Source organism: Rhinoderma darwinii, chromosome 2, assembly GCF_050947455.1.
Source record: "Rhinoderma darwinii isolate aRhiDar2 chromosome 2, aRhiDar2.hap1, whole genome shotgun sequence".
Classification (NCBI taxonomy): Eukaryota; Metazoa; Chordata; class Amphibia; order Anura; family Rhinodermatidae; genus Rhinoderma; species Rhinoderma darwinii.
The window spans coordinates 113,660,659-113,732,747 of NC_134688.1; the positions used below are offsets into that span (position 1 = coordinate 113,660,659).

General features: G+C 43.8%; 1 protein-coding gene across 2 annotated transcripts; it reads right to left on the reverse strand.

Annotated features, from left to right (window-relative positions):
• Positions 1-670: 670 nt before the first annotated feature.
• RDH5 (retinol dehydrogenase 5) lies at positions 671-29,946 on the reverse strand. 2 transcript variants are annotated; one of them, XM_075850201.1, is made up of 5 exons: positions 29,860-29,946; positions 12,232-12,560; positions 7,148-7,406; positions 4,584-4,747; positions 671-1,695 (listed from the first exon to the last, which is right to left on the reverse strand). In XM_075850201.1, the coding sequence occupies exons 2-5, from the start codon at positions 12,542-12,544 to the stop codon at positions 1,472-1,474; spliced, it is 960 nt and encodes a 319-aa protein (XP_075706316.1). In that variant the 5' UTR covers positions 12,545-12,560; positions 29,860-29,946; the 3' UTR covers positions 671-1,471. The 2 variants fall into 2 exon arrangements, with proteins under 2 accessions (XP_075706316.1, XP_075706315.1); XM_075850200.1 differs by having other exon boundaries at positions 29,743-29,931.
• Between the last annotated feature and the right edge of the window lie 42,143 nt (positions 29,947-72,089).

Sequence of the window (72,089 nt, forward strand, 5' to 3'; positions counted from 1 at the left end):
AATGAGGCTTGCAAAAGTCCAAGTGGGCGTGTTTAAAGTAAAAGTCCAAGTGGGTGTGTATTATGTGTGTACATCGGGGCGTTTTTACTACTTTTACTAGCTGGGCGTTCTGACGAGAAGTATCATCCACTTCTCTTCAGAACGCCCAGCTTCTGGCAGTGCAGACACAGCGTGTTCTCGAGAGATCACGCTGTGTCGTCACTCACAGGTCCTGCATCGTGTCGGCACCATAGGCTACAGTTGATTCTGCAGCAGCATCAGCGTTTGCAGGTAAGTAGCTACATCGACTTACCTGCAAGCGCCAATGCTGCTGCAGAATCAACTGTAGCCTCTGGTGCCGATGTGTCCTCGCTCGTCCGACATGATGCAGGACCTGTGAGTGACGACACAGCGTGATCTCTCGAGAACACGGCTGTGTCTGCACTGCCAGAAGCTGGGCGTTCTGAAGAGAAGTGGATGATACTTCTCGTCAGAACGGCCAGCTAGTAAAAGTAGTAAAAATGCCCCGATGTACGCACATAATACACGCCCACTTGGACTTTTGCAAGCCTCATTTGCATAAATACAAAAATGGTCATAACTTGGCCAAAAATGCTCGTTTTTTAAAAATAAAAACGTTACTGTAATCTACATTGCAGCGCCTATCTGCTGCAATAGCAGATAGGGTTTGCAAAATCCGGTGACAGAGCCTCTTTAAGTCTGGCGTTTTATACTTTAAAGAGCGCTGGAGTAAGATGCACTATTAGGAGGCACAAGAAATTAAGGGGCATCCCTGGCCACCTGTGCGCCATCCGTGTTCTGGCGTAAATTTGCACTATAATTGACACCAATTTCTGGCATAAATCATAGTAAATTTGTCGGACAGTAGCTAGCCCTGTCCCTCCTGCCAAGTTATTCCCACTTTTGGGTAAGTGGCGCGAGCAGCGTAAATGCAGCAAGCGTCACAATATTTTATGCAAATTGTGACATTTGCGACTTTTCTACCCCAGAAAACTATTATACAATGTTTGATAAATTACCCTCAATATATTTTAATAAACTTTACGTCTATATAAGCCTAAACTTAAGCGGTATCACATTAGTTATGTGTCACGTTAGTATCTACAATGGAGAAGTGAGTTCAGATTACCACTACATAGACGTTGTGTCATGTGAGTCCATATCACCAGCTTATTTCTCACATATCATCCAGAACTGATCATATCACATCAAAAGCTACAAGTCATCTAATGACCACTATTTCACAGTCTCACATTTTAAAATGCATGAAGACAGGATGTGAGCACACAAAACATACAGAAAACAGGCTGCTCTGTCAGCCATGAAAAGAAAACACATATTTCATTCTTATTAAGCGTAGAGCCTCTCAGGGGGTCATACATTTCCAGTACAAAACAAGCTTTGTCCCAGTCCGGCAATTAAAAAGTCACCTTCCTAAGACCCAGATTTGGAGCATTTTCAAGAATGTATCTTAGCGCACTCTCTGTTCTGGTTTAGGTAGAACAAAGGCAAGGACAGCATCCACAATGAAGGCTGGCATGTAAGATGCAGGTAGCCACACCAGCTTGGCATCCCATCCTGGACTGTATCTGGTTCGAGGGTACACAGCTTGTAAGGCATGCTCAATACACTTTGGCACTTTGGAGATATCCGCATCACAGATGAAGTTCATGATCAGCCTTTGCACTTTCATATCTAGTTTAAAAAAAAAAAAAAAACATTGGAAAATATTAGCACTGATTCTTAGATGTTGAAGATACCATTAAAGGAACCATTGACTTGAAGTTTAAAAAAAAATTAATTGTATGCCCGATTCATGTTTACATGGTAAAAACTAACTGGGAAGGGTAGGTATAAAATTTAGTAAAACATCTGTATATATAATTGTACTACTTTTGTAACACAGTGCCGTATGAACACACCTGCTCTCAGTGTGGTGCCATAAAGGTGCCGTGCAGCGTACATGAGCTCTAAGTTTACAAATTCACTAAATGTGAGCGTACAAAGACTCATTTTCTGCACCATAGGCATTAGTTACACAGGAGCTGCAAGGAATTCTTCAACAAGCCGCCATAATGGCAAACATACAGTAATTTACTATTCTCCTTTTAGTAATTTTTTAATGATAATTAAGAATACTGGTAAATTGAGGTTGTTTCTATGGTTTTCCACCCTAGTAAAGTATGGCTAGGATATGCCTTTACTTATTGTACAGTCCCCGATCCCTAGAATGAAGGGCCCGTGACCTAATCAGGAGCGGGCTATAGTGGCACTCTGCAGAGAACGGCAACACAGCACCATTTAAGAGAGTCGAGGTTCCTGCACTGTACGCTTGGGAGAAACACTGCTGAGAGAACATTGAAAGGGAACAGAGGGGAATTGAGGGGAACAGAGTTCAGAGGTTAGTCCTAGTGATGATGCCATAAGTTAAGGTAGAAAACACTGCTATATGTGTTAAACTGTATCACAACATAATTTGTTTGCAGAGGTGTAGATTGAAGCTTCAAGAATCCAGTGTAAAAGTTATACCAGGAGACAACACAACTGATAATGTCACTTACCACCATGTGCGATGACATCTTAATCTATATGATCTATATATTGTACATTATAAATACAAGTTCTCATAAAGTGGTGTAAGCCGTTTGCAACATTTCTACACCAGAAAACTGTCAGAGAAAAGTTAATAAATTCTCCCCCTTTGTTTTTCAATTCCTCCGCAATTTCAAGTTATTTATTTTCTGTCAGTAAATGAGAATAGTCTTGTTTATATTAGGAGGCCGCAAACATACCTAATTCAAGTTTTGGCACACTCCACAGTGTTATAGACTTACGCCGGAGGTATACGTCTGTAGGACTCCCAACGTACACCTCTGACGGAAGGCTGCAACATATCCCACTGTACAGGCATACAGTGGTATACGTCACTCAAACAGCCTTGACCTCCTCCCACCCCCCAGGCAGAGCACTACTTGATGCTCTGTCTGGGGAATCCGGCCATGGGGAAGCTCCTGATGTTACCGTCAATATATAGATAGTGATATCAGGAGCTTCCCCAGGGCCAGAGAGGCGTAGCTAGGGGTTTAGCACAGGGGGGGGGGGGTGTGAAACACATCTGAGTGGGCCCCAACACAGTGGGCCCCTCACACAGTATGATGACTCCTTAGTGAGTATAATGCCCCTATAGCTGCCCCCACGCAGGATAATGCCCCTGTGGTTGCCCACATACAGAATAATGCGTCCATAGCGACCCCCACATAGTATAATGACCGCTTAGTACCCCCACACAGTATAATGACCCTTCAGTTGCCCCCACATAGTAGAACGCCCCATAGCTGCCCCCACACAGGATAATGCCCCTACGGTTGCCCCCACACAGAATAATGCTCCCATAGCTGCCCCCACATAGTATAATGAACACTTAGTGGCACCCACACAGTATAATGCCCCTATAGTAGCTTCCCACACAGAATAATGCCCCCATAGCTGCCCTCCACACAGTATAATGCCCCTCTAGCGATCCCACATATGATGATGACCATATAGTGGCTCTCACACAGTATAACGCCCCTATAGCTGCCCACTTACAGTATTATGCCCGATAGCTGCCCCCTACACAGTATACTGCCCCATAGATGCGCACATCCAGCATAATGCCCCCATAGCTGCCCCATACATTATAATACCCCCATAGCTGCCCTCATACAGTATAATACACCATAGCTGCCTCACATAGTATAATGCCCCCATACCTGCCCTCATACAGTTTAATGCCCCTATAGCATAATACCTCCAAAGCTGCCCAAATAGAGTAAAATTCCCTTTTGCGGCCCCCAATACCCAGTATAATGCCCCCTTAGCTGCCACCACACATTATAGTGCCTAATAAAAAAAAAAAAAAAAAGATTTACCTATCCCTGTTCCCTCGACGAGTGGCGAAGATCCCTCTGTTCCTTCGCTCTGTGCAGTCTGTGGCTCTGCGCAGACAGGCGCGATGACATCACTAAACTGCGCCGTCTGCGTCGAGCCGCTCACAGCTGGAACTGGCATTACAAAGTGAATGCTGCTGGAGCAAGGAGCCGTCGGCTCCGTGCTCCAGCATTGAATTCGACAGTACCTGTGTCCTAAGGACGCAGATACAGTTGAAACTGGGACACACCACCACTGGGGGACCGGCCCTAGGCCCCACCATCTCAGTGAGCCTGGGGCCACCGCCACCGCCCCCCCCCCCCCCCCCCGCTAGCTACGCTACTGGCCAGAGTCCATGGGCTGAGCGCTTCCTGATGTTTCCTCTGCCCAGGACACATTTAATTTATACAGCATTTAAGTTTAATTGCAGTACCTTAAAGTAGTACAAGATAATAATGAGGCACAGAAAGGTTGTGCAGTTCTGGTCTAGAGCAATTTCATCATTGTACATTGTGTAACTGCAATATGTACTAATCTCTGTTGCTAAATTACAACATTGGCAATGACGGCAGGAAAGAGCAAAAGAAGTGATACAGTCTACAGAAATGTATAGTGAGACTTAGAGGCTTTTATAGCTTTGCATAATTTACAACCCTGTACTCCCAGGAACTCACATTTTTGGTAATACACGTCACCATAGCTCTTCCTTGTCTCAGGGGGCATCTGGTCCCAAAGCTGTTTAAGGGAGTGTTCAATAGAATCCAGATCAGTTACTGCAGTCTTAAAGAAGCCAGGCTCTATAATACAAACCTTGACACCAAAGTGCTGCAAATCTCTCCTGTAGTATAAAAAGGAAATCACATTACATATATAGACCATCATACAACTTGGTACCAGTTAACATTTGTAGCATAGAAATATTCAAGTAGTTTGTATGCTTTCTTTTCTATCATATATAATAATATTATTTACCGTATTTTTCGGACTATAAGACGCACCCAGGTTTTAGGCAACAGAAAAAAGGAAAAAATTTCATATTTTACTTCTTTTACAAAGAAAAAACTAACGGTTAAAAAAAATAAATTTGTTCAGTTTCACCACATTCTGAGAGCCATAACTTATATTTTTCCATCGTTTTAGCACTGTGAGGGCTTATTTTTTGCGTGGCGAGCTGTAGTTTTTATTAGCACTATTTTTTTGGTACATACGATTTTTTAATCACTTTTTATTTCATTCTTTTTAGCACTATGGTGACAAAAGACAACGATTCTGGGGTTTTAAATAAAAACTTTTTACGCCGTTCACTGTGTGAGTCAGATAATGCTATATTGTGATAGTTTCAGACTTTTACGGACACAGCGATACCCATTTTTTTAACTTTTGTAAATTTTTTACACTCCTGAAAATGTATCTACTTATTATTTTATTTTATTTTTTACACATTTTATTAGATCCCCTAGGAGACTTGAACCAGCAATCATTAGATCGCTGTACAATACGCTGCAATACATGGATGAGTTACGGAAACAGCGTAACTCGCTGAGCTACGCTGTTTCGGTAACTCCCATAGTAGTGAACGGCAGTTACAGAAGCAGCGTAGCATGCTACGCTGTTTCCGTAACTACTATTCAGTTCAATGGGAGTTACGGAAACTGCGTAGCTCAGCGAGTTACGCTGTTTCCGTAACTCGACCATGTAACCAGGAAGTGGCCGGGAGACAGCGGAGCCGGGTAAGATAGAACAGGGTTTAGGGGGCCCCGTTCTAGAGATAGATGCGGGTCCCAGAGGTGGCACCCGCATCTATCTGACATTTATGACCTATCCTGTGGATAGGTCATAAATATCCTTCATGCAAAAGCCACTATAAATGTTGCGGTCACTATTGACCGTGGCATTTAACTAGTTAAACGGCCACGAACAGTGCGATCGCTGTTCCTGGCCATTAGAGCAGTGTGTCAGCTGCTGACACCTGCAGTGTATGTGTAAAGGATCTGCCAGGCACAGCTTCGGGGTTAACTCCCATAGGTAATCAGTCTGCACCTGAATCTACGTCTCTGAGACTGACTCCATCTTCCACCACTCAGGATGGCAGGCTTAGGAGTGGGAGAGCCTATCGCAGCCTGGCCAGACGGAGCTAGCTCCCGCCCTCTGTCTATTTATACCTGCCTTTCCTGTTCCTCCTTTGCTTGTGATTCTTCTTGTGTGGTTTCCTGGCCCAGCTACAGCTCCTAACTATTTGTTCCTGCTCCATACTGACCCTGGCTTACTGACTACTCTCCTGCTCTGCGTTTGGTACCTCCTGCTCTCCTGGTTTGACTTGGCTCGTTCACCACTCTGGTTGCTCACGGTTTGCCGTGGGCAACTGCCCCTTTCCCTTTGCTTTGTATTCCCTTGAATGTTTGTCTCGTGCACTTACTGAGCGTAGGGACCGCCGCCCAGTTGTACCCCGTCGCCTAGGGCGGGTCGTTGCAAGTAGGCAGGGACAGAGTGGCGGGTAGATTAGGGCTCACTTGTTAGTTTCCCTACCCCCGTCGTTACAGTATGGAGCGGGCTCAGCGTGTGATCATCCCCTCCCAGCTCCATGATGTGCCAACACTTAATGGGTTGGGAGGGGGTTAAGTAAGGAGCGTCAGGGGACCTGGCGCTGCCGGGTCCCTTGACTGCCGACTATCAGACTGCCTCTTATTCTGTCTTCTAATCTGCCTCTGCCATCTAATGACATTGGATTTTATTTTTTTAAATTGAAATTTTTATTGAAAATTTAACATTTCAAAAATACACAATATACAGACGGAAAGGTGAAATGTTACATAAAATATTAGGTTCCAGCAGATAATCACCGCAAGAATGCACAGCATTCCACATCACATCTTGAGATAAAATATCATTAGATACAAACCTTATGCAATATTAATAAAAAATGAAAAAGAAAAGAAAATAGAAAATATGACAAGACAAGGGGAAGAACAAAGGGCTGTGAAGGCAAGGTTAAGACCGAATCGGATTTCTATGCAGACAGTGGTGGCAATGTAACGGGTCAAAGGGTAATGCCACCAGCTTGTAACCATTTTGAGAAAGTAATGAATTGCAGAATTTCCAGGTATATATATATATATATATATATATATATATATATATATAGCCTTCTAGTTCTAACTTTTCAACTTGCAATGTGGCTTTCTGGGACACGTCTAGAGGAGTTTCTAATGAAAGTGTATACACTAATATGGCTTCTTACCTGAGACTATCAGAGAAAGCCTCCACAGCATACTTAGACACGCAGTAACCCCCTCCATTGGCTGATATTCTCCCAAGTACACTGGCCATGTTAACAATCCGTCCTTGTGCCTGTTTTACCAGTGGCAGAAAATGTAGTGTCACTCCAATAGTCCCAAACGTATTCACTTCCATAACCTTCCTGTAGTCCTCCAGTGTCATCCACTCAGTTGGACCAATTGGGTTGGCAACACCAGCATTGTTAACTAGACTATAGAGACCTAAAGAAGGTGGAATAAAGTTGTAGTCAAAGAACCATCTCAGCAATATTCGCAAAACAAATGTACCGATGGAACTTAGTTGGATCATATTGACCCTGTGGATACGATCAAACAATAGAGATATCCCATCATCTTCTGATTCTTCTCACATTCTGTCTACTGCCTCTATATGTTATATTATTATTATTATCAGCAGAAGTTATAAATGGGACGGGGCTAAATCAATTTGAGGTGAGAAAATCTATCTAAAAATGACCCTATTCATGTTACTTTTTATTTATTCTTCAGCTTTTGGGATATAATTAGATATATATATATATATATATATATATATATATATATATATACATACATACATACACACACACACACAATATTTAAATATTTGACTATCAAGTGAGGGAGATTACTGTTTATATTGCCCATAGCAACCAATCACATGGTATCATAAGTCCCAATTTTAAAGAACACATTGAAATAAAAAGACCAAGACAACTATATTTGGATTAAAAATTATCTGCGATGTTTATTAATGGTAACATTGAAATATAAATAATTTAATAATAAACCAATAACATAAAAGAATCAATAAATAACTGACCATGTCCCCCCAGCATTAGCTGGGAGACTATACCCCATCTAAAAAACATTGCGACAAGTTCATAAATTTATTATAACAGGGAGGGCGGGCGGCGTTCTGGTCCTGAAGTTCCAGAAAAAACTGGCACCGGGACAGCTGAGCGCTGGTCTTTTAACCCCTTCCCGCCGGATCACGTACAGTAACGTCATTAAAACTGGTGTCTTACCGCATTTTCACGTTACTGTACGTCATGCAGATGAAGCTGGCTCAGGAGCTGAGCCAGCGACATCACCGCCGGGTGACAGCTGTATGTTACAGCTGGCACCCTGAGGTATCGGGCAGGACCGGAGCTAGCCGCCGATCCGACCGATTAACCCCTCACATACTGCGTTCAATAGAGATCGCAGCATGTGAGGAGTTTATAGCCACCGGCACCCCAGCAACGTGATCGCTGGGTTGCCGGTGGCTGCAAAGGCGATCGGAGGGCTGATGCTTACCTCCCGGTCCGCCAGTAACGGAATCCTCCTATGCCCCGTCGTCGGCGGGGCCCAGGAGGCTTCCGGTACCATCGGCAAGATGGCGCCGTCTCAGCTTCCGGCTCAGAAGCTGAGCCGGCGTCATCAGCAGTGGGTGTCCGCTGTATGTTACAGCGGACACCCCGATCTAACGCCAGGAACCGGAGCTAGCTCCGTTTCCTGGCATTAACCCCTTCGATGCAGCGATCCATTGTGATCGCTGCATCCTAGAGGTTTGTAGAAAATCGGCAGCCTTGCCATGTGATGGCAATGCTGGCGACTGCTACTATGGCAACAGGAGCCCTAACAATGGACTCCTGTCTGCCATTACATAAGCTGATTAGGCCCCACCCAGAGGCGGAGCCTCATCGGCTTGCTGTCAGTGAACAACTGACAGTTCCAATACATTGCACTACATAGGTAGTGCAATGTATTAGAACATCAAACAAACAGTTGGACATTCAAGTCCCCTAGTGGGACTAAAGAAAAGTGTAAAAAAAAAAAAAAAAGTGTAAAAAAAGTAAAAGTTGTAAAACATACAATAAAAGTTTCAAATAATAACACAAAACACAATCGCCCTTTTTCACTTATCAAGTCATTTATTATAGAAATAATAAAGCCATACATATTTGGTATCGCTGCGACCGTAACGACCTGAACTATAAAAATATTATGTTATTTATCCTGCGCAGTGAACGGCGTAAAAAAAAACCTCAAAAACACTGCCATAATTACTGTTTTTTTGGTCACTGTCTTCCAAAAATTGAAATAAAAAGTGATCAAAAAGTCTCATGTATCCAAAAATGGTACCTAAAAAATCTATACCTCGTCTCGCAAAAAACAAGCCCTCATACAGCTCCATCGACGAAAAAATGTAAAAGTTATGGCTCTCACAAAATTCATTCTCTTTCCAAAAGTAATTTTATTTTGCAAAAAGTTCTATAAATTTGGTATCGCCGGAATCGTACTAGCCCGCAGAATAAAGGTAACATGTAATTTATAACGTACGGTGAACGCTGTATATATAAAAAAAGTGGCACAAGCTGGGCACGACATATTTGACACTGAATTGGCATATCTAGGGAAAAATTTTAATTTGTACCTTCCGCAGCGCAATCATTTATGGAAAAGACACGTGGGGTGAAAATGCTCACTACACCTCTTAATAAATGCCTTGAGGGGTGCAGTTTCCAAAATGGGGTCACTTCTCAGGGGTTTCTTTTATTATTTCACAGCCTCTGCAATTGTGAACCAATAATTTATATGTCGCCAAATTAGGCCTCAATTTTACACGTTACTCTTTCACTCCTGAGCCAGGCAAAAGATTAGGGCCACACGGAGGGCGATTCTAAAACAGGGAAACACCGCATAATAATTGAGAGCTGTCTTGTTATGGTGGCACAAGCTGGGCACCACATATTGGCGTATCTAAGGAAAAATTCCCATTTTCATTCTCCCACATCGTGTGCACACGAATTTCTGTAAAAACACCTGTGGGGTTAACATGCTCACTACACCCCTAGGTGAATACCTTGAGGGTGTTGTTTCCAAAATGGGGTCACTTCTGGGGGGGATCCACTGTTTTGGTCCCACAGGGACTTTGCAAATGCAACATAGCGACCAGAAACCAAATGCAGCAAAATGTGTACACCAAAAGCAAATGGCGCTCCTTCCCTTCTGAGCCCTGCCGTGTGCCCAAACAGCATTTTATGACCACGTGTGGGGTATTGCCGTACTTCAGAGAAGTTGCCTTACAAATGTTGGGGTTCTTTTTTTCCTTTATTTGTTGAGAAAATTAAAAATTTGGAGCTAAAGCTACGTCTTATTGAAGAAAAAGGATTTTTTTTATTTTCACTGCCCAATTCTAATAAAATCTATGAAACACCTGTGGGGGCAAAATGCTCACTACACCCCTAGATGGATTCCTCAAGGGGTGTAGTTTTCTCAATGGAGTCACTTTTTTGGCGTTTTCACTGTTTTGGTCCCTCAGGGGCTTTGCAAATGCGACATGGCCTGCGCAAACCATTCCTGCTAAATTTGAGCTCCAAAAGCCAAATAGAGCTCTTTCCCTTCTAAGCTCCGCCGTGTGTCCAAACATCCGTTTATAACCGCATGTGGGGTATTGTTTTACTCGGGAGAAATTGCTTTACAAATGTTGTGGTGCTTTTTCTCCTTTAGTCCTCGTGGAAATTAGAAAAAATTAGCTAAACCTACATTATCTTTGAAAGAATGACGATTTTCATTTTCTCGGCCTACTTCCAATAATTTCTGCAAAAAAACCTGCGTGGTCAAAATTCTCACTATACCCCTAGATAATTTCCTCAAGGGGTGTAGTTTCCCAAATGGGGTCACTTTTGGTTGATTTCCACTGTTTTGGCACCGAAAGAGCCCTTGAAACCTGACATGGTGCCTAAAATATTTTCTAATAAAAAGGAGGCCCAAAATCCACCAGGTGCTCCTTTGCTTCTGAGGCCGGTGCTTCAGTCCATTACCGCACTAGGGCCACATGTGGGATATTTCTAAAAACTTCAGAATCTGGGCAATAAATATTGAGTTGCGTTTCTCTGGTAAAACCTTCTGTGTTACAAAAAAAATAGATTAAAAATGAATTTCTGCAAAAAAATAATGAAATTTGAAAATTCTGTGAAACGTTTAAAGGGTTAAGAAACTTTCTAAATGCTGTTTTGAATACTTTGATGGGTGAAGTTTTTAAAATGGGGTGACTTTTTGGGGGTTTCTAATATATAAGGCCCTAAAAGCCGCTTCACAACTGAACTGGCCCCTGTAAAAATAGCCTTTTGAAATTTTCTTGAAAATGTGAGAAATTGCTGCTAAAGTTCTAAGCCTTGTGACGTCATAGAAAAAGAAAAGGACGTTCAAAAAACTATGCCAATCTAAAGTAAACATGTGGGGGATGTTAATTAGCAACAATTTTGTGTGGTATAACTGCCTGTCTTACAAGCAGATACATTTACAAAAATGCTAATTTTTGCAATTTTTCACAAAATTTTGGTGTTTTCCACTGGTAAATATTGAATTTATCGACCACATTTTTCCACTATCATAAAGTCCAATGTGTCACGAGAAAACAATCTCAGAATCGCTTTGATAGGTAAAAGCATTCCGGAGTTATTACCACATAAAGTGAAATATGTCAGATTTGAAAAAATGGGTCTGGTCCTGAAGGCCAAAATGAGCTTGGTCCTGAAGGGGTTAAAGGAGGAATCTTTCCGCCACAAACACTGACCAACCAATCAGAAGAATTTAAAGACTGCACGAACCAGTCAGGTCATTCTAGAACCTGCTCGAATGTTCCATACAGCTGAAATGAGATTGACCTCATAAAGGTAAGAACCACTGTGAGAATAAAAAAAAGGGGGGGGGCAGGAACAAACCAAATACAGAAATAAAGGCCCAATATAAAAACATAAATTAACTTGACTAAAACAGTAATAATGGGACTGTGATATCATGTGTCCCCAAGCAAATGCTCTGGGGGGGCCCTGTCAGTGCAGCTTTTATTTCTTATAGTGCTCTGGCAAATGAAAGCTGCGCTGTGATTGGTTGCTATGGCCAATAAAGAGAGTTTTTTGTTAGACCGTTTTCATGAGTCTCTTCTGAAGTCCGTCGGAAGTCTATATATCTTGTTTTATGAAGTTCATTCTATAAATACATGCAGTGTTAGTACATTATTAAGTTACATACATCTTTCTTATGATTGATTTCTTACCTCTATCCCCAACCTCTGCCTTCACCCATTCCACCGCCTTCTTGATGCTATCTGGGCTGGTGACATTCAGTAAAGTGGTTTTCAATCCCACAGGACATGCTTTTTGCAGTTCATTTGCTCCTTTTTCTGTGAGACATCCCGCCAGGACTTGAAAACCTTTTCTGTTCAATCTTTTGGCCAGTAGATTGCCGAAGCCTGTATCGCAACCCGTGATAAAGACATGTTTGTCGGACAGTCGTGAGATAGTCTGTCTGTCTCTCAGAAACCATCCAATAGCCCACGCAATGGTGAACAGGATCACGTAGCACCACATGGAGCCCTTTAGAGATCTGCATTTGAAAAATGGCACAGAAATATCTGAGGTGATTTTTACTACAAACATTAGCAAATTTCATGATTACATGTGTAACGTAAAATGGAAAGTTTTAAGGCAATGTCCCAAACCACCCACCTCATGTCCCCAAAGCAAAGATATGCTTGGTAAATTAGTGGCTACATAAGTATGAATAGCGGGGAACGGATAAAGCGTAATTCCACTCATAGATGAAAGTGATTCTGCCTGATCTGACACACAAGGGGCATCCACACCAGATCCCCAAATAGTGACAATGACGCCGGGTGGTATTTTGCGCCATCTTGTTTTCAAGCCTGAGGTCAAGATGTTTGCCGTGCAACAAAGCCTTATGGTTTAGGACTTTGGGAGCATGAAATGGTTTTTGTTTGTTTAATCAACCCTTAACCCCTTAATGACCAGGCCTGAAAAGGTCTTAATGACCAGCTACATTTTTCAGTTTTTACCTCTCTGCATTTCAGCAGCCATAACTTTTTTTATTTTTTCATTGACGTGGCCTTGCTTTATGCAGGAGAAATTGTATTTTTTTTTTCATAGTTTGGAGGTAGAAAAAAAAATATATTTTTACGGCGTGAATATAAGAAAAAAGGGATTCTCGGCATAGTTTTTCTTGTTTATTTTTTATCCCGTTCATGTTTCACGATAAATAACCTGTTAGATTAATTCTTCAGGTTATTAGAGTTGTTTAGATACCCAATATGTGTAGGTTTCTTGTTTTTATTTAGTGTAGGGGCAATAAAATATATTTTATACAAAACAATGCCTTTTTTTTGGGGACTTTTTTTATTTATTTATTTTTTTTGTTACTTTTTTTTTTTTTTTTAATCCCATTAAGGTATAACTTTATTTATAACTTTCTTTTTTACTTATAATGTATTACCATACTCCTGTATGCTAATACATTACACTGTGTCACTATGACACAGGCTGCTGTTAGGGCAGCACACAGTGTGCCCGAACAGCAGGCTTACTGAACAGACAGCCCTGGGGTCCTTTGTAGGTCCCCAGGGCTGACTGCAGAGGGATTCCCCGGTGTTTGATCACGTCACCGGGTTTCCGATGACTAGATCAAAGTGGGGAGTTACCTTTGATTTTGCCACGGACCACGGCGATCAAAGGGTTAAACAGCTGGGTCCGAATGTTTTCCGACCCCAGCTGTATTCAGCAGGCTGCTCTAAGATCAGGAGCTGTTAGTTACAGCTTCTGCTTAAAGGATGAGCTCATCAGCCTCTTCAAAAGTCGTCGCTGTAGACTAAGGACATGCACCGCCTGCCGTCAAAAGACGGTGGGCAGTCATTAAGGAGTTAAATATATTATGATAGATGATAGAATGGTGATGTTTGTTAAAAGGAACACTCCAGGCAAAACCATCTGACGTTGTGGTACATGACACAGGGATTCAAAGAACACCAAACACAGATTCTCTGTGTCATGCACCGCCCCCTCAGGCCCTGCACTAGGAATACCATAGTGCATCAATTTTTACTGAATTATTTCTGTAAGTACACATAGTAAGTGAAAAGTGTTACATAATTCACATAACAGGTGAGGTAGTTTATGGAAAATATTGCATTTTAGATGTCAAGTACAATAAAAGCAATATCTGAACAAAAGCAGAAAACATACAGGGGGATTATTAACTTTTTTACACCAGTTTCCCAGCGTAGAAAATTCTCAAATGGCACAAAAGTTGCGATTTGCAGGAATAATTTAGACTTTTGTGCCCTTTGAGTTGCTCTCGGCACTTTTCAAAAAGCGACTGGAGCCTAGATGAATGGGCAGGGCAATCCGCGGCACAACACATTTACTATAATTTACGCCAGAAACTGGCGTAAATGATAGCAGAAATCTACACCAGCTACTAATTGGTGTCGATTTTACTCTGTGGCACCCGGACAGCCAGTGATGCGCCAAATTTATTCAGAGGCGTTCACCACTTAATATGAAGAGTGCTCGAGTGAAATGCACCAAATTTATTGAGACTGGGATATGAAAATTGTAATAAATTCTCCCCACAGTATTTGTAGAAAAGGGTAGTGGTTAATTGAACAATATGTCAACATTCTATTTTAAGGGTATGTGCACACACACTAATTACGTCCGTAATTGACGGACGTAATTCGGCCGCAAGTACCGGACCGAACACAGTGCAGGGAGCCGGGCTCCTAGCATCATAGTTATGTACGATGCTAGGAGTCCCTGCCTCTCCGTGGAACTACTTGTCCCGTACTGAAAACATGATTACAGTACGGGACAGTTGTCCTGCAGCGAGGCAGGGACTCCTAGCATCGTACATAACTATGATGCTAGGAGCCCGGCTCCCTGCACTGTGTTCGGTCCGGGACTTGCGGCCGAAATACGTCCGTCAATTACGGACGTAATTAGTGTGTGTGCACATACCCTAAGACTTCTATAGTGTATGTGACTTATTATCTTCATAGTATGCGCCACGAACAATGGACGACCTCTCTCCCAGAAGATTATAGCGTGAGGGTATGTAATAACATCACCAGCTCTAGTACTTATGTACTATTTCTGTTCAGATAGAAATGGAACAAAAGTCATTGCTCATAACCACATAAATTCAATTCTCCAAGCAAAAAAACATTTCCATCTTTGCAGCCATTATCGATCCGGCACTAATAGCAATGTACTGACAAACACACATGTTGGGGGGAGGGGTACGTGTGAAAATTATAGAGTTGGGAAGGGAGGAAAAAATTATGCAATAGATGCTAAATATATGGCATTCATCCTCAGTGGTGGATTAAGAAGACCATAGGCCCTGGGCTGTTACCCAAACTTAGGCCCCCCTTCTCCACCGCCGCCCTACCGCGTCGTAACTATTGCTAACACTACCTTTTTGCATAAGCATTAACAAATGGGTGTTACGATTCCCCTTGTTACAGGGCTGTGTCCCTACATACTGACAGTATCACACTGTGCAGGGACACATCCTCCTGACAAGGGGATTTGTAAAACCAATTTTTCTATCAGTCCTGGACTGCACAAATACGTTATGTGGAATACAAAGATTTCCTATAATAAACATGTCAGGAGAGCGGACAGATTCTCTACAAATCCAGTGACTCCCAGGTGAAGACGTCTCAGATGCTAGTAGTTTTTTTTCATCTTTTCTTCTCCATCAGGTCCAGAGCTCATGACGACTTCTCCTGGCCATGACCCATTTCTGCAGCCCTTAAATATAATATCACCATGCACTGCGCCCCTGAATATAATTGTGTCACACACTGTAAAGTAAAGCACCACATACACAGTGCCCCCTGTAGATAGCGCCAACCCCCCCATGTAGACAGCGCCACCCCCCCCCCTGTAGATAGCGCCACACCCCCCCTGTAGAGAGCGCCACACCCCCCTGTAGAGAGCGCCACAAACACAACAGCCTGTAGAGAGCGTCACACAGCCCCCTATAGATAGCATCACACAGCCCCCTAGTGTCACACAGCACTCCCCCTTGTATATAGTGCCACACAGCGCTCCCTTCCTTATATATAGTGCCACACAGCGCTCCCCCCTTGTATATAGTGCTACACAGCATCGCTACAGTGCAGCCCTGGGATGTCATTTTATCCAATATGACTGCTGCAGTCTGAGATTGGCTGCAGCGGTGCCCGGACGAAGAAACTGTATTCTGGGCAAGTATAAGATTTTTATTTTTTCTAAATTGCGTTTTTACATAACATCATTTATTTGTTGCGGGTTTTACCTCCCCATTGAATTAAATGGGGAAAACCCGAAACAAATAAGTAGCATTTACGCAAATACAATTGACATGCTGCGGAATAAAAAACCGCACCGCAGGTAAATTTCGGAGCTTTTTTTCCCCACTTATCATTTACGCAGCGTGTGGATGAGAATTGTTCACATCTATTCTACTCTGCTGCTACTGTATTAGGGCTTGTCCACACTTAACGGAATTGCTGCATATTTTCCGCCCGGAAAATACGCAGAATACAGTAGTGGCAAAGTGAGTGAGATTTACCAAATCTCACCCAGAAGCTGCGTAAAATTTCCGACCAGACATTTTGTCCTGCGGTGCGTATTTCTCTTACTGCAGTATGTAAATTCCTGCTGCGGAAAGTGACTGAAGTGCTACGTTACCATCCCCCAACATTGAGAAAAACGCCGCAAAATACGCAACATTTTCTGCAGCGGAATTTCTGCTAGTTTCTGCGGAATTGCTGCAGAAATATATATATATATATCTATACACACATACACACACTATATACATACACACACATGTACACATCAGAGACACAGGAGTATAAACATTATACACATATAAAGTACATATTGTGAACACATTATACACATATAAAGTACACATTATACACATTGTAAACACACACATGCACTTACCTTTTATGCAGAATATTTGTGAAGGGCGTTCAGCAGGTTGATGTGGTGGGAGCCTTCACTGCAGCTCTTCTCCTGCTCACAGCACGACACAGAGCCCGCCGACAGTCTCCCCTCCCCCATGTCCCGACTGCTAGCAGCAGGAGGAGAGGTGTGTAGAGCAGGGAAGGGGGGCTGGAGGGGGAGTTTCTAAAGCAGCACAGGGAGAGATCGCTGCACAGACCACGGCTGCTAAGTAGGACCGAAGCTCACCTCGCCTCATGACAGGTGCGGTCCGGGCACTGGGGCTCCCTCCGGTGCTAGCGACGCTACCGGGCATGAGGGGGTTCACCCGAACTGCCCTAATGATGATCCGCCACTGTTCATCCTTATGAAATATATATCATTTTAGATTAAGGCCCAGTTTACAGGTTTTTTTATGCTGATTTTGACACAGAAACCGCGTTGCAATCAGCAGCAAAAAACGTTGGAAACGGCCTCCCATTGATTTCAATGTGAGGCGGAGGCGTTTTTTGGCACTGCAGTTTTTAGCTACTTGCGGTAAAAAAAAACGGCATGCTCTTTCTTGCCGTGGTTGTGCCTCTGATCTCCCATTGAAATCAATCGGAGGCAGAGAAAGCGTTTTTCGTGGCGTTTTTTGCTGGCAGCGCTCAATGGCTGCGGGCGAAAGACACTTTAAGAAGCACGGCAAGAGTTTGCAGGCAAGTCAAAATCTGCCTCAAAATTCTTTCCTGAATTTTGAGGCAGGTTTTTCTGCCTGCAAAAAAACTCAGTGTGAACAGGGCCTAACAGATAACCCCTGGTGAAAACCTGGACTTCCCATTTTTATTATTCATTAGGGAGCGCTGCCGATCTCCTAATAAATCATCTCAGCAGGCATTGGCGTTGCTGGGCAACACCTAAGTAAGTTTGGGCAGCTGCTGTCAGAAGGGTGACACCTCTTGATCTCCACATTCCTTAGAGATCCATCTTAGAGTCCTGTGAACAGAAGAGTCGGTGCACTTAGACCTCGCCCACACATCACAGGAAGAAAATGGCCACCAGTCCCCAGTATTTGTTGAAACCTCAATTTAGAGAGGGTGATACCTTTTATACCAAGTAAATAAGAGTACAGGACTTGCTGACAGTTTCCCCAATGAAGCAGTACTACGAAAAATTGTAAGTATTGGACTAAAAAGGAAATGTACGTGTAAAATAAAGCATGTTCCATCAGAAGCCATACTACAGAGGTCTTCTCCTCTACAATCATTGCATCGAGTGGAGAATATAATGCCTCACCTAGCCAGAAGGTGCGTACTGTGGCTCTGTACTGCAGTCCGTATACTGCCATATGGGCCCAGGCGGACAGTATGGCCATATATATCAGTCTTTAAATATTGCTATTAGGGGGGATATACCTTTTTAAATTGAGTCCAAATATTATTGTAAGAACCACAAATATAGATTGCCATGAGTACTGAGCAGAGCATGTTCTCCACTTTATATAACTGAAGATCTCACCCACTGGACAATGTTGTGATTTTTCTTCCGCTGCACTTTGGGCCAGCCATTAGGCTTTGTTTTATCACGTTTGAGGTCTATGTTTGGCGCAGCATGTATTTATAAGGCTTCATTTCCCAGATGGAAGCCAAAAGAGAGCCCTTTTTGCCTTCGTGGGGCTGGTAAACTTTTTTTTTTTGTTGTATAGAAAAGCTTAGTCTACTCTTTTCTATGCAGAGGCATACTGCAAAAAACGTATACCGAGTGGTATTCATTTTTTTTTCAATCATGGTTGCCTATGGATGACATATGCCACTGTATGGCTAAACAGAGTCTTATACATATGCAGTCTTATATACCAAATAATTGTAACAAGAGCAAATCTTCATCTTTTAAGGGATCTGCAAGAAATATTTCTTCCTAAATTCATTAAGACAGATTTATCATGCGGATACTAAATTTGGGGAGCATATCACTAGACATGTTAAACACCTTTCTCTAACCTATGCCACCCTAATGGCTGGCATAATTTTCACCAATATTTTGTGCCAAAAGATCGGCCGCAGCCAATAATAAATCTGGCACATTTTATGACTCTTCTTAGCCACACCCCTTTTTTAGACACTTTGCAAAACTCTCCTATGCGGTGTAAACAGTGTCTAAAACACAACTTGGCCCATGGCATGTAAGCCAGTGTTTTGGTGCAAGTTGAGTTATATTTCTGGTGCATTTTGGTTTCTGAATCTCCCCCATTGTATTTAGTAGGCTGGATATATAAAATTAGATTTAGATCCAATGAAAATTATAGGACTCCACCAACAAAATCTATGGTGACTGGCAGACCATCCCCCAACTTCTGCCATTGAGGGAAATAGACTGTATAGGCTAGAATTAAAGCTGTTGGATCCTATTGTATTTGGCAGGTGATCACCATAGAAATACATTGCCACTCAGCCCAACCAAAATGGGCATGCTTATGATGGATCCAGAGCTCAAATGTCTTAAAGAGAACCTTTCACCTCCCATACATGTGCAGCTGTAATGTCCGTGGCTGCGGGCTGTCAGCTCCAACCTCCCTCTGACAGCCGCAGCCACGAGTCGGCAAGCGCTGGCCCCAGCCTCCTCCTCAGGAGACGCCACCGCTTGCATCCACTCACCTCTGCCGGATCCCATAGGGTGCGCGCGCACGCTCGTCCCCGCTCTTAAAGGTGCAGCGCGCACACCGGCATCATGGACGACCTTTGACCCTTGAGTACCCTGGACTATAAGAGGGGTCCAGCCCCCTAGTTCAATGCCTGAGCGTTGTTGTGTTTCCTTAGTCTGTCTATGCAAATTGGTCCCCTATTATTTCCTGCTCCCAGTGTTTCCCGTTCCTGCTCCTGTTCCTATAGCCCGATCTAGTGCCGTGCTTGCTATAGTCGTGCCGTGCTGGATACCACGCTTGACTGCCTACCCACGCCTGTCGTCCACCTGCTGCCTAGTTCCTGCCAAGCTACTGTCCGTGCTGCCACAGGTACCCTATATACCATAGACTGTGACCTGTGCCCTGTTGGCCAGCTGTCCTACCGCCAAGCCGGTACGGCCCAGTGGGTCCACAGACCCTTCGTGACACTAGCTGAGTGCAGCATGTAATGGGCAGGGCTTAACAAACCATGGGGCACTTTAAAAATAATTCTACCTCCCTCCGTTATTTAGATATCGGTGCTGTTATATTTGGTGCCCGATATTTAAATAACCCCCTGAACAGTCAACGGGGCGTGTTACTATGGCTGTGACACTGTCCAATCAGATATGGACAGTGCCACAGCAAGAGCAAGGAGAGAGAGTGTGCGATTGCAGTCTTTTCACCCGAACTGGCAAGGGGGCGTGTCACTGCTACGGGCAGTGTAAGAGCTGTGGAGCTGTGGAGAGGAGAGCGCGCTCTCATCTCTTCAGCTCTTGTGAGAGATCAGTCTTGTACTTTGTCTGCCGAACTGGCAAGGGGGCGTATCACTGCTACGAACAGTGCATGAGCAGGGGAGCACTTACACTGTCCAAAGCAGTGACACGCCCCCTTGCCAGTTCGGCAGAAGACTAATCTTGAAAGCTGAAGAGTGAGAGTAAGAGCGTGTAACACTGTCCATATCTGATTGGACAGTGTCACAGCCATAGTAACACGCCCCCTTGCCAGTACACGGCCCGTTGACTGTTCAGGGGTTATTTAAATATCGGGCGCCAAATATAACGGCAAATGTAAAGTGCCCCAGGGTTTGTTCAGCCCTCCCCATTACATGCTGCACATGTATGGGGAGGTGAAAGGTTCTCTTTAACTAATGTTACACATCCAATTCTGCACTACAATTTAATAAAAACCTCTATCAGTCTGATTGGTGCAACTTTATAAATTAGTTTTATTAAAAATTATTTTTACTTTTTGAGATGCAGCTGCTCTGTATTCTCTATACATAGCAGCTGTATCATTCGAAAAACCTGTTCCAGTCAGGTCCGCGGGACTAACGGGTTCCGTGAAAAAGGGTTCTGTGTGTTTCTGACACTCTGGATCCACCTGTAATCTAAAACATCTATGTTCATAACTGGTCAGAGACACGCAGGGCCTGCTGACACTGAACTCGTCAGGTCCGCGGGACTGACGGATTCTGGTCATATCACACGATACAGCTGCTCTGTACAGAGAATACAGATCAGCTGTATCTCAAAAAGTAAAAATCATTTTTAATAAAAACTAATTATAAAGTTGCACCAAATCACAATGATTGACCTTTTTATAAAAAAAAAAACCCAAATGCCTTTCAAAGGTTTACATAGCCTTTAAATACTGCAAACCAAGTCTGTGCTCTGTAAAGCTTTCCCCACATTACACACCCCCCCCCCCCCCCCCAAAAAAAAAAAAAAAAGTCAATGCAATAATGCGCAAGATCCTTTCTGGTCACATAATATAATCAAGTATGGAAAAAATGGAAAAAAGCTCACCGGGTCCAGATGGAAGTCACAGGCACGGAAAATTACGTTTCTAGTGGGTGCACGGAATACTTGTTCGTTCCAAGGCATTTATAGTGGAAAATAAAAGGAGCATTGTTCAGCACTCCAATATCAAATGGATTTTCTTTTATTCAAATATTCCTTAAAAAATCATGTTGCAAATAGACATGGTAAGTAGACCGGTCTCATACACGCTTACGCGTGTCAAACCTACCGGTTCTTATTCAGAGCTAGGATTAAGAAACAAGAGTTTTGAGACGCGTAAGCGTGTATGGGACTGGTCTACTTACCATGTCTATTTGCAACATTATCTTTTAAGGAATATTGTAATAAAAGAAAATCCTTTTAATATTGGAGTGCTGGACAATACTTCTTTATTTTGTAATATCATCACATTTCAACCCCCTGCTGTGTTTTAGTTAACACATGTGCAAGCCAAGAAATCTAGACGAGCTGCTCCAATATAAAGTTATGTTGATGCAATCAATAAACATATAATGGATAAGGCCATAAATGTAAATATAAAACCCTAAACTAACCAAGATTATCTAGGGCCCCTCATAGGCGTTACTATATCCGTAGCAGCTGCTATGGGGCACAAAAGTTGAAGGCTCCCCTAAGGTTGAAGAACGATGTTTTTCTGTGGCTAGTGGCTTTCTGCTATCTAGCTCTACTCTGTGGGTTCTCTGATATATGGTGCTTTTCTCCATATCTTTAATTATTACTACAGGTGTTGCGGGCCATCTAATTTAGCTATAGGGCCCTATGACTTCTAGTTGTGTCCCTGGTACCCCATACCCCAACATAGTGGGGCACATTTATCAAACAAAACGCACCAGAAAAGTGACGTGATGAGTGTGAAAAAATAGTTCAAGTGACGCACACAATTGTGTACCTAAACAACTTGCAATGATTGTTCAAAATACTGGTGTATGGGAATGATAGCCATGGGGTAGGGAAACGGTGTCTAGTGTCCTGTATTTGTGTCCAATATATTGTGTAGCATGCGCCTATCCTATGCGTATCCCAACCTGTATAGACATTTGAAGAAATCAACAAGATCTACCGTTTGTAGCCGCAATCCCTGAGATTAACGCCGTATAAATGAGAACGTTGGTGAACGCATGGTGCTCAGTAAGCCATATTGACTACAAACTACAGAGTCTCTTTGACATATTGTCCTGATGTTCTAACTCAGTCATTTACATTTTTTTAGTACTCTATGAATAGTTTTCTACATAAATAAAATGACTTATATATGAGTTACGAAACAACACCACTCCCGAACAGCATACAAGAAACATAAAATAGGAGCAGGGTGTGAATATCATGAATAAAAATGATAGGCCTCGGACAATCAGGGAATAAAACCGATTTACATCTCATAAAACCAATTTTTTATTAAAGCTTGACACACTACAGATCTTTAACAGCAACAACTGTCACTTTCCCGACAGATAATATATTTTATATTAGTAATTCATCTGTAGTGTTCAGAAATCGGAGCACAGAGCTGCAATAACATCATTTGATGCATGAGTTCATGTTAAAATAGAAAAAATTACAGTATGCCGGAGAATACAGAACACGGCAACTTATATATACATAAATTGACCACTAAACTACAATCCTTATATCACTCAGTGATCACATTCCTCTGTACTGGATACTATTAGTGCATTAACTGGCTACACAATGCTGGTATGGGCAAGTGCTTACTACATACACACACATATATACATATATGAAATATATAGGTGTCTATGATTGGTGTTATTGGAATAGCTGCCCATGATTTATTTTAATATCACAGTATATCTGGGCTGAATATGACAACAGCTCTATGACCCGGTTTACACAGCCAATGGCACCAAGATGACATGCAGGAAGATAGTGAGGCAGTTTTTTTTTTTATATACTCATATTTAGAATCATTATATTCTGTTTTATGACATGGCATTGATGAGAGTTGATGAACTGGTACTCTACCAATTCTATAAACAAAGTGGCGGTTTCAATAAGGTACCATTAAAATCAATGCAGATATAGGTTGAAGATATTGGGGCCAATTTACTACTGTGTTTGGGACTAGAAAGTCTCCAAAAGACTGTGGTGAAATTTCGGCATGATGATTGGTGCAATTTTGATATTTACACCATAAAAGACACTTTTTAAAAGCAAAAATGGTTGTGGCTTAGCGGAAAGGGTGTGTCTTAAAATGCGCCAATGTGCACCAAAAACGCATAAAATTCTGGCACAAAAAGAAGCCAAATAAAAAGCTGTTTAACCCCTTCCCGCCGGATCACGTATATAAACGTCATTAAAATCGGTGGCTTACCGCCTTTTCACGTAAATGTACGTCAAGGAGATGAAGCTGGCTCAGGAGCTGAGCCAGCGACATCACCACCGGGTGACAGCTGTATGTTACAGCTGGCACCCTAAGGTATCGGGCAGGACCGGAGCTAGCCTCCGATCCGACCGATTAACCCCTCACATGCTGCGTTCAATAGAGATCGCAGCATGTGAGGAGTTTATAGCCACCGGCACCCCAGCAACGTGATCGCTGGGTTGCCGGTGGCTGCAAAGGCGATCGGAGGGCTAATGCTTACCTCCCGATCAGCCTGTAATGGAATCCTCCTATGCCCCGTCGTCGGCGGGGCCCAGGAGGCTTCCGGTAACATCGGCAAGATGGCGCCGGCTCAGCTTCCGGCTCAGAAGCTGAGCCGGCGTCATCAGCAGTGGGTGTCCGCTGTATGTTACAGCGGACACCCCGATCTATCGCCAGGAACCGGAGCTAGCTCCGATTCCTGGCATTAACCCCTTCGATGCAGCGATCCATTGTGATCGCTGCATCCTAGAGGTTTGTAGAAAATCGGCAGCCTTGCCATGCGATGGCAAGGCTGGCGACTGCTACCATGGCAACAGGAGCCCTAACAATGGACTCCTGTCTGCCATTACGTAAGCTGATTAGGCCCCGCCCAGAGGCGGAGCCTGATCGGCTTGCTGTCAGTGAACAACTGACAGTTCCAATACATTGCACTACATAGGTAGTGCAATGTATTAGAACATCAAACAAACAGTTGGACATTCAAGTCCCCTAGTGGGACTAAAGAAAAGTGTCAAAAAAAGTGTAAAAAAAGTAAAAATAAAAGTTGGAAAACATACAATAAAAGTTTCAAATAATAACACAAAACACAATCGCCCTTTTTCCCTTATCAAGTCATTTATTATTGAAAAAAATAATAAAGCCATACATATTTGGTATCGCAGCGACCGTAACGACCTGAACTATAAAAATATTATGCTATTTATCCAGCGCAGTGAACGCCGTAAAAAAAACAACTCAAAAACACTGGCATAATTACTGTTTTTTTGGTCACCGTCTTCCAAAAATTGAAATAAAAAGTGATCAAAAAGTCGCACGTATCCAAAAATGGTACCGATAAAATCTATACCTCGTCTCGCAAAAAAACAAGCCCTCACACAGCTCCATCGATGAAAAAATGTAAAAGTTATGGCTCTCACAACTTGGCGACAGAAAAAATACATTCTCTTTCCAAAAGTAATTTTATTGTGCAAAAAGTTATAAAAAAGTTCTATAAATTTGGTATCGCCGGAATCGTACTGACCCGCAGAATAAAGGTAACATGTAGTTTATAACGTACGGTGAACGCTGTATATAAAAAAAAAGTGGCACAAGCTGGTCATGACATATTTGACACTGAATTGGCATATCTAGGGAAACATTTTAATTTGTACCTTCCGCAGCGCATTCATTTATGGAAAAGGCCTGTGGGGTGAAAATGCTCACTACACCTCTTAATAAATGCCTTGAGGGGTGCAGTTTCCAAAATGGGGTCACTTCTCAGGGGTTTCTTTTATTATTTCACATCAAAGCCTCTGCAATTGTGAACCAATACTTTATAAGTCGCCAAATTAGGCCTCAATTTTACATGGTACTCTTTCACTCCTGAGCCCTGTCGAATGTCCAGGCAAAAGATTAGGGCCACATGTAGAGTGATTCTAAAACAGGGAAACACCGCATAATAATTGAGAGCTGTCTTGTTATGGTGGCACAAGCCGGGCACCACATATTGGCGTATCTAAGGAAAAATTCCCATTTTCATTCTCCCACATCGTGTGCACACGAATATCTGCAAAACACCTGTGGGGTTAACATGCTCACTACACCCCTAGGTGAATACCTTGAGGGTGTTGTACCCAAAATGGGGTCACTTCTGGGGGGGATCCACTGTTTTGGTCCCACAGGGACTTTGCAAATGCAACATAGCGACCAGAAACCAAATGCAGCAAAATCTGTACACCAAAAGCAAATGGCGCTCCTTCCCTTCTGAGCCCTGCCGTGTGCCCAAACAGCATTTTACGACCACGTGTGGGGTATTGCCGTACTCCAGAGAAGTTGCTTTACAAGCGTTGGGGTTCTTTTTTTCCTTTATTTGTTGAGAAAATTAAAAATTTTGAGCTAAAGCTACGTCTTATTGAAGAAAAAGCATTTTTTTGATTTTCACTGCCCAATTCTAATAAAATCTATGAAACACCTGTGGGGGCAAAATGCTCACTACACTCCTAGATGGATTCCTCAAGGGGTGTAGTTTTCTCAATGGAGTCACTTTTTTGGCGTTTTCACTGTTTTGGTACCTCAGGGGCTTTGCAAATGCGACATGGCCTGCGTAAACCATTCCTGCTAAATTTGAGCTCCAAAAGCCAAATGGCGCTCTTTCCCTTCTAAGCTCCGCCGTGTGTCCAAACATCCGTTTATAACCACATATGGGGTATTGTTTTACTCGGGAGAAATTTCTTTACAAATGTTGTGGTGCTTTTTCTCCTTTAGTCCTCGTGGAAATTAGAAAAAATTAGCTAAACCTACATAATCTTTGAAAGAATGACGATTTTTATTTTCACGGCCTACTTCCAATAATTTCTGCAAAAAACCTGCGGGGTCAAAATGCTCACTATACCCCTAGATAATTTCCTCAAGGGGTGTAGTTTCCAAAATGGGGTCACTTTTGGTGGATTTCCACTGTTTTGGCACCGAAAGAGCCCTTGAAACCTGACATGGTGACTAAAATATTTTCTAATAAAAAGGAGGCCCAAAATCCACTGGGTGCTCCTTTGCTTCTGAGGCCGGTGCTTCAGTCCATTACCACACTAGGGCCACATGTGGGGTATTTCTAAAAACTGCAGAATCTGGGCAATAAATATTGAGTTGCGTTTCTCTGGTAAAAACTTCTGTGTTACAAAAAAAATAGAATAAAAATGAATTTCTGCAAAAAAAAATGAAATTTGAAAATTTCACCTCTACGTTGCTTTAATTCCTGTGAAACGTTTAAAGGGTTAAGAAACTTTCTAAATGCTGTTTTGAATACTTTGAGGGGTGAAGATTTTAAAATGGGGTGACTTTTTGGCGGTTTCTAATATATAAGGCCCTCAAAACAACTTCACAACTGAACTGGCCCCTGTAAAAATAGCCTTTTGAAATTTTCTTGAAAATGTGAGAAATTGCTGCTAAAGTTCTAAGCCTTGTAACGTCCTAGAAAAATAAAAGGATGTTCAAAAAACGATGCCAATCTAAAGTAGACATATGGGGGATGTTAATTAGCAACAATTTTGTGTGGTATAACTGCCTGTCTTACAAGCAGATACATTTACATTTCGAAAAATGCTAATTTTTGCAATTTTTCACCAAATTTTGGTGTTTTTCACTGGTAAATATTGAATTTATCGACCACATTTTTCCACTATCATAAAGTCCAATGTGTCACGAGAAAACAATCTCAGAATCGCTTTGATAGGTAAAAGCGTTCCGGCGTTATTACCACATAAAGTGAAATATGTCAGATTTGAAAAAATAGGTCTGGTCCTGAAGGCCAAAATGAGCTTGGTCCTGAAGGGGTTAAGAAAGAGAAAATTGTCTGACCGGTCATGCAAGGTGAGCCAAAAGTATAATGCAGCATGCGCCACTGTGATAAACTTTGCACACTTTGTGCCTGCCAGGTCGAAGTTTACGCGGTCTAACTTTTAGACAGCTTTAGTAAATGTGGGCCATTGAGATATAGACCTTGGCACAGTGCTGAAGAAACTCGGGACCATTACTGCAGTCCATTTGTTACCTTCTGCCATGCCATGCTTTTTTGACCAGCCTAGTTTAAACCTTAATGACCAAGCTATTTTTTACGTTTTTTTGGCGTACATATAATTTATTGATTGACTTTTATTAACTTTTTTGGGGGGGGGATAGAAAAAAACCCCCAGAAATTCAGCCACTCTTTTTTGCATCCTAAATCTACGCCATTTATAGTGTGGTATAAATAACTTTATTAAGCGGGTTGTTACAGTTGCAACGATGCCAAATTTGTATAGATTTTATATGTTTTATTACTTTTACACAGTAAAAACACCTTTTTTTTAAAAATTATTTGTTTTTGTGTCTCCATATTTGAAGAGCAACAACTTTATTTTTCCGCCGATGCAATTGTATGAGGGCTTTTTTTTGTGGGACGACTTGTAGTTTTTATTCGTACCATTTTGGAGTAGATACGACTTTTTGATCACTTTTTATCAAATTTTTTTGAGGCAGGATTCACAGAAAACAGCAATTTTTCCATTGTTTTTTATATAATTTTTTATGGCGTTCACCATGCGGGTTAAATAATGTAACAGCTTTATAGTTGGGGTCGTTACGGATGCGGCGATACCAAATATGTGTAACTTTTTAACTTTATTTATTTTTTTTTAATAGTAAAGCATTTTGTAAGGGGAAAAAGTGGGGTTTTCATACATATTTTTTTTCATTAACTTTATTAAACTTTTTTTTTAACTTTACTAGTCCCACTAGGGGACTTTAATATGCGATCCTCTGATCGCTTTTATAATACACTGCAATACTTTTGTATTGCAGTGTATTACTGCCTGTCCCTTTAAAACGGACAGGCATCTGCTAGGCCATGCCTCTGGCATGACCTAGCAGGCATTTACTACAGGCAGACCTGGGGGCCTTTATTAGGCCCCCGGCTGCCATCGGAGACACAGACACTCGGCGATCTTATCGCCGGGTGTCAGTGGGATGAGAGGGAGCTCCCTCCCTCTCTCCAAAACCACTCAGATGCGGCGCTCGCTATTGAGCGCCGCATCTGAGGGGTTAAACAGGTGAGATCTATACGGATATCGATCTCACCCGTTAGAGCAGGGATGCCCCGAGCCCTCAGCTACCTCTGACAACTAAGGGCAGGGAGATTTAACAGCTCCCTGCTCTGTTTATTTATTCTGATGCAGCGCCGTGAAAAAGCCTATGCATCAGAATAAAGCCCATTAGTGGCTGCCGTGAAAAGGCGTATTGGCGGTCACTAACGGGTTAAATAATAGCCAGCATATGTTAAACTGTGAGCATTAAAAAACAACAACTAGAAACATGTTTTAAGTGCTTTATAGAGTATAATGCCATTACAATAAGACTTTCAGGTACATGGTTATTGTACGCCTCTAAGGATATATCCTAAATTGTCAACATCAATGCTATTGTACAGTTATTTTCAATAGCATTGATAGAACTTGGTACTAGGTTGAAAAAAAACATTACTTAGGGCTTGTGCACACGGCCATATGAATGGGGCTGCTGTAGATGCACATAACATACCTACTAAAACAAGTGTTATCTTCGTACATCATAGTTTACATTATTCATTCAGTGGTTTATTCGACAAGCAGTTGTATTGGTGGTGGCTTCTTTTCAAAACCTTATGGTCTGCAGGTCTCAAATGTAAATGGCCGATCTGTCATGGATATATTAAATTCCGACAGGCACCTGCTGCATGAATTATACCATCAATCTACAATATCATTTATCAAAGCTTAGCGTAAACTGGAATGTTGATCCAGAGACCCTGGAAGAAGAGCAAAGCTCCATAACAAGTAAAGAAATGGATTTTCCCTTTTTGAAGGTAATTATATCTCAATAAAATAACAATACGCACACATGTAACAATAAAACAACATCAATAAAATGCTGCAAACACCTTCAGTGCCCTCTACATACATCATGAACTATTTAGAATTTAGTCTGTCCCATCCAGCTCATAATGTTATGTCGCATATCAGAAGTAGTCCGCCATGTTTGTGGAACTTCCTATAGCTTCAGTTTTCTTGGGAGAACTATAACATTTGCACTGAAAATATAAATGACCCAATCCAGAATGTCATCACTTAGCAGAGATGGAGTTAAATATTAACAGAATGCATTGTGACAGCCGTGCCCGTCAGTGACATGAAATGCACACAGCAGACACTGTCATTCCAGCTCCTACCTTCACAATCCCTTAGGCTTTTCCTGTTTGATACACAGTATTTGGGTGGAACAGGATCTTGGGTCTCTGAAAACAGCTGTCAGCGGCTTTGGTGATTTGTTGTAACTATCTCTTTACCTCTATGCCGTGTTGTGCTGCGCTCCCCTCTGCCTGGCAAATTGTGAAGACGGACGCTGTTGTAGGCAAAGTCCATCGGCTTTAAAGGAGAGATTTTCCTAGACTTACTTACAGAGGGGGGTGAGGAGGAGATTGTGCTATTAACACTTAGCATAGCTATTGCTGGAGACAGGATATAGAGAAAAGAGGCAAAGAAAAATTGGCAAGAAGTCTAGTAGTATCAGGGGCAGATTGTGAATAAAAATAATTGTCCTGGTTTACAAACCACACGAGTCCACATAAATGTGCTCTTACAGTCCAGGCCAAAAGTTTTGATCCTAAGGGTAAGGCCACATGGTGCGGCCACGTTGCGTTTTTAAACCGCTGATTAAATTTTTGTTATGGACAGACTGCTGCTATTATATTACAATGTGTTTTTTGTGCAGTTGACCGCGTCTTCATAATGTCCGACCGCATGCGGTTAATGACCGCGCTGCCAAAGTTGTTGCTGAACTGCTTGCGTTTTTGCTAACAGTTCTGCAATGCATTGTAATGACCTATATACAGGAAGCACCTAACAAACTTCAACACCAGTGAAAACTATGTCCATAAACTGTGTGCAAAAAAACCACAACAGAACTGCAGCATTACAGAGCCAAAAAAACGCATGCGGTTTTCAAATGCAACTGAAGTACAATTATAAGCATTTCATACGATTTTTAACTTTTATTGACAAATACATGAAGTTAATGCAAAGACTTGATATTTACAGTGTTGTTTTTTTTTAAGACTTCTGCAATTTGCCCTGGCATGCTGAATATCAGCTTCTGGGCCAAATCCTGACTGATGACAACCTATTCTTGCCTAGTCAGTGCTTGGAGTTTATCACAATGTCTGTGTTTTTGTTTGTCCATCTGCTTTTTGAGACTTGACCACAGGTTCTCAATGGGATTGAGATCTGGGGAGTTTCCTGGCCATGGGCCCAAAATTCCAATAGTTTGTTCACCGAGCCACTTCGTTATCACTTTTGCCTTGTGACATGGTGCTCCATCATGCTGAAAAAATAATTGTTCACCACCAAATTGCTCCTGGATCCATGGAGACGTTGTTCTTGGAGGATGTTTAGATACCATTCTTTATTCATGGAAGTGTTCTTAGGCAAAATTGGATGAAAAGCAACCCCACACATGAATGGTCTCAGGATGCTTTATTGTTGGCATGACACAGGACTCATGGTAGCGCTCACCTTTTCTTCTCCGGACAATCATTCTTCCAGATGTCCCAAACAGTCTGAAGGAGGCTTAATCAGAGAAAATAACATTACCCCAGTTCTATGCAGTCCAATCCCTGTACTTCCTGCAGAATGCCAGTCTGTCCTTGATGTTCTTTATGGAGAGAAGTGGCTCCTTTGCTGCCCTTCTTGACACCAGGCCAGCCTCCAAAAGCCTTCTCACTGTGCGTGCAGATGCACTGATACCTTCCTGCTGCCATTCCTGGGCAAGTTCTCTGTCACGTGGACTCACTGGGCTGTACCGCCTTGACGGTATGGCAGCTTGCCAAGAGGACACAGTCTATGTTTGTATGGGTGTACCTGTGGTAGCTCAGGTAGTAGCAAGACAGGCTCGGCTGGGACTAGGCAGCAGGCAGCCGCCAGGCGTGGTGAAGCAGGACAGGTGTGGTACTCAGCACAGCACGGCTCCAACTCAATATGGCACTTGACCAGGATAGCACGGGATACAGGTTACAGGAACGGGAAATACTGGGAACTGGAAAACACTTAGACCATTTGCATAGACAGACTAGGGAAACGATAACAAAGCTCAGGGCAGAGCCCTTCTTATAGTCCAGGGTGCTCTGGGAGCAATCAGCTCAATCTCACACCTGTGTGCGCTCTGCCTCCAAGGCTGGACTGAGCTTGCGAGCGCACCCTAGTGGTCACTGTGGAACAGGACGGCCGCATGTGGAGACATCTCAAGAGAAGGGCGTTGACCGGATGGAAGGAGTTCTTGGTCAGCAACCACGGACATTACACTCTGGACTAGTGTTGAACCGATCCCGTAGCTGAATCCTCTTCAGGAGACGGTCCTGGCACTTGCTGGACTTTCTTGGGTGCCCTTGGGAGTCTTCTTCACATCAACCGAACCTCTCTCCTTGAAGCAGCAATGTCCTTGCCTGTAAAACCCTTTTGATACAAAGCAATGATAACTGCACGTGTTTCCTTGGAGTTAACCATGGTTAACAGTAGAAGATAATTATTTCAAGTACCATCCCCCTCTTAAAGCAACCAGTCTACTCTTATAATTCAATCAGCATGACACAGGAATGACTTTGCAATTCATCTGATCACTCTTCATAACAATCTAGAGTTTATGCACTGACCCAAATTTTGGTTTAGGACTGTACATATAACTGCTAATTCTAAGCTATGCTCTATTCACACCACAAACTTGAAGAGTGACACTAAACATATGCCCAGATGATTTCTATACAATTGCATTTGTCTCCCATTATAAAAAGATGTATACATTTTGTGCGGGATACACTAAGGCTGGGTTCACACAACCTATTTTCAGACATAAACGAGGCGTATTATGCCTCGTTTTACATCTGAAAATAGGGCTCCAATACGTCGGCAAACATCTGCCCATTCATTTGAATGGGTTTGCCGACGTATTGTGCAGACGACCTGTAATTTACGCGTCGTCGTTTGACAGCTGTCAAACGACGACGCGTAAATGGACTGCCTCGGCAAAGAAGTGCAGGGCACTTCTTTGCCACGTAATTTGAGCTGTTCTTCATTGAACTCAATGAAGCACAGCTCAAGATTTACGAGCGTCTCAGACGGCTCGCAAAATGCGAGGAGCATTTACGTGTGAAACGAGGCAGCTGTTTTCTCTTGAAAACAGTCTGTCTTTTCACACGTAAATGACAGCTAGCGTGTGCACATACCCTTATATTGAAAAAGATAATGGACCATTTTCAATAAGGTGGGTACAACCCAACCCTATTACAAACAAATAACACTCAAACCAGAGAATTATGGCAAAATGTGGTGGAATCTCCTTTTATTAAATTAGAACACAAGAAAATACAAATTTTGAGCCCAGATCAATTGCAACACCACATCTACCAGTTGGTAGCACACCTACCTCTCAGCCCCACCATTGCAGTTGGGCCACGACCGCCGCCTCCTGCAGCCAGCTGGCTCCCGGTATAGTTGATGGAGGAACAAGACCTCCCACCATGACTGTCTTGGACCGGCCATTGGGAACCTGATGTACCAGCCGATGTTCTCTCACACACAGGTTATATGGTTACACAGTACGGTTGAAAAAAAGCACATGCCCTTCAAGACTGGATCAACATTTTCTACATTTGCATAAGTGTTGATCTTACCTTGTTCTAAGAAATTATCTAAGACTTTCTTAAAGTCTCTGCTAGAAACAGTTGCTGGGATTTTCCACAGATTTGTCCTCTCGGGAGAGTGAACTTTTTTTCTCTCCAGATGGAGGGAGTGTCCCTTGTCTTTTGAGGGGATTTAATATAGAACAGCTTTTACTATTACTATTCTTATATAGATTTTTCATGTCCACCCTTAGACGCCTTTCCTCCAGACTAAATAAATTACATTTTCATAAAGGTGGTGTGAATAGGGGTTTCATGGGTTCTCTGGGAGACGATAAACAAGTGTAACTAACTGAACACTGACTTAAATTAACAAAATTTTTGGCACTTTGTTCTTAGTTAATTCCCCCCGATAGTGTATCTAAACAGACAATCAATCCCCCTGCTTTGGTTCTTGAGATCTATGTTTGCAGGAATGAATTTTAGCAGACACTGTTGTGTATTTAATGCCAGGGCTCCAAGGCAATATATCACACACTAATGAGATCATGTTAGATGGCATTGCTATATCACATGCAATGAGGTCTCATGAAATCCCATATGTACATACCATCTCACCCGTGCAATCCTGTCTAAAAAGAAATACAGTATATATGTAGCTCTGTAAACACGAGATGCAAATTCACAGCTCTAAATATACAATGTAATAATCCTTACTCAAGGGATGTCGACTTTGCTATAAATTGAACAGGGCTCAGCAGGATCAATAAACAATTCATTCAGATTGACATATCCATGGAAACCAAGACTGCTGGACAAAACACGTATCTAGGACTTTAATAGATTAATTGTAGAAATCATTTGCATTCCTCACATCAGCAATACCAGATTTACACAGTATTTTCATAAATGTTCATTTGCAGCTAGTTTATTTAAAAAATAAAAATCTGACCAATTATTTTGTCATTTGAAATGTTAATTTGCCACAGTGATACATTTATAATAACATAGCACCATGATATATATTTTCCAATTTTATTTTGTCTTTAACATGTCCAGATCTGTTTGTAATAAAAAAATTTTGATTGGAGACTGAAAATAATTATTATTTAGTATTGTTTGTATCGTTTGTGGTTTTAAAAAAATCAAAATACAAACATTCGAATTGTACTACAAAAAAAACGACAACTGAAATACACTCAAACAATTAAATTAAAGAAAAATGAATTCTAATGCCCCCCCCCCCACAATCGCTGGGATGCCGATGGTTGGTACGGCGACCGGAGGCCTAACAACAGCCTCTGTGTCTGCTTTGGAAGCTTATGGGGACCCACCTCAGTGCATGACTGACCGCTCTACTACACTGCACTACGTATGTAGTGCAGTGTATTAGAATAGCGATCAGAGGTGTAGGCCTTCAAGTCCGCTAGTAGGACAAAAACAAAAGTTTAAAAAAAGTTAATAAAAAAATGTAAGTTTCAAGTTAAAAAAAACTTTTTTTCCCCCATAATACTGTAAGGCTGGGTTCACACGACCACATTAACGTCCGTAATGGACGGACGTATTTCGGCCGGAAGTCCCGGACCGAACTCAGTGCAGGGAGCCGGGCTCCTAGCATCATAGTTATGTACGAAGCTAGGAGTCCCTGCCTCTCTGCAGGACAACTGTCCCATACTGTAATCATGTTTTCAGTACGGGACAGTAGTTCCACGGAGAGGCAGGGACTCCTAGCATCGTACATAACTATGATGCTAGGAGCCCGGCTCCCTGCACTGAGTTCGGTCCGGGACTTCTGGCCGAAATACGTCTGTCCATTACGGACGTTAATGTGGTCGTGTGAACCCAGCCTAAGTCTTTTATTATTGGAAAAAACGTAAAAAATAAAAAAACGATACATAATTGGTATCTCCGCATCCATAATGACCCAAACTATAAAACTATTATGTAAATTATCCCGTGTGGTGAATGCCGTAAAAAAAACAAAAAAAAAAACTACATCAGGATCGTTGTTTTTAGGTCACATCTTCTCCAAAAAAATGGAATAAAAAGAATTCAAAAAGTCACATTTACCTCAAATTAGTACCGCATTAGTAAAAAAAACAAAAAAAAAACCCTGACAGCTTTGTCCTCGCAAAAAAAAAAAAAAAGTTATGGGTCTTTGAATATGGCACACAGAAAACAAATGATTTATTAAAAAAATAAAATAAAAAAAATAAGTGATTTTATTGTGCAAAAGCTGCAATACATGAAAAAAAAAACTATATCAATTTGGTATCGCCGTAATTGTATCAACCCGCAGAATAAAGTTAACATGTAGTTTCTGCTGTACGGTGAATGCCGAAAAAATCCCCAATAAAAAAACAATACAGAATTGCTTTTTTTTGGTCATTTCCTCTTCCAAAAAATTAAATAAAAAGTGATTAAAAAGTTGTATGTGTCCCAAAAAAAATAGCACCAATAAAATCTACAGCTTGTCTTGGGAAAAACAAGCCCTCACACACCTCCATCAACCAAAAAAAAAAAAAAAAGTTATGCCACTAGTAATGCAGTGATGAAAAAAAACATCAGGATGTGCAGGCCGGAGGGGGACATTCCTTCAGTTTCAGCGCCCTAGTATTTATGAACCAGAAAGGGAAGCAACATAGCACATCTGCTGCAAACGAGGGTGCCCGTATTATACCAGGGCAATACTTTCCAAACAAAATGTCCCAGACTATAAAGGAGGAAAAGTCCCCAAAAGGTGCGGAGTGTTACAAAAGGGGGATAAGAAAAGTCACCGTTAATCAGTGCGACACCATCCTGTGCATAACGGATTGCTTCACAGCGTACCACACATCTATGAATAGTTTTATTATTCACCCCATTATTATACTCCCTTATTATGCCCTGATGTACCCAGCTTACATATGCCCCCACATCATAAACTGAAATACCAGTAAAACTCAAACAAAACTACTACCAAGCAAAATCCACGCTCCAAATGGCACTCCTTCCCTTCTAAGCCCTACAGTGTGCCCAAACAGCAGTTTACATCCATATGTATGACATTGCCATATCCGGGAGAACCCGGTTAACAATTTATGGGGTAAGATGCTCCAGTGGCACAAGCTGTGCAAAACATTGTGCGGTGAAATGGCATATCAGAAAAATTGCAAATTTCACTTTGCATCATCCACAGCTTATTAATTTCTGGAAAACACCTGTGGGGTCTAAATGCTCACTACACCCCTTGATAAATGCCTTTAGGGGGTGTAGTTTGTAAAATGGTGTCACTTTTTTTTGGCACATCAGGGGTTGTGCAAATGGCGTCTACGCTCCAAAAGTCAAATACCAAAACTTTTCTTCTGAACCCTCCCATATGTCCAAACAGCAGTTTATAACCACACATGGGGTATTGCCATACTCGAGAGACATTGCTTTAGAAATGTTGGGGTGCTTTTTCTTCTCTATTTTTTGTGAATATGAAATATGTTGATCTAAACCTACATCTTATTGGAACAAAAATATTTGGGTCAAAATTCTCACTATACCCCTACATGATTCCTCAAGGGGTGTAGTTTCCCCAAATGCAGTCACTTTTGGGGGGGGTTCAACTGTACTGGTACTACACGGGCTCAGCAAATGTGACATGATGCCCAGAAACCATTCCAAAAGCAAAATGGCGCTCCTTCCCTTCTGAGCCCTACCGCGTGTCCAAACAGCAGTTTATGACTGCATTTGGGGTATTGCCGTACTCGGGAGAAATTGCTTTACAAATGTTAGGGTGTTTTTTCTCCTTTAGCTCTTTGGAAAATGAAAAAAAATTAGCTGAACCTACATTTTATTGGAAAAGCTGTAGATTTTCATTTTCTTGGCCTACTTCCAATAATTTCTGCAAAAAATCAGTGGGTTCACAATACTCAATATACTCCTATATAAATTCCTTGAGAGTGTAGTTTCCCAAATGGGATCAATTGTGGGGGGTGGGGGGTTCCAGTGCTTTGGGCAATCAGGGGCTTTGAAAATGCGAAATGGTTTCCGCAAACCAATCCAGCTAAATTTGAGTTCCAAAAGTCAAATGGTGCTCCTTCACTTCTGAGCCCTGACGTGTGTCTGTGAAAAAAATTCTTCATTTTCACAGCCCAATAAATCTAATAAAATCTATGAAACACCTGTGAGGTCAAAATGCTCACTACACTGTTAGATAAATTCCTTGTGGGGTGTAGTTTCCAAAATTGGGTCTTTTTTTGGGGGTGTTTCCTTTGTTTTGGCACCACAAGACCTCTTCAAACCTGACATGGTGCCTAAAATATAATCTAATAAAAAGAAGGCCCCAAAATCCGCTAGGTGCTCCATTGCTTCTGAGGCCGGTGCTTCAGTCCAGTAGCACACTAGGGTCACATGTGGGATATTTATAAAAACTGCAGAATTTGGGTAATACATTTTTTGTTCTATTTCTCTGGTAAAACCTTCTGTGTTACAGAACAATATAGATTAAAAATTAATTTCTGCAAAAAAAAATAAAAATGAAATTTGTAAATTTCACCTTCACTTTGCTTTAATTCCTGCGAAACGCCTAAAGGGTTAAAGAGGCTCTGTCACCAGATTCTCAAATCCCTATCTCCTATTGCATGTGATCGGCCCTGCAATGTAGAGAACAGTAAAGTTTTTTTTTTTTTAAACGTTCATTTTTGGCCAAGTTATGAGCTATTTTATATATATGCAAATGAGCTTTGAAATGGACAACTGGGCGTGTTTTTTTTCGTATGTCCAACTGGGCGTGTATTGTGTTTTTAACTGGGCGTGTTTACTTGTTTTACTAACTGGGCGTTGTGAATAGAAGTGTATGATGCTGACAAATTAGTGACCAATCAGCATCATGCACTCCTCTCCATTCATTTACACAGCACATAGTGTTCTTACTAGAACGATGTGCAGCCACATACACAAGTGTCCTGATAATGAATACACATGACCTCCAGCCTGGACGTCATGTGTATTCAGAATCCTGATACTTCTGAATCTTTTCTGTGAGATTTCCAGAAAGGGAAACGAAATCTCGTTTACCTCGTAATCTCGCGAGATTACGCGTGGCTTGCTGGAATCTCACAGAAAAGATTCAGGATTGTGAATACACATGACGTCCAGGCTGGAGGTCATGTGTATTCATTATCAGGACACTTGTGTATGTGGCTGCACATCGTTCTAGTAAGAACACTATGTGCTGTGTAAATGAATGGAGAGGAGTGCATGATGCTGATTGGTCACTGATTCGTCAGCATCATACACTTCTATTCACAATGCCCAGTTAGTAAAGCAAGCAAACACGCCCAGTTAAAAACACAATACACGCCCAGTTGGACATACGAAAAAAAAAAAACACGCCCAGTTGTCCATTTCAAAGCTCATTTGCATATATATAAAATAGCTCATAACTTGGCCAAAAATAAACGTTTTTTAAAAAAAAACAAAACATGTTACTGTTCTCTACATTGCAGCGCCGATCACATGCAATAGGAGATAGGGATTTGAGAATCTGGTGACAGAGCCTCTTTAAGAAACTTTCCAAATGCTGTTTTGAATACTTTGAGGGGTACAGTTTTTCAAATGGGGGTGATTTATGGGGGTTTGTAAAGTATGGACCCCTCAAAGCCACTTCAGACCTGAACTGGTCCCTAAAAAATAGCCTTTTGAAAGTTTCTTGAAAATGTGAGAAATTGCTGCTAAAGTTCTAAGCCTTGAAACATCCTAGAAAAATAACAGGATGTTCAAAAAACGATGCCAATCTAAAGTAGACATATGGGAAATGTTAACTAGTAACTATTTTGTATGGTATTACTATTTGTCTTCCAAGCAGATACATTAAAATGCACATTTTTGCAATTTTTCGCTACATTTTAGGGTCTTTCACAATTAAATACTGAATGTAACGACCAAATTTTACCACTTACATAAAGTCCAATGTGTCAAAAGAAAACCCTATCAGAATTGCTTGGATAGGTAAAAGCATTCCCAAGTTATTACCCCATAAAGTGACACATGTCAGATTTGAAAAATGAGGCTCTGTCAGGAAGGTCAAAACTGGCCACAGCGGGAAGGGGTTAATAATATGTGCCTATTTGGGGGACTGACAGATTTGGGACAGATTTCAAGCTGCTAGAAAAGTGATAAATAAATGTGCAAATTTCAATATTGTGCAATTAAAATGACATAACACCACAACAACGTCTTGTTTAGGACGTTCAGTGTTTCTAATGTGCAGCAGGGGAGCTTTTGGGCCACTCCAGGTACCAGGGCACCTTTTACGGCTAACACGTTACTCAATCATGTTAATTCCTACTGTTCTGCCTGTGTGGATATCTTTATTTTTGGATGGTTCTGTTAGGAAAGCAGCATATTTCTAATTCATGAGCAAACTTTTATTTTTTTGCCTGAATTTTCCCCCCGTTTCTCATTGCTTTCATCAATGGTAATGTACAACACTGTGCTGTATGCTCTTCAAGATCTTGCAGTTTGGTTATAATCCATTACACAACGACTGATAAACCCCTTAAAAACATTAGGAATTTTAATCTCTCATAATATTCCTTCATGTGCTACTATTTCCCTCTGCGTATATTTTAGCTAACATAAAGACCTGATTCACACGAGCGCTGCGCATCTCAGACGTGAAAAACTGCCGTTTTTCAAGTTCGAGGTGCATCTGTGCTCAGCTCTGCGGGACGCGATGTCACACATCCACCATAGTTGAGAGTCTATGGAGGGATGCGTCATGCGTGAAAAGATAGTCCTATTTTCCCACGGACCCTTCACACGGTCCGTTGAAACAACGGCTGTGTGAACGGCCACATTGAATTACATAGGTCCGTGGGACGGATGCTGTTCCAATGGCCGACCTACGGACGTTTAACACGTTCGTAGGAATCAGGCCTAAGGACGCTTTCACACACAGCTTTAGGCCTCATTTACACGAGCGTGTGCGTTTTGCGCGCGCAAAAAAACGCTGCGTTTTGCATGCGCAAAAGGCAATTGACAGCTCCGTGTGTCATCCGTGTATGATGCGCGGCTGCGTGATTTTCGCGCAGCCGCCATCATAGAGATGAGGCTAGTCAACGCCCGTCACTGTCCAAGGTGCTGAAAGAGCTAACTGATCGGCAGGAACTCTTTCAGCACCCTCGACAGTGAGTTCCGATCACAATATACACCAACCTGTGAATAAAAAAAGACGTTCAAACTTACCAAGAACTTCCTGCTTCCCCCAGTCCGGGCTCCCGGCCGTTGCCTTGGTGACGCGTCCCTCTCTTGTCATCCGGCCCCACCTCCCAGGATGACGCCGCAGTCCATGAGACCGCTGCAGCCTGTGATTGGCTGCAGCCTGTGCTTGGCCTGTGATTGGCTGCAGCCTGTGCTTGGCCTGTGATTGGCTGCAGCTGTCTCTTTGACTGAACTGTCATCCCGGGAGGTCGGACCGGAGTTATCGGTAAGTCAGAACGTCTTTTTTTTTTTACAGGTTCATGGATTTTCGGAGCGGAAGTCACTGTCCATGGTGCTGAACCAGTTTAACGCTTTCAGCACCGTGGACAGTGACTGTCTCCTGACGTCGCGTACCCGAACATTTTTTACCGGTTTCGGTCAAAACGAGTTTGGCCGAACCCGGTGAAGTTCGGTGCGCTCATCTCGAATTTGACACTCCGTTTGGATGTTTGTAACCAGAAAAGCACGTGGTGCTTTTCTGTTTACATTCATCCTTTTGACAGCTCTTGCGTGATTTTCGCGCATGCAACGCAGGACCGTCAGTGTGGCATGCGTTGTTTTCACGCACCCATTGAAGTCAATGGGTGCGTGTTGCGTGAAAAACGCAAGAATATAGAACATGTCGTGAGTTTTACGCAACGCACTCACGCAGCGCAAAATTCACGCATCGTCTAAACAGCCCCATAGACTATTATAGGTGCGTACGACACGCGTGAAAAGCACGCGCGTCGCACGCGCGTATAATACGCTCGTGTAAATGAGGCCTTAAGCAGCGTTTTTACATGGTTTGGATGGCGTTTCATTTTTGTCTTTAGCTAGATGTTTGCTGGGATTCTATAAAAAAAATAAAATATGAAAATGTCTACATACACATTTTTTAGTTTAAATTGTATTTTTGGGGGTCAGTGGTCTGTACAAAAAGATTGACTGTTTAAAACAAGGCCACTAAATCCCCGCATAAAAACAGATTGCAGATTGCATGCCTTTTTAAAAACAAAATACCCCTGTGTGAACTCAACCTAAGACATACATATCTGCACATATTTTCTTACCTGATCAACTTTGCGATTCACAGATTATCCGCCTCACAATGTTAAAGGTCCTTTGTTGAGCGATATAAATGTTGATTACTTTACATTTAGGCTTTTAGTATACCTTTAATGTACGTTTTTATTTTTAGAACTTTACCAGGATATCCCTTAGATAGCACTTGCAAACAAAATATTGCTTACTGGTTGTAATCACATTGCAAAAAATATTAATCTTAGGCTATGTTCACACGGGGTATTTTGCCGAGTTTTTTGACGCGGAAACTGCGTCGCAAAACTCGGCAGAAACGGCCCGAGAACGCCTCCCATTGATTTCAATGGGAGGCGTCGGCGTCTTTTTCCCGCGAGCAGTAAAACTGCCTCGCGGGAAAAAGAAGCGACATGCCCTATCTTCGGGCGCTTCCGCCTCCGACCTCCCATTGACTTCAATGGGAGGCAGGAGAAAGCGTATTTCTCGCTGTTTTATGCCCGCGGCGCTCAATGGCCGCGGGCGAAAAACGGCGCGATAATTGACGCGAAAATCGGCGCGCAGGGAGAGGAATATCTGCCTCAAAGTTCCAAACGGAATTTTGAGGCAGATATTCCTCCCCCAAAATACTCCGTGTGAACATAGCCTTATAATTTCAATTCCTTCTTTTCCTGTGTCCTACATTTCCATGCTTTGAAACGCTCCTTTATCAGAAAGGCCTCTATATTACTGTTCAACCTGAGCTTTATGGTTTATGAATAACATGCCAGAACTACATAATCGTCAGAAGAACCAAGTTATGTAATATAGTTCAGTCTATGGAAGATGTTCGTGAAAAGCAAGCGGATTTAAACAAACTAAGTGTTTGGGCGTCCACTTGGCAGATGAAGTTTAATATAGATAAATGTAAAGATATGCATCTGAGCAGTGGCGTAGCTATAGGGGTCGCAGCGGTCGCAGTTGCGACCGGGCCCGTAAGCCAGGGGGGCCCGCAGGGTCCCCTCGCCACACTAACGCTGACTGCAGGGCCGTGCTGCCTATCTGGCAAATGCCAGATGCTGGTGTATGTAGTGGGCTGCTGCTGCCCGCCCACCTTTTTATCCCCAGCGGCGGGCCCTGCTCTGTAGTGTGACACATTTCCCCTCCCTGAGCAGCGCACAGCCCACTTGCTGGACGCTATACTACGCAGCCTGCTGCAGTCCAGCCAATTAGTGTGGGTCATACTGATTGGCTGGGCTGCACTAGGCTGTGTACTACAGCAGCCAGCATGTAGACTGTGCACTGCATAGGGGGGAATTGTCGTGGTCCTAGCAGCAGCAGCAGCAGCAGCAGCAGCAGCAGCAGCAGCAGCAGCAGCAGCAGCAGCAGCCTCATGAATTGTGGTGAACTTAAAGGCATGGTGTTGCCCTAAAAACATGTTTTTTTAAAAAAAATTAAACATTTAGTGTGTGGGTGATTAAACATTGTTCAAATTTTTTTTTTTTTTTTTGGCACGAGCCATGTAATATTATAAATTATTTCTAATTTATAATACTACCCATTTTTGGCCACTAGATGGGGCTGTTCCCAAAATTGCAGCATTGCAACATTGGGTTAAAAGCCCTCGCTCTAGTGAGCTCTCAGCATCCCCCCCTCCTTTATCCTGGCTAGTGCCGGGATAAACGAGGGGTTTGAAAGGTTTAACCTGCTACACTGCGTGTCGCCATTTTTTGAGGTAACCCACAGTGTAGTAGGTTTACATATAGTAGTAAACACACACAAACACTAACATACATTGAAATCTCTTACCTGCTCCTGCCGCCGCGGCTCCCTCTGGCCCGTCCGCTCCGTTTGCTGCCGCTGTTCCATGTGCACAAGTCCGGAAGCCGCGACCGGAAGTAGTAATATTACAGTCCGGCCGCGACTTCCGGTCCACAGGAAAATGGCGCCGGACGGCGCCAATTTCGAATAGGACTGTGTGGGAGCGGCGCATGCGCAGTTCCCACACAGACGCCGTACACGGACGTGAATGGGACGGGAGCCGTTCACAGTCCCTATGGGACTGTGGCTGCCGTACTCCATGTCTGTGTGTGTCGTTAATCGACACACACAGAAATGGAACAAAAAATGGCAGCCCCCATAGGGAAGAAAAAGTGTAAAAATAAGAAAAAGTAAAACACAAACACACAAATGAATAAAAACGTTTTTATTAAAGCACTAACATCTTTAACATATAAAAAAAATTATTTGCCATGACACTGTTCCTTTAACTTTTCAACCCCCCCTCCCCCGGTCCCATCATATTGCATCACGGCTCACAGAGCTGAGCAGAGAAATAGTCAAACTCCAAGGTAAGAGCCAGGCAGCACTGCAGCAGCTTATGAGGAAAAAGTCTGTCCCCAGTACTTTGCAAAGAAACTACTGTCTGTTATGCCCTTCCCCTGCATGGGGAACTATAAGTCCAAGCATGCCATGATACCTGTAGGTTTTCAGGACCTGCTGTGAGTTGTAGTTCTCCTCACCAATTGTATTCAACAAGTATTTTATTACTTTCTTAAAGAGGTATTCCTATTTACAGTATATGCCATAAGTACCACCCACTGGCGTAGCTATAGGGGTCACAACGGTCGCAATTGCGACCGGGCCCCGAAGTCTGGGGGCCCACAGCCCCCTTGCACCACATCAATAAAAAGTTACTATAGTAACTCGGGCCGCGGGCCCCTGTTACTATAGTAACAGACTGTACTTACCTTCCTGGTTCTGGATCGCAGCGGAGGTCCTGACGTCAAGCGCTGTGCGCCGCGCACAACATCGAGAGGACAGAAACTCCGCCGCGGCTGAAGAGGAAGGTAAGATTAGTAGCCCTGACTGGCGGGGTCCGACTCCCGGGACCCGCCAATCAGCTGTTTTGAAGGGGCCGCAGCTGTTCCCCTTCATTCCGGTCACACTGTGAATCGGTGTCGGCGATTCACAGTGTGAGCGAGTAGTGAAATGAAGGGGAAGCAGCTCTCGTACGAACACTGCGGCCCCTTCAAAACAGCTGATTGGCGGGTCCCGGGAGACGGATCCCGACACATCAGCTATTGATGGCCTATCCTGAGGATAGGCCATCAATGTTTAGGGACTGCACAACCCCTAAGCCTACGATGTAGCAGGCTTAGAGGGCCCATGAGACAGGATCACAGATTGTGTGATCCTGTCTGCTGGGCCCTGTATCTAAGCCAATCACATGGTAGGCTTAGATACATGGCCCATGTGTGATCCTATCTGATGGGTCCTGTATATAAGCCTACCACACTGTAAGTTTAGATACAGGGCCCCAGCACACAGTAATCTTATACTGTATAAGATTACTGTCTGCTGGACCCTGTATCTAAGCCTACCTTGTGGTAGGCTTAGATACAGGGTCCCACAGACAGTGTCACACATGGGCCCTGTATCTAAGCCTAACACACGTGTTACTAATCGTTTTTCTTGTGTGTTTTCTTACAGGTTCGGTCGTTGGACTACGGCGGATTCCAGGACTACTTCCATGACGGCTTTTCTTTTTATTATCAATAAAATGGTTAATGAGGGATGTGTGTGTTTTTTTTATTTCAATAAAATATTTTTTCTATGTCTTTGTGTTTTTTTTAAAACTATATTACTACCGCCTTAGTAATGGCCACCGGCTGAGTGACAGCATCCATTGCTAAGGCGGGGCTTAGTGTTAAGCGGTGCAGAGGCGAACACTAACCCCCTTTATTAACCCAGTACCCACTGCCACCAGGGGTGCTGGGAAGAGCCGGGTACCATCCAGTACCTGACCATCTGTAGGGATGGCCACCGGGGCGACCGCAGGCTGGTATTATCAGGAGGGGAAAGGCCAAAAACAGTGTCCCTTCCCACCCTGGTAATGCTGCCTGCTGCTGCTTTATTGTATCTGGCTGGTCATGAAAAATGGAGGGGACCCCACGTCATTTAAAAAAAATAAAATAAAAAATAATTGGAAAGAACGATGTGGGGTCCCCCTTAATTTTCATAACCAGCCAGATACAACGCAGCAGCAGCAGGCAGCATTGCCAGGGTGGTAGGTGCCACTGTTTTTGGCCTTCCCCAGCCTAATACTACCAGCCTGCGGCCGCCCTGGTACCTGCCCGTCACTACAGATGGTCGGGTACTGGTTCGTACCCGGCTCTTCCCAGTACCCCTGTTGGCGGTGCGTACCGGGGTAATAATGGGGGTTAGTGTTGGCCTCTGCACCTGCTAACATTATTCCCCGCCTTAGTAATGGAGGTTGTCAATCAGCCAGCGGCCATTACTAAGGCGGTGATCATAAAGTTTAAAAAGATACAAGCACTTAGAAAAAATATTTTATTTAAATAAAAAAACACAACCCTCAATAACCATTTTATTGAGAATAAAAAAACGCCGTCATTGAAGTCCTTGAATCCGAAGTCCAACGACCGAACCTGTAAAATAACACAAACACACAAAAATAATCAGTAACACATAAAGAAGCAAAATTATTATTCTTACCTTTCCTGGGTCCAGCGCTGGAGCCGCAATGTCAGCGAGCTGAGTCCTGTATCTAATCCAATCATGTGTGATACTGTCTGCTGAGCTACTGTATCTAATCCTATCATGTGTGATACTGTCTGCTGAGCCACTGTATCTAATCCTATCATGTGTGATACTGTCTGCTGTGCCCTATATCTAATCCTATCATGTGTAATACTGTCTGCTGAGCTGTGTATCTAATCCAATCATGTGTGATACTGTCTGCTGGGCCCTGTATCTAATCCTATCATGTGTGATACTGTCTGCTGAATCATTGTATCTAATCCTATCATGTGTGATACTGTCTGCTGAGCCACTGTATCTAATCCTATCATGTGTGATACTGTCTGCTGAGCTGTGTATCTAATCCAATCATGTGTGATACTGTCTGCTGGGCCCTGTATCTAATCCTATCATGTGTGATACTGTCTGCTGAGTCATTGTAACTAATCCTATCATGTGTGATACTGTCTGCTGAGCCACTGTATCTAATCCTATCATGTGTAATACTGTCTGCTGAGCTGTGTATCTAATCCAATCATGTGTGATACTGTCTGCTGGGCCCTGTATCTAATCCTATCATGTGTGATACTGTCTGCTGAGTCATTGTATCTAATCCTATCATGTGTGATACTGTCTGCTGAGCCACTGTATCTAATCCTATCATGTGTGATACTGTCTGCTGAGCCCTGTATCTAATCCTATCATGTGCGATACTGTCTGCTGAGCCGCTGTATCTAATCCTATTATGTGGGATACTGCCTTCCGAGCCACTGTATCTAATCCTATCATGGGTGATACTGTCTCCTGAACCACTGTATCTAATCCTATCATGTGTGATACTGTCTGCTGAGCCCTGTATCTAATCCAATCATGTGTGATACTGTCTGCTGGGCCACTGTATCTAATCTATCATGTGTGATACTGTCTGCTGGGCCACTGTATCTAATCCTATCATGTGAGATACGGTCTGCTGAGCCACTGTATCTAATCCTATCATGTGTGATACGGTTTGCTGGGCCCTATATCTAATCCAATCATGTGTGATACTGTCTGCTGGGCCCTATATCTAATCCAATCATGTGTGATACTGCCTTCTGAGCCACTGTATCTAATCTTATCATGTGTGATACTGTCTGCTGGGCCCTATATCTAATCCTATCATGTGTGATACTGTCTGCTGAGCCGCTGTATCTAATCCTATCATGTGTGATACTATCTTCTGAGCTGCTGTATCTAATCCTATCATGTGTGATACTGTCTGTAGGGCCCTATATCTAATCCTATCATGTGTGATACTGTCTGCTGAGCCACTGTATCTAATCCTATCATGTGTGATACTGTCTGCTGAGCCACTGTATCTAATCATATCATGTGTGATACTGTCTGCTGGGCCCTATATCTAATCGGATCATGTGTGATACTGTCTGCTCAGCCACTGTATCTAATCCTATCATGTGTGATACTGTCTGCTCAGCCACTGTATCTAATCCTATCACGTGTGATACTGTCTGCTCAGCCACTGTATCTAATCCTATCATGTGTGATACTGTCTGCTGAGCCCTGTATCTAATCCAATCATGTGTGATACTGTCTGCTGGGCCACTGTATCTAATCTATCATGTGTGATACTGTCTGCTGGGCCACTGTATCTAATCCTATCATGTGAGATACGGTCTGCTGAGCCACTGTATCTAATCCTATCATGTGTGATACGGTCTGCTGGGCCCTATATCTAATCCAATCATGTGTGATACTGTCTTCTGAGCCACTGTATCTAATCTTCTCATGTGTGATACTGTCTGCTGAGTCCTGTATCTAATCCGATCATGTGTGATACTGTCTGCTGGGCCCTATATCTAATCCTATCATGTGTGATACTGTCTGCTGGGCCCTATATCTAATCCAATCATGTGTGATACTGCCTTCTGAGCCACTGTATCTAATCTTATCATGTGTGATACTGTCTGCGGAGTCCTGTATCTAATCTTATCATGTGTGATACTGTCTGCGGAGTCCTGTATCTAATCCGATCATGTGTGATACTGTCTGCTGGGCCCTATATCTAATCCTATCATGTGTGATACTGTCTGCTGAGCCGCTGTATCTAATCCTATCATGTGTGATACTATCTTCTGAGCTGCTGTATCTAATCCTATCATGTGTGATACTGTCTGTAGGGCCCTATATCTAATCCTATCATGTGTGATACTGTCTGCTGAGCCACTGTATCTAATCCTATCATGTGTGATACTGTCTGCTGAGCCACTGTATCTAATCATATCATGTGTGATACTGTCTGCTGGGCCCTATATCTAATCGGATCATGTGTGATACTGTCTGCTCAGCCACTGTATCTAATCCTATCATGTGTGATACTGTCTGCTCAGCCACTGTATCTAATCCTATCACGTGTGATACTGTCTGCTCAGCCACTGTATCTAATCCTATCATGTGTGATACTGTCTGCTGAGCCAATGTATCTAATCCTATCCATAGTTTATAGGGTCGTAGTGCTATAGATATGCTATGCTGTCTCCTATACACACATTTTTTTTTGGGCGGACACATATGTATTGGGGCTATTTCCCCTGACATTTTAAGTCCTTAGTGACGCCCCTGGCTGCTAGTGCTGCATTGTTGGGGACCGTCGGCCATTAGAAGCTTGCGGGGGGGGGGTCCCAATAAGAACTTTTGCATCGGGGCCCATGAGCCTTTAGCTACGCCCCTGCATCTGGGTACCAACCATCTGCATGCATCGTATGTCCTAGGGGGAGCTACATTGGGGGAGTCACTTGTTGAGAAGGATCTGGGTGTGCCTCTAAATCATAAACTAAATAACAGCATGCAATGTCAATCAGCTGCTTCAAAGGCCAGCAAGATATTGTCGTGTATTAAAAGAGGTATGGACTCTCGGGACAGGGATGTAATATTACCACTTTACAAAGCATTAGTGAGGCCTCATCTAGAATATGCAGTTCAGTTCTGGGCTCCAGTTCATAGAAAGGATGCCCTGGAGTTGGAAAAAATACAAAGAAGAGCAACGAAGCTAATAAGGGGCATGAAGAATGTAAGTTATGAGGAAAGATTAAAAGAACTAAACCTATTTAGCTTTGAAAAAAGACGACTAAGGGGGGACATGATTAACCCCTTCCCGCTCCTTGACGTACTATTACGTCATGGCAGCTGTATCGTTCGCGCTCCATGCCGTAATAGTACGTCTCGGGAGTAACGGCCGTTTCGGCCGTCCTCCCGACACATACAGGAGCTGTGACGCTGCTGTCTTGTTCAGCAGCTGTCACAGCTCCTACAGCGGGGACCGATCGCTGTGTCCCCGCTGATTAACCCCTTAAAAGCCGCGTTCTATAGAGATCGCGGCTTTTTAGGGGTTAAGCTGCCATCGCCGGCCTGCTACGCGATAGCGGCCGGCGATGGTGACTATGGCAACCGGACACCAAACAATGGCGTCCGGCGATGCCATAGACGGAAGCCTAGTGGGTCCTGACAACGTCAGGACCCACTATGCTTGCTGTCAGTGAGTAGCTGACAGTTCTAATACACTGCACTACGCATGTAGTGCAGTGTATTAGAATAGCGATCAGGGCCTCCTGCCCTCATGTCCCCTAGTGGGACAAAGTAATAAAGTAAAAAAAAAGTTAAAAAAAGTTGTGTAAAAATAAGAAAATAAAAGATTTAAAAGTATTAAAAGTAAAAATCCCCCTTTTTCCCTTATCAGTCCTTTATTATTAATAAAAATATATAAACAAACAAATAAACTATACATAATTGGTATCGCCGCGTCCGTAACGGCCTGAACTACAAAATTATTTCATTATTTATCCCGCACGGTGAACGCCGTAAAAAAAAAAAATAATAAACCGAACCACAATCACAATTCTTTGGTCACTTCACCTCCCAAAAAATGGAATAAAAAGAGATCAAAAAGTCGCATGTACCTAAAAATGGTACTGATCGAAACTACAGTTCGTTACGCAAAAAATAAGTCCTCGCACGGCTTTATTGATTGAAAAATAAAAACTTTATGCCTCTTAGAATAAGGTAACACCAAAAGTGAATGATTGTTTACAAAACTTATTTTATTGTGCAAACGCCATAAGACATAAAAAAAAACTATAAACATCTGGTATCGCCGTAATCGTATCGCCCCGCAGAATAAAGTGAATATGTCATTTATAGCGCACGGTGAACGCTGTAAAAAAAAACGAAAAAAAAAACAATCGTACAATTGCTGTTTTTTAGTCACCACGCCACCTAAAAATAGAATAAAAACTGATCAAAAAGCCGCATGCACCCCAAGAAAACTCCAATGGATTCCTCAAGGGGTCTAGTTTCCAAATTGGGGTCACTTTTGGGGGGTTCCCAATGTTTTGGCACCACAAGACCTCTTCAAAACGGACATGGTGCCTAATAAAAAAGATGCTTCAAAATCCACTAGGTGCTCCTTTGCTTCGGAGGCCGATGCTTCAGTCCATTACCGCACGAGGGCCACATGTGGGATATTTCTCAAAACTGCAGAATCTGGGCAATACGTATTAAGTTGCGTTTCTCTGATAAATCCTTTTGTGTTATAAAAAAAATGGTATAAAGAGGATTTTCTGACAAAAAAAAAAATGTAAATTTCACCTCTACTTTGCTCTAAATTCCCGTGAAACACCTAAAGGGTTCATAAACTTTCTAAATGCTGTTGTGGATACTTTGAGGGGTCTAGTTTCTAAAATGGGGTGTTTGATAGGGGTTTCTAATATATGGGCCCCTCAAAGCAACTTCAGAACTGAACTGGAACCTAAAAAAATAAATAAATGAGGCAATACTTCGCTTCTTACATTATACTGATAATGAGCCGTGCCCACCCCGAGATGACCCCAGTTTTGACCGTTTGTATAAACGGAGACCCCTATTAGACCGTTCCAGTGCCCGGTTTTCCCAAGCATACACCCCTGAGAAGTGTATTTCTATTGATGAGTCCCTGGTACATTTTAAAGGGAGGGTTCAATTCCGCGAGTACCTGCCGGGTAAGAGGGCAAGGTATGGCGTGAAGATGTATAAGCTGTGAGAGTGCATCAGAGTATACCTACAGGTTTAGGATATATGAAGGAAAGGCCACCCCCAAACCAGACTGCATCCTGGACTACAATAGGTACATGGGAGGGATGGACTTGTAAGATCAAGCCCTGAAGCCCTACAGCGCCATGCGGTGTGGTATAAGAAGCTGGCCGGGCACATCATACAGATGGCATTGTACAATGCGTACATGCTACGTCGATGTGCAGGCCAGACGGGAACTTTCCTGGAATTTCAAGAGGTGATTATCAAGAACCTAATCTTTAGGGACCAAGAAGGGGGGGGCACCCAGTACTTCTGGAAGCGAGCCCACACGCATCGTACCAGGGCAACACTTTCCAGGAGAAGTTCCCCAAACTGGCAAGAAGGGAAAAAGGTCAAAAGAGGTGCAAAGTCTGCTATAAGAGGGGGTAAGGGAGGACACAATATATCAATGTGACACGTGTCCCGAATAACCAGAGCTCTGTATGAAAGTGTTTTAAAATTTATCATACATCCCTTGGTTTATAATTTACCCCAATTTTACTTACCCTGATGCACTCCACACAGCTTATCCCCCCTCGTCTTTCCCCTCTGATCCCTGCTGTGTGTCCAGGCAGCTGATAACAGCCACATGTAGGGTATTGCCATACCCGGGAGAACCCACATTACAGTTTATGGGGTGTAGGTCTCCGGTCAAAAAGGCCACTACACCTCTAGATGAATGCCTTAAGGGTGTAGTTTTTAAAACGGGGTCACTTCTTGGGGGTTTCAACTGTTCTGGTACCTCAGGGGCTTCTGCATACATGACTTCGCACTAGAAAATCCCCAGTAGGCCAAATGGTGGTCCTTTCCTTCTGAGCCCTCCCATGGGCCCAAATGGCAGTTTATCACAACAAATGGGGTATTGCGGCCCTCAGAACAAATTGCGCAACAGAATGGGGTATTTTGTTTCTTGTGAAAATAAGAAATTTTCAGCCAAAACTACATATTATTTGAAAAAAATAATTTTGTTTTCATTCCCAGCCCAATTCAAATAAGTTCTGTGAAAAAACTATGGGGTCAAAATGGTCACAACACCCATAAATGAATTCCTTGAGGGGTGTAGTTTCCAAAATGGGGTCATTTGTGGTTGGTTTCTATTGCTTTGATACCTCTGGGGCTCTGCAAATGCGACATGGCACCCGAAAACCAATCCAGCAAAATCTGGACTCCAAAGAACACACAGCGCTCCTTTCCTTCTGAGCCCTCCCATGGGCCCAAACGGCAGTTTATCACCACAAATGGGGTATTGCCGCACTCAGGACAAATTGGGCAACAGAATGGAGTATTTTATTTCTTGTGAAAATAAGAATTTTTGAGCTAAAATGACATATTATTGGAAAAAATATATATTTTTTTAATTCCCAGCCCAATTCAAATTAGTTCTGTGAAGAAACTATGGAGTCTAAATGGTCACATTACCCATAAATGAATTCCTTGAGGGGTGTAGTTTCCAAAATGGGGTCACTTCTGGTGGGTTTCCATTGCTTTGATACCTCTGGGGCTCTGCAAATGCGACATGGCACCCGAAAACCAAACCAGCAAAATCTGTACTCCAAAGAACACACAGCGCTCCTTCCCTTCTGAGGCCTCCCATGGGCCCAAACGGCAGTTTATTGCCACAAATGGGGTATTGATGCACTCAGGAGAAATTGGGCAACAAAATTGAGTATTTTGTTCCCTGTGAAAATAAGAAATTTTGGTAAAAAATTACATCTTATTGGAAAAAATGTCATTTTTTTAATGTCACAGCCCAATTGAAATAGGTGCTGTGAAAAAACTGTGTGGTCAAAATGCTAACAACAACCATAAATGAATTCCTTGAGGGGTGTAGTTTCCAAAATGGGGTCACTTTTGGTGGGTTTCCATTGCTTTGATACCTCTGAGGCTCTGCAAATGCGACATGGCACCCGAAAACCAATCCAACAAAATCTGGACTCCAACAAACATATAGCGCTCCTTTCCTTCTGAGCCCTCCCATGGGCCCAAACGGCAGTTTATCACCACAAATGGGGTATTGCCACACTAAGGACAAATTGGGCAACAAAATGGGGTATTTTGTTCCTTGTGAAAATAAGAAATTTTGATCACAAATGACATTTTATTTGAAAAAATGACATTTTTTTCATTTCAGAGCCCAATTCAAATACGTGCTGTGAAAAAACTGTGCGGTCAAAATGGTAACAACAACCCTAAATGAATTCCTTGAGGGGTGTAGTTTCCAAAATGGGGTCACTATTGGGGGATTCCTACTGTTTTGACACCTCAACACCTCTTCAAACCTGGCATGCTGCCTAAAATATATTCTAATAAAAAAGGGGCCTCAAAATGCACTAGGTGCTTCTTTGCTTCTAGGGCTTGTGTTTTAGTCCACGAGCGCAGTAGGGCCACATGTGGGACATTTCTAAAAACTGCAGAATCTGGAGAATACATATTTAGTAGTGTTTCTCTGGTAAAACCTTCTGTGTTACAGAAAAAAAAATGAATAAAATTGAAATTCAGCAAGAAAAATGAAATTTGCAAATTTCACCTCCACTTTGCTTTAATTCCTGTGAAATGCCTGAAGGGTTAAAAAACTTTCTAACTGCTGTTTTGAATACTTTGAGGGGTCTAGTTTTTTAAATGGGGTGTTTTATCAGGGTTTCTAATACATAGGCCCCACAAAGCCACTTCAGAACTCAAGAGGTACCTTAAAAAAAAGGCTTTTGAAATTTTCTTAAAAATATGAGAAATTGCTGTTTATGTTCTAAGCCTTGTAACGTCCAAGAAAAATAAAAAAATGTTCAAAAAACGATGCCAATCTAAAGTAGACATATGGGAAATGTGAACTAGTAACTATTTTGGGTGGTATAACCGTCTGTTTTACAAGCAGATGCATTTAAATTCAGAAAAATGCAATTTTTTCAAAATTTTCTCTACATTTTGCAATTTTTCACCAATAAACACTGAATATATCGACCAAATTTTACCACGAACATGAAGCCCAATGTGTCACGAGAAAACAATCTCAGAATCGCTTGGGTAGGTTTAAGCATTCCGACGTTATTACCACATAAAGTGAAATATGTCAGATTTGAAAAATGGGCTCTGAGCCTTAAGGCCAAAACTAGGCTGCGTCCTTAAGGGGTTAACTTATATAAATATATGAATGGCACATACAAAAAATATGGTTAAATCCTGTTCCATGTAAAACCCCCTCAAAAAACAAGGGGGCACTCGCTCCGTCTGGAGAAAAAAAGGTTCAACCTGCAGAGGCGACAAGGCTTCTTTACTGTGAAAACTGTGAATCTATGGAATAGTCACCGCAGGAGCTGGTCACAGCAGGAACAGAAGTAGATGGCTTTAAAAAAGGCTTAGATAATTTCCTAGAACAAAAAAATATTAGCTCCTATGTGTAGAAATTTTTACTTCCCTTTTCCCGTCCCTTGGTTGAACTTGATGAACATGTGTCTTTTTTCAACCGTACAAACTACGTAACTATGTATAGTGGAGTATAGTGGTGGAGATTTGAATCACAAAGTTATCATGTGACTGAAATTTGTTTGAGTGTTCCACAAAGTCTTCTGCTGCCAGTCTCAGCTGAGCTACTTTGTTAAACTCTCCCCCTGATGCGGATCAGAAAGAGGATTAACTACATAGAACAATGGTAGAATTAATGTTCTCGGTAAAACAGTCCTAACTCGGCAGAAAGATCCAGATCACAAGTTTAGAAAGATTTCTCTGTCCTATACACATGGAATTAACCACACTTCCTCCTCATCCCCCCCCCCTCTGTTCTGCACAGTAAACAGAAATAAGACAGCCTACAGATAATGTACCTATAGATACATACCCGCAGGTGATATAACTATAGACCCATACCTGCATATGATATAACTATAGACTCATACCTGCATGTGATATAACTATAGACACATACCCGCATGTGATATAACTATAGACTCATACCTACAGGTGATATAACTATAGACACATACCCGCAGGCAGGGGTGGGATCCAGCCGGTTCGCCCCGGTTCTCCCGAACCGGTTGTTAAAATGACAGCCGGTTTGCAGAATCGGGTGTAGCGGGAAGCCGGAACCGGTCTGGTCCCCTGCACTCAATTGTATCCATGTCCTTATTACACATTATTACACTTGCACATACACTATTCATTTATTATTTCTTACTACACATCCCATGCACCACATACCACTCCCCTCAAGACTAGTGGGAGTGGCTATTATTATTTAAAGCACCTGCTCACTCGCCTTCATCAGCGTTTCAGACCTGGCTGTGTCCATTTGTAAGTATGGCCTTTTTCGGTGTTGTTGCATAAATGTCCTTGTTTTTATCTGTTTTGTCTACAATTGAGTTGACTAGCGCTGCCCTGGCGAGGAACATGATGCCTCGCCATTCGGCGCTTTAGGGAGGATGCAGTCGGCGAGATGGTGATGACATCATCGCGCCGCTGCATTGTTCCGATGGAGGACTGACGTCGCTGGAGGATGGTGCGGCAACGGGACAGGTAAGAAAATGTGTTTTTTTCCTTCTACTGTGGGCACTACATAGGGGACTATACAGGGAACGAGAACTACAGAAGACTATATAGGGAACTAACTACAGAAGACTATATAGGGGCCCTATCTACAGGGTAACGCTACATAGGGCCCCATGTGGAATTTCCTGTAGATCGGGCCCCTTGTGGCGGTCCCTGTAGATAGAGACTCCTGTGGCGGTCCCTGTAGATAGAGACCCCTGTGGCGGTCCCTGTAGATAGAGACCCCTGTGGCGGTCCCTGTAGATAGAGACCCCTGTGGCGGTCCCTGTAGATAGAGACCCCTGTGGCGGTCCCTGTAGATAGAGACCCCTGTGGCGGTCCCTGTAGATAGAGACCCCTGTGGCGGTCCCTGTAGATAGAGGCCCCATGTACAAGGAACGCCACAAGGGGCTCTATCTAAAGTAAACGCCACAGAGGGCCCTATCTACAGGGAACGCCACAGGGGGCCCTATCTACAGGGAACACCACAGGGGGCCCTATCTACAGGGAACGCCACAGGGGGCCCTATCTACAGGGAACGCCACAGGGGGCCCTATCTAAAGGGAACTCCACAGGGGGCACTATCTACAGGCAACACCACAGGGGGCCCTATCTACAGGGAACGCCACAGGGGCACATGGGGCTCTATCTACAGGGAACGCCACAGGGGGCCCTATCTACAGGGAACGCCACAGGGGGCTCTAGCTACAGGGAACGCCACAGGGGGCTCTAGCTACAGGGAACGCCACGGGGGGCTCTAGCTACAGGGAACGCCACGGGGGGCTCTAGCTACAGGGAACGCCACAGGGGGCTCTAGCTACAGGGCACGCCACAGGGGGCTCTAGCTACAGGGAACGCCACAGGGGGCTCTAGCTACAGGGAACGCCACAGGGGGCTATAGCTACAGGGAACGCCACAGGGGGCTATAGCTACAGGGAACGCCAAAGGGGGCTCTAGCTACAGGGAACGCCACAGGGGGCTCTAGCTACAGGGAACGCCACAGGGGGCTATAGCTACAGGGAACGCCACAGGGGGGCCTATCTACAGGGACACAATTTTATTCAGGGGCACAGTGTATGATACTATTATATTTGGAGGCATAGAGTGTGGTACCATAAGAATTTGCTCTTCGTTTATAGGTGCAGAAATGTTGAAAAAGTGAGCTTCCAAAGACATCTGAGCAGCAAATTTACCCATTTCCGCAGAAATGGGTCATAGCCAGGAGGTATCATAGAGTTCTGGACCAGATGGAAAAGTAAAGAGAACGACTAGAATCTGAGAAGTCGTCACTGGTGAGTCACTAAATGTAAATGTTTATTCTTCCTGTGACTGCTCAGTACTGTAGTCACTGTATGATCTGCAGCGAGATGTGTGTATCGTTCTTTTTTGTGAAACAGCAACTCCCAGCATATCCTTACCATAGTGCTGGCTATACTGGGAGCTGTAGTTTTATGCCGTACAAACTTATATGTCAGGGTTTAAACTAAATTTGCAAATTATCTCTGTATTGAGCTGTATTTGTACTGGTGCTGTATATATGTACTGAGCTTGGTTCTGGAGTTATATTCATCATAACAACCAAGCTCAATACATATATACAGTACTAAAGAGAAGCTCAAAACATATATACAACTCCAGAACTAAGCTCTGCATATAAATACAGAACCAGGAACAAGCTCAGTACATATATACAGCACCACAACAAAGCTTAGTACATATATACAGCACTAGAACAAAGCTCAGTACATAGATACAGCACCAGAACTAAGCTCAGTACATATATATCAGAACAACCAAGCTAAAAACATACATATATATATACATACATACATGTACTGAGCTTGGTTCTGGTTCTGTATATATGTACTGAGCTTTGTTCTGGTGCTGTATATATATGTACTGAGCTTTGTTCTGGTGCTGTATGTATATATATATATATATATGTACTGAGCTTGGTTCTGGTGCTGTATATATGTACTGAGCTTTGTTCTGGTGCTGTATATATGTACTGAGCTTGGTTCTGGTGCTGTATATATGTACTGAGCTTGGTTCTGGTGTTGTATATATGTACTGAGCTTAGTTCTGGTGTTGTATATATGTACTGAGCTTGGTTCTGGTGCTGTATATATGTACTGAGCTTGGTTCTGGTGCTGTATATATGTACTGAGCTTGGTTCTGGTGCTGTATATATGTACTGAGCTTGGTTCTGGTGCTGTATATATGTACTGAGCTTGGTTCTGGTGTTGTATATATGTACTGAGCTTGGTTCTGGTGCTGTATATATGTACTGAGCTTGGTTCTGGTGCTGTATATATGTACTGAGCTTGGTTCTGGTGCTGTATATATGTACTGAGCTTTGTTCTGGTGCTGTATATATGTACTGAGCTTTGTTCTGGTGCTGTATATATGTACTGAGCTTGGTTCTGGTGTTGTATTGATGTACTGAGCTTGGTTCTGGTGCTATATTGATGTACTGAGCTTTGTTCTGGTGCTGTATTGATGTACTGAGCTTTGTTCTGGTGCTGTATTGATGTACTGAGCTTGGTTCTGGTGCTGTATATTTATACTGAGCTTTGTTCTGATGCTGTATATTTGTACTGAGCATTGTTCTGATGCTGTATATATGTACTGAATTTGCTCCTGGCAGCGTAACTGTGCATTAGCCGGGGGAGTTGTCGCGGCTTACTGCGCACGCCACACTGTCCTCCACCCTTCTCATGTGCACAGCCTAACTAAATGGGCTGAGCACGCTTAGGATATTGAATGTGCGCATATAGGCCTATACGTAATGGGTGAGTTTAATATAATGTGTGGGTAGGTCTTTACGCTTATGTAATTATATAAATAGTGTGGCAATCCACACTAAAACATTCTGGACAGGGAATTTCTTTATTTAGAGTCCACTTTAATGTACGGGGTATTTGGAATATCATAATTGTTTTATTTTATTATTAGAATCATTTTCAATGGCGCGATACACCGCAAAACACTGTGAACCCATCCCCCCCCGCATGTCTTCATCCGAAAAACAGGGAACCTGTTAAAAATTTGAATCCCACCCTTGCCCGCAGGTGATATAACTATAGAGCCATACCTGCATGTGATATAACTATAGACTCATACCTCCATGTGATATAACTCTAGACACATCAGCAGAAAAAAATGGGACATAGATAAACTTCAAAACCACAGAAAAAGCCATACTTACTAAGTGGGTGGGTGAAAACCCGTTGACAGCAGGATGCAGACAGGTAAAAAATGCTTCAGAAGGAGAGTACATTAAATAGTGATAGCCACTCCCACTAGTCTTGAGGGGAGTGGCGAACTAAGTGCTCACAAGTGTGCGATAAATGGGTGTCAGTATATGAATAGGGGTCAGCGACGTTGGGTTGCGAGCTTTGTGTATTTTGACCAAAATTACAACTAATACCCCATGTTTCATGTATATTTTTACTATATATACTTTTTTCAGGACACGGCCAGGTCTTATATGCTGGGAGGGCATGATGTGCTAGTGTTTGGTTTGGCATGCAGAGCAGCCTGCCTTAGCTGACAGTATGGGCGTTACAAATAGGCTGTGATATGGCAAGATATGCTATGCCTGACGACTGGCACATTATCCCTCCACGTATTACACATAGTACTGACACCCCATGTACTATTCACAGCACTGACCCCTATTCATCACATTTATTTATTTTTAATTACATTATTAGACACAGTTCTGACACTTCTATACCACACACATTTATTTTATACCATACATTCACACCCTTGCACTCCACTAATACTGACACCCATTTATCGCACACTTATGAGCACTTAGTTCGCCACTCCCCTCAAGGCTAGTTGGAGTGGCTATCACTATTTAATGCACTCTCCTTCTGAAGCATTTCTGACCTGTCTGCGTTTTGCTGGGAACAGGTTTTCATCCACCCACTTAGTAAGTATGGCCTTTTCTGTGGTTTTGAACTATAGACACATACTTGCATGTGATATAACTACAGACACATACCTGCATGTGATATAACTACAGACACATACCTGCATGTGATATAACTATAGACACATACCTGCATGTGATATAACTACAGACACATGCCTGCATGTGATCTAACTATAGACACATACCTGCATGTGATATAACTATAAACACATACCTGCATGTGATATACCTACAGACACATGCCTGCATGTGATCTAACTATAGACACATGCCTGCATGTGATCTAACTATAGACCCATGCCTGCATGTGATATACCTATAGACCCATGCCTGCATGTGATATAACTATAGACACATACCTGCATGTGATATAAATGAGGGCTCACATTCATATAGCCGCTGAGCCAGGGACTGTTGCAGGGAAAGGGTTAAGCGAGGGTTAATGTCTCCCTCCCCCTCCATGGTACTTGGGGTGAGTCAGAGTTCGGTAGGGGGCGTTAGGGGAGAAGAAGGGGTGGGCTTAGGGTAATGAGAGAAGGTATATAGGGGCTGGTTACCTGTAGTGCGGCCTCTTTGAAAGGATTTTTCTTCTGGACATGGATCGTACTCAGCTTCTTCAGGCGCTGCGCGCCACTATCGCCGCAGAAGGGAGCGACTGGCTGCAATCCCTGCTGAGGGAGTCAGCTGAGTCTGCTCCTGCTCCTTCGTCCGGGCGGCTTCGTTCGGCGCGGGCCTCTCGTCCGCCGGTCCGGCTCTCTCCCTCCACTTCCGGTGGGGTGCGTCCGGCTGCGAGGGCTGCATGTGTGCCGGCCCCTCCCCCGTCGGTAATGCTGTCTCCTCCGGCGCCGGTGCTCCCGGGAACGGGGGTGTCGGCGGCCGTTGTGGGGGATGTGGTTCCCCCGACACAGGGGACCAGGGGAGCCACGGGTGTGCTGGGCCTTCGGCCACGCCCACTGGACGGGAGGGGATTCGTGGGGCAGGCCCTGGCGTTGGCTTCTATTTCGGCAGCTGCAGCTGCTTCCCCGGCTGGGAGCGTGCCGCTGCTCCTGGCATCGGAGGGACGGGAGGTGGGGGGTTTTGAAGGGGAGGGGGAGCAGTGGGTGGACGAGTCGGGTGATGATGGCTCCTTTGAGGGGTCGGAGCTTCTTTTCGGGCCGGTCAGCTAGGCGGGTGGCACGTCAGGCGGCGGCCCCTCCCGCTGATGTGGTGCCGGTGCTGCCTGGGCCGGCGGCGGTGGCAACTGTGTCGGCAGCAAGTATCAGTGGAGAGTGCCGGGATCGGTCCCATAGCAGGCACGGGGCGAGTAGGGCTGGGTCGGGGCGGCGCCACGTATCCGGTCACAGTCGGTCGAGGAGACATCGGCGTCGTCATTATCATCGGTATAGGCGGTCTCCGTCTGACTCCTCCGTCGTCCGACGACTCCCGGGATAGTTGGCGGGCACACGGAGCGGTAACAGGAGTATTTGCGCTGCGTCCGAACGGGGGACTCGGAGTCGCCGTTCCTCGGTTGGAGAACCAGGGGTCGCGCCCCCTACGTCAGAGGTGGTTTCGGTGGTCCCAGTTGCCACGCCGGCTGAAGTGGGTCCGTCTGCGCCAGAAGGTGCATCTGCTGCTGGACACGGTGAGTATGCCTGCCTTCTGGCTTGGAATGCTGATAACATGTCTGCCACTGATTTACTGTCTGCGGTGCAATCTCTGGTGGCGGGTGCCATCTCGTTGCCTGTGGGACCGCCGTCGCAGGCCGTGGGGGCGATGTTCACGGTGGAGGCGTCCACATCTATGTCCACTCCGTCGGTCCCCGCTTTCAGAGATTCTTATTTTTGTAGTGTGTCTCCCTTAGGGGCTCATGTGCCTGATGAGGTGCGCGATAAAATTGGGAAGAATGCTTATATTGATATTTGGTCTCTTTTGTCGGTCGATTCGTCGACGGTGGATAAGGAGCGTAGACTTGAAAGGGGTGTGTTGAGTAAGCCTAGGGTCGTGCGGTCGTTCAATAATTGCGTGCAGGCCTTTGCTATTTTGGGGGAGGGGTGTTTAGTCAGGTCCGGCCTGAGTGTGCGGGGCAGTTGTTTGTGTATTTGGATACGATTTTTAGTGAGTATAAATCGCACGGTGGCGCGGCCTGGTGGCGGTACGATGAGGAGTTCCGTCGACATCTGTCGCAGAGGCCGGAGGTGGGGTGGGATACGAAAGCGACTGATGTTTGGTTGCGCTTGATGATGGCTCCTGGCTCCTTTCAGCCCGCCGCCCCCGCCTTTTCCGGTGGGGGCGGGGTTGGCAGGGGGGTTGGGGGTGTCCGTCGAGCAGAAGCCTGTTGGCTCTTTAACCAGGGACACTGTAGATTTTATGCCTCTTGTAAATTCCGACACGAGTGCTCCTCGTGCGGAGGTACCCATGCAGCGGTCAGGTGCTCCCGTCGAGTGGCGGCGGTCGCCCGCCCTGCTGGTGTTTGTCGAGGGGAGGACGCCGGTGCGCGTGTTCGCGATGCTCCCGTGGTTAAGCCGGTATCCCAAGATGGCGGAAGCCGCCCTGCTTAGAGTGGGTTTTTGTTTTGGGTTCTTTATTCCGTTTACTGCTCAGGCGGACCCGGTTATGTCACGGAATTTGAAGTCGGCGGAGGAGTTTCCAGCCGTCATTAGGGAAAAGGTGGAAAAGGAAGTGGAGCTTGGCCGGATGGCCGGCCCATTTTCTGCATTGCCCTTCCCGAATCTTCGGGTGTCGCCCCTGGGGGTAGTTCCTAAGAAGGAGCCTGGTAAGTTCCGTCTGATTCACCATCTGTCCCATCCTAAGGCGGGGGCGGGATTGACAGTGACTTGGCGACGGTCTCGTATGTTTCGTTTGATCGGGCAGTCGAATTGGTGTGCCGAGCGGCGGCGGGCGCCCTTATGGCCAAGTCGGATATTGCGTCCGCTTTCCGTTTGTTGCCTGTTCATGCGGATTGTTTTTATCTGTCGGGCTGTGCGTTGGAGGGTTTTTTCTATTATGACATGTGTTTGCCGATGGGCTGTTCGATTTCTTGTTCTTACTTTGAGGTGTTCAGCTAATTTCTGGAATGGGCGAGGCGGGATCTCACCAGTTCTGGGTCGGTGACTCATTATCTGGACGATTTTTTGTTTGTAGGGCCCGGGTCCTCGGGGCAGTGTCAGTTTTTGTTGAGATCCTTTCAATTTCTCGCTCAGCGTTTTGGGGGTCCCCCTTTCTGAAGAAAAGACCGAAGGACCGGTGTCGGTGTTGTGCTTTCTGGGCATTGAAATCGACTTGGTTGCTATGGTCTTTCGCCTCCCCGCGGACAAAGTGGTGAAATTGCGTGCCGCATTGAACATGGCTTTGGCTGCAAGTAAGTTGGAGTTGCGGCAGATTCAATCGTTGTTGGGTTTGTTGGTCTTTGCGGGTCGTATTATGCCCATGGGGCGGGTGTTTGCCAGGTGGTTGTCCCTAGCTACAGTGGGAGTTTCGGTGCCTTCTCATCATGTTCGTATTTCCAGGTCTGTTAAGGCGGATTTGCACGTCTGGCGCACTTTCTTGGAGGACTACAATGGGCGTACGTGTTGGAGGGCGCCTTCCGTTTCCAGCGTGGACTTGGAATTGTTTACGGACGCAGCTGGTGCAGTGGGTTTTGGGGCGTTGCTGGGTTCAGCGTGGTGCGCAGAAGTTGGCCCGATTCCTGGAGGGACAAGGGTTGGTGTGAAAATTTTACGTTGTTGGAACTTTTTCCCATAAGTGGTCACCGTTGAATTGTGGGGGGTGCGCCTCTCCAACAGGTCTGTGGTGTTTTGGACGGATAATATGAGTGTTGTTTTTGCTGTTAACCAACTTACTTCTTCCTCAGGTCCGGTTTTGGCTTTGCTCCGTCATTTGGTGTTGCGGTGCTTGCAGTGTAACATCAGTTTTCGTGCTCTCCATATTCCAGGTGTTCATAATGTGGTTGCTGACTCCTTATCTCGTTTTCATTGGCAGGTTTTTCGCTCTCTTTGCCCGCAGGCGGAGCAGGAGGGGGCCAGCTGCCCGGAGTTTTTGTGGAGGCTGCTGGATCGGAGTTAGTGCTGTTGGTGAGGTCGTCCCTGGCGCCCTCTACCTGGGCTACTTACGGTAATGCGTGGAAGGAATGGTTGAGTACTGCGGGGGATAGACGGATGGGGGATGATCCGGTGCTGCGCACGACTGTGACGTTGGAGTATTTAACAGCTTTGCGCGAGCGTGGTGTGTCGGGGGTGGTAGCTCAGCAGCGTCTGGCCGGGGTTGCTTTCTTTTCCAAGTTAAGGGGGTGGTCGGACGTGACCAAGTCCTTTTTTATTTTGCAAGCCTTGAAGGGTTGGAAGAAGTTGGCCTCCAGGAGGGAGTCGCGTCGTCCGGTGTCCTTTTCTTTATTGCAGGAACTGATAGGGGCGATGCCGGCGGTTTGTTCTTCTCCGTATGAATCCGTGTTGTTTTCAGTGGCTTTCTCGTTGTTTTTTTCGGGGCTTTGCAGATTTCTGAGGTAGTTCCGACGGGGGCGCCTCGGCCGGGGGGGTTGCTTTTTGAGGATGTAGTGGTTTCATCGGTGGGGGTTCGCTTGCGTATTCGTCGCTCTAAGACGGATGTATTTGGTCGGGGTTGTTGGGTTTCGCTTCGGCATGTTCCGGGTCCGGCTTGTCCGGTGGCGGCGGTGTCGACTTTCTTGGGGGTGCGTAGTGGAGGGGTCTAATTTTTGTCGCATTCGGCCGCTTACCAGGTTCCAGTTTTCTGCTATTTTCCGTAAGGCGTTGGTCCGGGTCGGTAAACCGCCGGGTGAGTACGGTACTCATTCGTTCTGTATTGGGGCGGCTACGATGGCCAGCGAATTGGGGTTATCAGATGCGGCGGTGAGGCGCATCGGTAGGTGGAAGTCAGACTGTTTTGCTGGTTACGTTCGCCCGGATCTTATTTTGCATTAATTCAGTTTTCGTTTTAGGTTCCAGACCATCGGTTTGGATTGTCGGGCAATCCTATGTGTTCTGGGTGGAAAGGAGGGCTGCCCTACGCCCTGGTGGAAGATCGTTGGGCTTTACAAGTGCCGAAATCTATTGGAGGGGCCTCCGGGGCCTGCGCTGGTTGCAGGCACTGCCCGAAGTGGTCGACATCAGCCGGCATCGGCTGGTACCGACTGTTTTGGTCGTGCATCTGGGAGGCAATGATCTGTGTTCGGTCAGGTTGGGGGAGTTGATCTCGCTGATACAGTCGGACTTAGAGAGGTTTGCTTCCTTTTTTCCCCGGTTGGTGTTAGTCTGGTCGGAAATAGTTCCTAGGTTGGTGTGGCATGGGGCGCGGGATGTGAATGCCATTGAGCGGACGAGGCGCCTCTTGAATACCAGGGTGTCCCAGTTCGTACGATCTAGGGGAGGTGTGGTGGTTCTTCATCGGGAGTTGGAAGGTGACAACAGGGGATTGTTGCTGCCATATGGGGTGCACCTGACGGACATTGGGCTCGATATTTTCTTTTCGGGGTTGCAGGATGGGGTTGAGCAGGCTCTGTTTTTGTTGGGGGTTGGTGAGCCGTGTAGTTGAGGAGTACACGGTCACCTGGTGGCGGTAGTAGAAGTGGATTTACCTACATGTCCTTGGTTTAGGCAGGCATACAGGTTGTTTATTGACCTATGTTAAGGTCATTGTGTTTATATATTTTGTAAATATGTTTATTGTATTGATAAAGCTGTAGACGACCCCCGGGTCAACCCCACTTTAAAAGAGAATTACGTGTCGGTTGTTGTATTATTTTAGTAGGGGGCGAGACGCATGGGTTAAATGTTGCTATATGCATACAATCATGGGGGCTCACAGGCATATAGCCGCTGAGCCAGGGACTGTTGCAGGGAAAGGGTTAAGCGAGGGTTAATGTCTCCCTCCCCCTCCCTGGTACTTGGGGGGAGTCAGAGTTTGGTAGGGGGCGTTAGGGGAGGAGAAGGGGTGGGCTTAGGGTAATGAGAGAAGGTATATAGGGGCTGGTTACCTGTAGTGCAGCCTCTTTGAAAGGATTTTTCCCTCCCTCCCTCCCTTAGGTATGGTTATATAAAGGTTTGAGTTGGTTGGTGGGTGGTGGAATTGTGTGTGTATTTAAAAAAAAAAAAAGAACAAGAGACCTCAAACTTTACGGTTATTTGGAAGGTGTTGTTTCAAAAACAAAAACACAAACGAGAGGTGAAAAGATTTTCCTCATGGTGGTCAACAAGTTGGTTACTGGTTTGTTCTGGGCACAATGGTGTCTTGCTGGGATATTTTGTATTATGGTGTTTCATGTCTCAGTGGGCGGTAGTAGAAGGGGATTTACCTACATGTCCTTGGTTAGGCAGGCATACAGGTTGTTTATTGACCTATGTTAAGGTCATTGTGTTTATATATTTAGTAAATATGTTATTTACATGTTTATTGTATTAATAAAGCTGTGGCCGATCCCACTTTAAAAGAGAATTACGTGTCGGTTGTTGTATTATTTTAGTAGGGGGGGGGGGGGAGACGCATGGGTTAAATGTTGCTATATGCATACAGTCTTATAGACACATACCTGCATGTGATATACCTATAGACTCATGCCTGCATGTGATCTAACTATAGACACATACCTTCCTGTGATATACCTATAGACCCATGCCTGCATGTGATCTAACTATAGACACATACCTTCCTGTGATATACCTATTGACCCATGCCTGCATGTGATATAACTACAGACACATACCTGCATGTGATATAACTATAGACCCATACCTGCATGTGATATAACTACAGACACAGTTTGTGATGCTAAGTGGCAGTGAGTGGAAGGGGTGCTGACAGGTGCGTAGCTAGGAAAGACTGTGCCCCATTGCAAACTCTTGACTGCTCCCCCCTTCCCCGTAAGCAACACTGTCCCACCCCCCTACATCCCCCACCCTCCAGAAAATGAACATTTATCTGTTCTATGTGCAATGTAAAAATACAGCTTGGCCACCAGTGTACTTTTATTAACCTTAGTTACAGGGTTACGAAAATTGTAACAAAGTTAAGCACAGATTTATAACATTTGTTATCACTTAATTATGTTATTTCATAGTCCTAATTAAAAAAACTGACTCGAACCTTAAAGCATCGGGACACACTCCTGTAGATAGGACCACACTTCCCCCTGTAGATAGGGCCACATAGCCTTCTGTAGATAGGGCCACATACCTTCCTTGTAGATAGTGCCACACAGCCCCCTCTTGTTAATGGTGCCGCACAGCCCCCCCCTTGTGGATGGTGCCGCACAGCCCCCCCTTGTGGATGGTGCCGCACAGCCCCCCTTGTGAATGGTGCCACACAGCCCCCCCGTAGACATACCCCCCCCCTTGTAGATAGTGCCGCACAGCTCCGGGAGCCCCCTCCTTGTAGATAATGCCACTCCAAACAAATAAAAAAAATTATACTGACCTAGCCCCCGTTCCCGCGACGAACGGAGCTGCTCCACAGTCTCTTCAGCAGCCTGAGATGGGACCCTTGCGTTGGCCGGCGTGATAATCATGGATCCTGTCCCTGCGCCTTATAGGCTGCAGGCCTAACGTGGCCTCTATCCTAGTAAACAGCAGAGCAGGGAGCTAGCTTCCTGCTCTTCAATAGTGTTACATTTTATCTGCGTCCTAACAACGCAGATACAAATAAACGTGCCAGTCGCCCGAGGCCCCGGCTGTCCAATTCTAGCGACGCCACCGGGAATGAGTGGGCCCGTGCTGCTTGACCCGGCGTATAATGTTATGAGTCGGACCGGGTGGCACGGGCCCCCTCATGCTGCGGGCCACGTAGAAGTCGCTACAACAGCTACAGCAGTAGCTACGTGACTGGGTGGTAAGATATGGGTGCTGTAATGTGGAAAAATACCATGTGTGAATGGGACCTAAATTCACTTTGCATGATATACTAAAAAGGAGAAATGCCTATAGATAAGAGTTCGGAGCTGTATGGGTAGAATTTCTTTTTTAAATCAACAGGTGTGGATTTTTAAATGTCCCTGGGGTTATGTTCATGTTATACATGTAATGAGTACACAGATACAGTGAGGTATACCATTAGGGTCAAGTTCATCTTCACACAGAGCGGATATGCTGCAGAAAAGTCTCGTGACATATTGTACTTTATGTTAGTGAAAAAATTTGGTCCATAAATTCAATATTTATTTGTGAAAAAGTTCAAATTTTAGCAAAAATGTGCAAAAATTAGCATTTTTCTAAATTTAAATGTTTTTGCTTGTAAAACAGATAGTAATACCACACAAAATAGTTACTAGTTAACATTTCCCATATGTATACTTTATGTTTGCATCATTTTTTTTCACGTACTTTTATTTTTCTAGGACATTACAAGGTTTAGAACTTTAGCAGCAATTTCTCATATTTTCAAGAAAATTTCAATAGGCCATTTTTTCAGGGACCAGTTCAGTTCTGAAGTGGCTTTGAGGGCCTTTTATATTAGAAATTCCCCATAAATCACCCCATTTTGAAAACTGCACCAAGGTATTCGAAACCACATTCAGAAAGTATTTTAACCCCTTAGGCGTTTCACAGGAATTAAGGCAAAGTAGAGGTGACATTTACAAATTTCTTTTTTTTGCCGAAATTAATTTGTAAAAAAAAAAAAATCTGTAACACAGAAGGCTTTACCAGAGAACTGCAACTCAAGATTTATTGCCCGGATTCTGCAGATTTTAGAAATATCCCACATGTGGCCGTAGTGTCTTAATGGACTGAAACACCGGCCTCAGAAGCAAAGGAGCACCTAGTGGATTTTGGGGCCTCCTTTTTTTAGGCACCATGTCAGGTTTGAAGAGGTCTTGTGGTACCTAAACAGTCAAAACCCCCCAAAAGTGACCCCATTTTGGAAACTACACCCCTCAAGGTATTTTTCTAGGGGTATAGTTAGCATTTTGACCCCACAGTTTTTTTTTGCAGTATTTAGTGGAATTAGTCTGTGAAGATGAAAATCACCTATTTTTCTGTGGAAACAGAATTTTTTCATTTTTGCAATGAATAAAGGAGAAAAAGCACCCCAACATTTGTAAAGCAATTTCTCCCGATTACGGCAATACCCCATATGTGGTCATAAACTGATGTTTGGACCCACAGCAGGGCTCAGGAGGGAAGGAGCGGCTTTTGCATTTTGGAGCGCAGATTTTGATGGATTGGTTTTCAGTGCCATGTCGGGTTTGCAACGCCCCGGAGGGACCAAAACAGTGGAAACCCCCCAAAAGTGACCCTATTTTGGAACTTACACCCCTCAAGGAATTTTTTAAGGGTATAGTGAGCATTTTGATCCCACAGGATCTTTTTTTAGAGCTAAAGTGACCAAAAAACAGCGATTTTGGCGCTTTAAATTCTTTATTTCTTACAGCGTTCACCGTGTGCAATAAATTACGTTTTACTTTATTCTGCCGGTCGGTACGATTACGCCGATACCATATGTGTGTAGTTTTTTTTAAGTTTTGCAGCGTTTGCACAATAAATTTACGTTTCTATAAAATAATTATTTTCTGAGACACGCTATTCTGAGCCGTAACTTTTTTATTTTTTCGTCAAAAAAAGCTGTGGGAGGTCTTGTTTTTTGCGGGACGGGTTGTAGTTTTTATTGGTACTATTTTGGGGTAAATGCGACTTTTTGTTCTATATCTTGGGAGGGGTGGTGACCAAAAAATAGCGATGCTGACAGCTTTCCGTTTATTTTGTTTGTTCACCGTGCGGAAAAATTAACATTATAGTTTCATAGTTTGGGTCGTTACGAACACGGTGATACCAAATATGTGTACTTTTTTTTTAACGTTTTCATTTTTTCCCTATAATAAATAACTTATTATAGGAAAACAAAAACTTTTATTTTCACACTTTTATAAAACATTTTTATTAACTTTTTTTTACTTTTTACACTTCATTCTTTTGTTTAACTTTTTTTTAACTTTTTTTGGACCTGCAGCTTTGATCGCTGCTAGAATACATTACACTACCTAGGTAGTGTAACGTATTCCAACTGTAAGTGTGACGTCACAGTCACTCTGACAGTTAGTCTACGAGGATCAGCCAGGCTGATCCTCATAGGCTTCCATACATGGCAGACCCGGAGGCCGTTGCCTGGCCTCCGGATGCCATCACAAGCATCAGCAGCCCCCACAATTGCATGGGGGCTGCTGATATGCTACAAACCCCCTACATGCGGAGATCGCAATCGAACCCCGCATGTAACGGGTTAATTGCCGAAATCAGCGTCGATGAGCCGCTGATCGGCAACACTGGAGTGTCAGCTGTCGGGGACAGTGTGCATCGGGAACGACACAGTGACTTCCTGTCACTCTGACAGGGAGCCTATCAGGACCAGCCGGGGTCTGCCGATATGCTAGAAACCCCTAAAATTCGGCGATTACAACCGATCGCCGAATTTAAGGGGTTAATTCGCCGAAATCAGCGGCAAAGGACCGCTTACCGGCAAAAGTGGAGTGTCTGCTGTCGGCGACAGCTGACCTCCCGGTTCCCGGTGCACACTGTCGCCGACAGTGTGCACCGGAAAAAACTAAGTAACTGTACGTCCTCGTGCGGGAAGTAACCTCCCGCAACGACGTACAGTTACTTACTCGTGCGGATAGGGGTTAAAAATCCGCACCGCAGTTCAATTTATGCACGTTTTCTCTGTGGATTTTTTCCGAAGCGTGTGGATGAAATGTGTTAAAATCTCATCGACTTTGCATAGAGAGGAAAGGAGATGGTTAACCGGGGCAGAAATCACCACTAAACTCAGACCCCTGGAGGGTAGGGTTAATTTCTTACAAGTTCTTCAGGTACGAGCATTTTGCACCTCTAGGCTCAGGGATTTGAACAAGGAAGCCACCTCTCACACTCTAGATGAAGTCATAGGTCCAACAACTGGGCGTGCGACTATTTCAGGGTTGTATAGAGCACTGGGAGATGGTTTTGTTCGTCCACAATCAAGGGTTAATTTCAAAGTCTGGGGACGGTGGACCCAAGATCCAGGTATAGGTGAGATCATATTGGGGGGTTGGGAGACGGTACGGAGGAGTGTTATAAATGAGAACTGGAGGGAAACCTATTTTAAATTGATGCATTCAGCTATATATGGCTTTAATATTTTGCCTTCACAATCCTTCCCCGACCGCATTACGTGTTGTCCCAAATGCAACACACCCCTGACGAATTTATGGCATGGAGTATGGGGGTGTGTACATACGAAGCGATTTTGGGGGATGATACACAAATATATTGCGGATCATTGGAAAACGAACCTCCCAATGACGCCTCAAGCGCTATTGTTCCATCGGGCGCGGCCACCGGAGGAAGAGGGTGCTTGAGGGGTGAGATCACCTCCCCTGCTGGTGCACACGATTTTACTGGTGGCCTTGAGATGCCTCCTGAGTAAATGGCTGGAAACAGACACGCCGGGCTTAGAACTGATTGTGTCTCGTCTGAAACAGTTATTAGTTCTTGAGAGGGTGGAGGTGGAAAGACGGAAGGAAACGGGAACAAAGAAGCTATTCAATAAATGGCAAATATTCATAGAATCGCAATGCACAGCGGCCGAGGTAGTGGAAATTGTTACGCCTTTCCGGCACACAGCGTGGTATTATACGCAGCTCTTGGCAGGCACTTTAGGGGGTTTGCAAATTTGATCTAGTCGGGGGATAAATGATAAGTAGATACTCATTGATGACCTAAGTCGTGTCGGGGTTGGGGGAAGTCATGTTTTCAGTCTATATGAAGATCGACACTTATGCCATGTTTGTATGTTATGTTATGTTGAATTTAATTCAAGGTTAATTCAATGACAGTTGAGTGCTGCGCACTCATGATGCAACCTTTGCGTGAAATGTTTGTAAGAAAATGTGAAAACTGTTAATAAAAATGATGTTTTAAAAAAAAAATCTCATCGACTTTGCTGCTACTGTAGTATGCTGTGGGCTTTCCATCTGCAAAATCAGTACAGAAAATCCGCAGCTAATCCGCCCTATGTGAACAAAAAACATAAAGAACATAAACATAGCCTAAAACATAAAAATAATGCAATTATCACAAAACGTTCATTTCTCTGGAAATGAACAACAATGACAGCTGTGTGTTGTGCCAGTGACCAGGTTTAGACATCAGGGGGGAGGGGGGGGGGGCAGAAAAATAGCCTCGCGCAGAGATAGAGACCAATTGAAAGAATGCGGTCTTGCCCCCATCTTCCCCCCTCCTAAATCCGCCCCTGATAGAGATCTGCGTCATAAAATGACAACATATGTACAGTACATGTGCTTCTTATTCAAGGGAATTACATCTGGTTTCTGGAAACAAAGTAAGAATTATGGTAAATGTAAACTGAGTAGAAATCAGATTTCAAGGTAATTGGAGACGGTTTTTGGAGCCACAAATTGTGATTTTGGACGGTAAGCTGCACAATAATGAGAGGTGCTATGTAGAATGCATTGTATTGAAGGGGTCAAATGCCAAAAATCGGAGAAGTTTTGGTCAATTTTAGAACATTCGAACTATTGTAATAACGGTCACATATTTTGTCTTATTTATTTTGGGTGTCAGTAACTTTTGAAAGGTTTTATGCGCCATTGGCCTAG

Coding starts and splice junctions, on each gene's coding strand:
- RDH5 (XM_075850201.1), bottom strand. CDS start 12,544: ATGTGGTGCTACGTGATCCTGTTCACCATTGCGTGGGCTATTGGATGG. Junction 7,407..12,231: donor GGCAGAGGTTGGGGATAGAG/GTAAGAAATCAA, acceptor CACCTTCTTTAG/GTCTCTATAGTCTAGTTAAC. Junction 1,696..4,583: donor TGACGTGTATTACCAAAAAT/GTGAGTTCCTGG, acceptor TTTTTAAACTAG/ATATGAAAGTGCAAAGGCTG.